Genomic DNA, 72,089 nt, shown 5'->3' on the forward strand with positions numbered 1-72,089 from the left:
CTAGCCCTCCTCTCGGGGGTTGGACAGAGGAGCCGAGTGCGTAAGCCTCCTCTTGCAGCGCCTCCTCGTGGCCACACATGGATACGTGTCCTTGCGGACACTAAACTAAACTGCAGGGGTTGGGGGAGCAGCAGTGGGCCCCAGAGGTGAGTTGCGCAGGCCCATCTTCTTGTGGACGTGCCCTGGAGCCTTGCCAACCACCGTCCCAGCTATGGTTAAATAGCAAGGGGGGGGGGGGGGCAGGTGGTGCTCATAACCATGGCATTTTCGGACTCTAGTGAAAGCTGGACAGGAGACGGCTCTTAGCGTTAGCACTTTGAACACAAGCACGTTCTGGGAGACCTCCTCTTTTAGTGCAACCAGACTCACAAAAAGCTCCAATTTCGTACTCTAGTTGGCACTGGACAGGAGACAGCTCTTTGCGTCAGCACTTTGAACACGTACATGTTCGGGGAAACCGTCTTTTGCTAAGCCAGAGTGGTGTAAAATAACGTGCTGTTGGCTTTCTTGTACGACCAGACTCGCAATACGCCCAATTTTCGGACCCTAATGGGCACTGGACAGGAGACGGCTCTTTGCATCGGTGTTCGGGGAGACCTTTTCATTACCATACTCTCCGCTAAGTGGGAGAGGTAAAAACATAGTTGTGTTGGCTTTCCAGTGCGACGATATTCAAAAAAAGTGCCACTTTCTGACTCTAGTGGGAGCTGGACAGGAGACGGCTCTTAGCGTCAGCACTTTGAACACAAGAATGTGTTCGGGGAGACCTCCTCTTCCAGTGCGACCAGACTCACAAAAGGCACCAATTTTGTACTCTAGTGGGAACTGGACAGGGGACGGCTCTTTGTGTTGGCACTGTGAACACACGCACGTGTTCGGGGAGACGTCTTCTTCCACACAAAGCTCTCCGCTAAGCAGGAGAGGTTTTAAAAAAAGTTCTGTTGGCCTTTCCAGTGAGACCAGACTCACAAAAAGTGCCATTTCCGGACTCTAGTGGGCGCTGGACGGGAGGAGGCTCTGGACGGGAGGAGGCTCTTTGCGTCGACACTTTGAACAAACGCACGTGTTCGGGGAGACGTCCTCTTCCACACCACACTCTCCACTAAGCCAGGGAGGTGTAAAATAAAGTCATGTTGGCTTTCCTGTGCGACCAGACTCACAAAAAGCGCCATAGAAGGGAAGCGGCTCTTTTCGTTTGCAATTTGAACACACGCACGTGTTTGGGGAGACGTCTTCTTCCACACCACACTCTCCCCTAAGCCAGAGATGTGTTGAATAAAGTCCTTTTGGCTTTCCTTTGCAACCGAAACTACTGGTACGGAAAGCAAACTACTGGTAGCGAACACCATGTTCCGTAAAAGAACAGGAAAGAGATGGACCTTCCAAGACCGAGCCTCAGGTATGCAATGTCAGTTGGACTACATACTAGTGAGGCGAAGGTGGAGGAACTCCATCCTGAACGCTGAGCCATACAGCACCTTCAGCTCTGTGGGCTCTGATCACCACATGGTCTCCATGAGGGTGCAACTGAGCCTCAGGGTCCCCAAGCCCCAGGATCTGGTACAACTGGAGGGCACTCTCAACCGACCTTGGCCTGCAAACCAGGTATACGGAGGAGGTTAGGAGTCGCTTTCAGCTGCTGAATGAAGGTGTGGATTTGTTGTTGCCAACGAAGAGGCGACCAGGCTGTGTGTGCCCTGCTAGACAAAACCAGAAGCTCCCTACGATCCAAACACGCGGAGGTCGTAGCGGCACGGGGCAGGGTGGAGGAAGCACGGCTTGGCTTTGCTCGTGAGCCTACTGTGGAGAGACATGGGAGACTGAACAAAGCCAAACAGCTTCTCTTCAGTACCTATGACAAGATCAAAGTGAAGGAACTGATGGAGAGGGTGAGGAGAGTCCAGGCAGTGTATGTATGGAGAAGCCTTGAAGGTCATTAATGAAATGACTAGACGGAAGAGAGGGCCAGGTTTAGGGACACACCCAGAGGAAAGGGTGACAACGTGGCTCAACCACTTCCGAAGGCTGCTTGGCACATCTGGTGGGGAGGAGGAAGAAATGCCACCATTTCTCCAGAACCTCAACATCAATGACGGCCCCTTCACAGTCAGTGAGCTTGCCAGGGCGAAAAAAAACATGCTGAGAGAGGGCAAGAGTGCTGGACCCGACGGCATACCCCCAGAGGTTGTAAAGAGAAATTTTAGGCAGGCGGAGCTAGGCTCACAGCACGTTCGTTTCAATTGAACGGTGCCGTCGGCTTTCAAAGGAGGTGAATTCGAGCGCTTCTGCTGGGCTTCTGGGCTTGTGTAGCTCTTTTCGGCAGCCCTGCCTGCTGATCAACTAGATTCACTGTTTGACTGAAGCACAGTGAACAATGTGGTCTGAAGTGTCCCTCCCCCACACTATGGTGTTCTACTGGGCTATTTGGGGGACAATGTGGTTTGAATTAGAGGTCTTCACGGGTCCACAAAAACGAAACAAATTTTGACCGATTCCGACCTGTTCCGAAATAATAATCAAATTACAAAACCAAACCCCAGTGGCCCCGTAACGGTCTCATCCGATTCCGTCCCGTTCCGACTCACTTTCTTTTTTTACCGACCGAAACCTGTGACATGTTGTCCCGAAATCCTTTTATTTCCAAGGTTCCGAGAGACCCGACCATTTAATCATCTATTATTACATTCCTTTAAGAGCCGCGCCCACATAGCCGCCCACATAGACATAGGCACAGTGCAGTAACGGCACGACATGTCCACCTCAGACCCCTCTGCGCATGTCCCTCAGACCCCTCTATATTGCGCCATACGTGCAGACGTAAAGTCAACACAAGGCTAACAGTTAGCTAAACAAATGATGTACTCACGTTTGCATAGTCAATAGCACTGTCCACATTCCAGTACATTCCATGATTTAGGCACGAGTCCCGATCACATTTACATAATCTTCATGTATGTACATCCCATTACAGCAACGTAACGTTAGTCTTTTTAATTTGCGGAGTTCTTAACCGGAAGTGCGTCCGGCCGTCAAATATGTCCGACTGGAAACGTGCTGCGGCACAATAGTTCCGCCACAATAGTTTCCCCCCCCCAAAAAACATTTTTTTTCAACTTTTTTTTTTTCAAAAAGCTTTTTTTTTTTTCAAAACACTTTTTTCAAAAAACTTTTTTTTTTTCAAAAAACTTTTTTTTTAGCCATATGAGCTTTTCACGTTAACAACGAGGCGAGGGGGCGTAGATGTGAACCTCTAGTTATTAAAATCCCCTTTCATGTACCGAGATCCCTCACTCACGGCAGCTGTGCGGCTTGCGCTGTTAACTGATTGACAGGCAGAAGAAGGCTGCCAAGGAATCTTTAACATGATCGAAACAAATGCCAGGGATAAAGGAATATTTTTAGGCTATTTTCTATCAACAGAGGTAAGTCATTTTTGGTTTGTTTGACATGGTTTAAGTTGTAGGCGAGGGCTTTCTCCTTAGCCTGACAGGCGACAGCAGGAGTAGCTGCTACGCATCACGCACACGCATGCATTACGCTCGCACCAAGCTCTTTTTTTCCCGCTATAAATCTGATCTTAGACCAGCATTATTATCTCACAGTTACACAGCCATTCATGTCGCTGCCTCGCGACTAATAACGGACCTGAATCTGATCCTAGGTCAGCCTAAACACAGCACAGCACACACGTTAAACAGAACTCCAGTTCGTTCCGTATCCTGATCGCCAGCGCGCACACACACATTAATTGATTGCTTGCTTTACAGTTTGCATAAAAAGTACACACACGTCACACACACAGTACGGGTCCTATCGGGTCCTCTCGGGTTATACACATGATGATTACAGTCCTGTGTTCCGAAGTGTTCCGAGGGGAATGCGACCGTTTCCAACCCGGCTCCGAGTGATTATGATAAAACACTGACCGAACCCGCTACGGGTCTCTCGGGTCCTCGGGTAATTTCGGGGTCGCTCTAGCTCTAGTTTGAATACAGTGTTCCGCCTAACCCTCTTTGATGGGCAAGTAGGCTACTCCTGCCTTCAGAGTAGCTGAGGATTGTACACACTGAGATGGATGCAAAACGTGTGATAATTTGTTCCCGGGACTTTATCATGATTTTGTCTTGTTTAATGGTTATTTCATTACCATATTGCTGTTTTTTGTGTGTTACAAAAACATGGATGCACATGGAAACGTGTGACAATTTTCTTTGTTCCTGTGACTTTATCACTTTGTCTTGTTGTAATGTATATTTTATTACCATTAGCGCTGTTTTTTTGTGTGTTACAAAAACATGTTTGCAATGCATATGCACTGCAGTGTTCAATCTGCCTGGTAGAGACAAAAGCACAGCTGCGGGAGGTCGGCAGAGATTGGGGGGTGTCCTTTGTCATCCTCGGAAAAAAAGGGTCTTAAGAGAGAGTGACACGCATCGCTATAAAAGTTGCGAGACGCACTGGAACGCACACGCTCCACGATTGAAATAGCCTCCTAAATAACCACATATAGTACAGGGGCTAATACAAATTTTGTGGTGGAAATATAGTGGCCCTCGCCATCATCAAAGTTGCCCACCCCTGCGCTAGAGTCAGTCTCCCATTGACTTTCTATACAGGAGGAAAATACCCAGGAATGATGCTGAATCCATTGCAAGCATTTATCTAGCACAAAAAACATTAATGGGGCTACAAATGGCCCCAGAAAACGCCCACAACTGATGAAACTCTGGAAAAATATGTCAATATGGGGTCTGGTAAATATATTATTAGTAAACAACAACACCTTCTTATTCCCCTATGAGATACAATAATCCATCACACAGAAATAAGACAGGAGAGTGATTCAATGGTGTGAGAATGGAATGTTTACTGGAGAGAGAGAATTCAAGACAAAGGTACAACAGAATAATCAATGGTTCGTGCTCTTGTAACAGGGTTGTTATTGGGTTTGAAGTCCGTCAAAATTCATTTGTATTTTGGGTTAATATACAGTATGCAAGGCTCACAGGCTTCCCCCTCTGGTGTAACTGTGCCCTCTTGTGGCGGGTGGTGGTAATAGTATTTAAGTTCCCAGTCAGCAGCAGTCCCGCCCCTTTGCACTGCTGCTTTTCCTGTTTATGGTAGGTTAAACACAGCTCCGTGATCTTTCATGTATTAAAGCTAAAAAACGCTAATTTCACTCAAATCAAAGTATATGCTGACTGAATGTTGTGGACATGTTTTGCAATTATCAGTGAGTTGAAAAGTATTGTTTATTTTCTGATCTGTAGGGGCAGGAGCTGTGTTGCCTTTCCACACACCCAACCACATGTGTGTGTGTTGTTATTGTCTTGACAGTAGGGCTGACCTTCGATTACTTTTTTCATAATCGAAGCTTAATCGAAGCTTTCTTTCGAACTTCGAAGCTTCGATGACGGCGACCGGGGGGGGGGGGGTAGTAGGGAGCAAAAGTTTATCGGTTACATAAGTGATAACCGTTAAGGAAATGTGTTTAAAAATGCGCGATTTACACAATTTTAAAAGGGAAAACACACCAGTTTTTTCCTCATAATAATGCTCCTTATTTTCATTAAATAGTACAACAATACAACGAGGAAGAAGAAGATACGAATGTTTTCTACATTAAAGAAAGGTGTTTTTGCAGGACAAGTAGGATTGACATAATCACATCACGTCAGTAATGTAACAAAGCGCGGCTGCAGCCTGCAACAGCAAACACTGCAGCGCGACTCGAGCCCTATATAACAAACAGATTAACTCCCAAGTCCCAAGGTGTTGTACACGCTAATGTAATAGTAGATTTTATAGTAAATAATTGCACTGCACTGTGTCTGAATTAAAGTTCCACACTCATCAACCGAAAGCTGATGGTCAGGCTCAGACAACGTAGCCTACTCTATGCGGGCGCGACTATTGAGCTTGCAGCAGATCCGATATAAACTTCATCAACACCACGACAACGTAACCCTAGCAAGTTGGGTTTTAAGCTCCTTTTTCCTCTTTAAAACGGGATCGACGCTGACGGGGTCCGTTTTGTAAAATCCAATTTTTGCTGTTTGTTTCCTTGCATTGAGTTGTGTGTCTGTCAGCGAGTGGAAGACAGCAAACGCATGCATGGATCATTTTACACCGACAATGGTTTGATAACGAAATGTGTGACTGCATCGCATAGTTGCATTGGGTGATGTTACTCAGACATTGGTGTCACACATTTCGGTGCCAAAACGCATGTCGGTGTATATGTGACAGCGCGCTGTCTTTTCTTTTTTTTTCTTCATCATCGACCATTCTGATGGCTTCATGCATGCTCTTGTTGTTATTAATGTTAACACGTGTGTGAGAAGGGGGTGACGCTATCACGCTAGAGTGGAGCGAGGCGCATGCAAGCTAAGGCACGCGGCCCCCCCAAAGGACAAACGGCCGCGGCCGATTATTCGAATTTATTTTTCAAATTCGAATACCGTGCCTTCGAACGAAGCTTCGAATATTCGAATTTTTTGGGTCAGCCCTACTTGACAGGTACGTTTTGTGAAGGGGAATTAGTTCATTGATTCATTGTATTAATTATAAGAGCCTTTTGCACTGCAATTTGTACTGTATTTTATTTAAATTCATTGTACTATACATTTCTCTAAAATAATTATAAAAAACAGGTTCACTGCAAATTCATGTTGTTAAAAATAATCTGTTTAAAACTATACGATCACACTGTGAATATTGGCCCCTTTGCACTGCTGCTTTTCCTGTTTATGGGGCAGGAGCTGTGTTGCCTTTCCACACCACCAACCACATGTGTGTGTGTGTTGTTATTGTCTTGACAGAAATGACAATAAATACAAATGATGTTTTGACATGAGTTTAAGTATGGTCAATTGGTCAGTCAGTGGATGACGTTTCAACAGTTCATAGGATATGTTTCTTGTCCACACATCACAAGACTAAGAGTCCATATACAGTAGGTTCCTGGGGGAAGAGATGTCCTTGCTGGTGTCTGGATGACACCAGATGTCCCAGGCTGAGCCTTAGAATACCAAAACAATTATCATTGTTTAGGTACAGGCTCCAGGCAGTTGATAAGGCCTCAGTTCTATCAGACAGAGACCTTGTGGGTACTGTACATGACATGGCACAGTCACAGGCTGTCCCTGAGGGTCCGGTGGTCATCTATATGTATTGATAAAAAGATGATATGAACCATAACAAAATACCTATCAGGGTCCTGATATGAGAAGATTTGGGAACCACTGGTTTAAAAAATATTTGAAAGTAAGCCCCAACTAGAAGCAGTGCTCTTCTGAGCACAGGTCTCCACCAGGCCAGGCGTCCTGGTGTTATAATAGGCCAATGTAAAAAGGGTGGCATGTGTTCTTCGCCAATCTTAGACCTTTCATGGCAGTCGGATGCTGCATGGATGATATGAGGCATTGTGTTCCAAAAATGTGTTTCGCTAAAGTCTACCTGCTGGTGGCGCTATAACAAGCCAATGTCAAAAAGATAGCATTTGTTCCTTGACCTAGTGGGAATATGTGTGGCAAATCTCACGCTAATCGCAAGCTGCGTTGATGATTTGAGGCATTTTGTTCAAAAATAGAGCAATCCTGCAAACTTTGGAAGCCAATATTAGCCAATTAGGATGAAATATGCAAAATCGGACAGATCCATGTCGATCACATGACTGTCGAGATACTGCCTACCAATTTGTAGGCTTTTTGGACAAAATCTCTAAGAGTAGTGTACAGAAATGTGTTTTCCAAACATCGGCCTCATGGTGGCGCTAGAACAGGCCCATTTGAGAAATGTGGGTCAGAGGTTCTGAATTGGCATGTGTGCTCATTTTGGCAGCAACCGGGCCAACAGCAACTGAGATTAGGTGGTAACAAACTGCGAGGACGGACGGACGCACGGAGATGAAAACATACTCTCCCCCATGCCTTCGGCTGGTGGAGACAATAAGCAACTACACTATTTTGTTAAAGACATAAATTGCTTATTATAAGCAGACATGGCAACATAGGTTCATTCAGAGCCCAGAGACCTGAAAGCCATCTACTGACATTTAATGCAAGGACAACAGGAAACCAAATGATGTTTGTCAGACTCTTTCAGGATATGAACAGGAAGCCGGGGGCGGGGCCAGGAATAATGTGAATAAGTAGGAAAATGAGCCTAGAAGTGATTTAGGGAGGAGTTGTCCTTTAAAGGAGTTGTTCACCCCCAAAATGACTTTTTTTCTATTAATTACTCATGCCATGGAGACTTGAGTTCAATAATATTTTTGGGGTTTAGTCGTATTCCTAAGACAATAATTTAATTACAATAAATGTACCCCCATTGATTCCGGATGGGGACCCGAATATATTTGGGTCCCCATCCGGAATCAATTCACTATAATAGGTTTTTGTCTTAGGAATGCGAAAAATAAAAATAAAAATATTATTGAACTCAAGTCTCCATGGCATGAGTAATTAACTCTTTTACCGCTTCGGACGTTCCCATTCGCCCCAAATTTTGAACCCAGCTCGTTGCCACAGCTTGGTGAAATCTGTGTGTGTGTGTGTGTGTGTGTGTGTGTGTGTGTGTGTGTGTGTGTGTGTGTGTGTGTGTGTGTGTGTGTGTGTGTGTGTGTGTGTGTGTGTGTGTCTTCCTCAGCCTGCCTGTGTGTGTGAACTTCGTTTGAATCGTTTCAACTGCTGCGCGGATTGGATATTCGTTAGACCCACCCCCACCCCGCACGCTCATTGGAGCAGCCGAAAATAAAAACCGATTCATGTACTAAGCTCCAGACCAGAGAAAGAGTCCACTCTGAGAGTGGGCGGGGTCTCTGGTCTGGAAGCAGGCTAGAAAATGCATTTCTATGCTCTGAATGTATGGCAAGCGGAGCGGCCCAATTCACATTAATCTTTGCATAAGGCTGCCCTCTGCCGCCAGCTTGGCTAAAGTACACATATGAGCGTCCATTGTAGAAAGAATTAGTTTGAAAATCATCAATAGATACTTTTCTATAACATTCGCAAAGGTAAGCGTTTTTTTGCTGGCACCAGCCCCAATAAATAAATAATAAATCTGGCAGTAGAACTGTTAATAGAAAAAAGGTAATTTTGGGGATGAACTACTCCTTTAAGTACACTGTACTTGAGGAGAGAGTGAGAGAGAGAGAGAGAGAGAGGGAGGGGGAGGGAGGGAGAGAGAGAGAGAGGGAGAGGGAGAGAGAGAGAGAGAGAGAGAGAGAGAGAGAGAGAGAGAGGGACTACTACACAATAGTTAAATGAACAGTCACTTCATACTGTATTGACACTGATGTGTAGTGAAGGTGTCACTTATCACCATGAAGGGATTTATTTCTCCAGCAATTATCCTGCTTATTGCACAGCTACTTGATACATTCATAAACTGACCCCTTTGTTCCTTCCTTACAGTAATGAAAGTATTCCATAAGTGTGGATATCACTACACTAAAGTCATTCTGTTTTGTTTTAAGGACAACCTCAGGTGATCGGGTCTTCTCATGATGTGCTGGCCAAAGAGGGAGATGATGTCATCCTTCCATGTCACATTGATCCACCTGTCAACATGGAGGAGGAGACAGTGGAGTGGTCCAGAGATGACCTGGATTCAGAATATGTGCACTTTCGCAGAGATGGACGTGACGTGTTCACAGATATCAATCCGTCGTACCAACAGAGGACATTCCTGTTTCATGAAGAGTTGTCTCATGGTAACATCTCACTGAAGCTGGTCAGGGTGGAGATCTTAGACGAGGGGACCTACACGTGTTCTGTAATAACCCCAGACGTTCCATTCCAGCACAGCAGCAGTTTCATCAAGCTCATTGTTGGTAAGATTTAGTGTTCAAAACATGTAAATTACAGAAAGCTGTCATTTACCCTTCATCCTCCATCCCATATAGAGTTAACACTGTTACTGAACAAACACTCTATAGCAATGATTACTGTCACAATATAGAGCTATTTAACACTGTTACTGAACAAACACTCTATAGCAATGATTACTGTCACAATATAGAGCTATTTAACACTGTTACTGAACAAACACTCTATAGCAATGATTACTGTCACAATATAGAGCTATTTAACACTGTTACTGAACAAACACTCTATAGCAATGATTACTGTCACAATATAGAGCTATTTAACACTGTTACTGAACACACACTCTATAGCAATGATTACTGTCACAATATAGAGCTATTTAACACTGTTACTGAACAAACACTCTATAGCAATGATTACTGTCACAATATAGAGCTATTTAACACTGTTACTGAACACACACTCTATAGCAATGATTACTGTCACAATATAGAGCTATTTAACACTGTTACTGAACACACACTCTATAGCAATGATTACTGTCACAATATAGAGCTATTTAACACTGTTACTGAACAAACACTCTATAGCAATAATAATAAAACTTTATTTGTATAGCACCTTTCATGACATGAAATGCAGCTCAAAGCGCTTTACAGAGCAGAAAATGAAGCACAAGTGCTTAACAGAGAAAAAATAAAATACAAATAAAAAATACAGAATAAAAACAAATAATTACAATGATTACAATTAAGCAGAGAAATAACAATTTCAGAACAGTGCGGACGTCAATTAGCAGCACAGGGATTTAAACATTCAGCTAAAAGCAAGAGTAAAGAAATAGGTCTTGAGCTGTGCTTTAAAGCTATCCACAGAGGCTGCCTGTCTTAGGTGTAGTGGGAGTTTATTCCAAGCTGTCGGTCCGTAGAAGCAGAAAGCTGCTTCACCATATTTTTTATATGTCATTGTTGGCGCCTCAAGTAGGTCTGCACTAGAGGACCTGAGTGGGCGGGTTGGAACGTATCTATGCAGGCAGTCATAGCGGTACGAAGGTGCCAGACCATTTAGAGCTTTATAAACAAGTAAAAGTATTTTAAAATCAAACCTAAAAACAACCGGGAGCCAGTGTAGCGACGCTAAGACTGGAGTAATATGTTCTCTTATCTTAGTTTTAGTTAAAACTCTGGCTGCCGCATTTTGAACAAGTTGTAGTCTGTCAGTTGTTTTCTTTGGCAGACCAGAGAGAAGTGCGTTGCAGTAATCCAGCCGAGAGAAAACGTTTTTGCATCGCTCAGCGACAGATAAGATCTAATTCGTGCAATATTTCTAAGGTGAAAGAAGGCAATCTTTGTGACATGATTAATGTGTGTATTAAAATGTAATTCAGCATCAATGATCACCCTTTACAGAGGTGTTAGTTTCTTTAGCCAGGTTACCAAGTCTACTTATTATTGATTCTCTTTGGGCAGTAGAACCGATTATGAGAACTTCTGTCTTGTCCTCATTTAGCTTGAGAAAGTTATCACTCATCCAGCATTTTATGCTAGACACGCACGTCAGCAATGGGTCTAGGGCACAGGGGTCATCCAGAGCCACCGAAAGGTACAACTGGGTGTCATCAGCATAGAAATGGAAATTAACACCGTGAGCGGAAATAAGTTCTCCCAGCGGCAGTATATAGAGGGAGAATAGTAAAGGACCAAGAATCGAGCCCTGTGGAATACCAGAGCAGATGTTGTGTTTGTTTGACTCAAAGTCAGCTAGATTAACAAAGTAGCTTCTGCCTGTTAGGTAAGAGTAAAACCAGGACAGAGCTGTCCCTGACAGTCCTACCCAGTGTTCGAGACGTTGTATTAGAATTGTATGGTCAATTGTGTCAAAAGCCGCCGTTAGGTCCAGCAGTAGGAGAACGGACACATCTTTGTTGTCAGCAGCCACCCTAAGATCATTAATAACTTTTAAAAGTGCAGTTTCTGTGCTGTGTCCTTTCCTGAAGCCGGATTGGAATTTGTTGTGCACCTTATTGTTCTGCAGAAACACATCCAATAGATGAAAGATATTTTTTTCTAGGACCTTGCCCAGAAAAGGTAAATTAGAGATGGGTCTATAATTACCCAGCACGGACGGGTCAAGGTTGGGTTTCTTGAGTAAGGGTTTAACTACAGCCGTTTTCAGTGAGTCTGGAAAGACACCTGATTGTATAGAGCTATTTACTATTTTTAGGATATCTTCAATAACACAGTCTACAACCTCTTTGAGAAACGGCGTGGGTATTGCATCCAGCGAGCAAGAAGACAATGTCATTTGCGATATGGTTTTACGAAGTTCCTCTTCATCAATTGCACAAAATGATACTAGGTTCCCCCTAGATTGATCGACACTTTTACACATGGCACCATTAACCGCATTTGCATTTGTGACAGTATTATTCAGAATACCAGCTCGAATGTTAACAATTTTGTTGTCAAAGAAGGATGCAAACTCATTACACTTTGCTTTAGAGGCAGGGAGTGACTGCTTGTAGGACTGGGGAGGGTTTAAAAGGTGTTCAATGGTAGAGAATAAGACCCTAGCATTGTTCTTATTGTCATTAATAATTCTGGAAAAATAGGCCTGCCTAGCCAGACGCATGGCTTTATTGTAGGCGGCTGTTGAAGACTTAAAAATCTCTAGGTGGATAGTTAGTTTATTTTTTCTCCAAGCTCGCTCTGCTCTGCGGCATTGTTTTTTGAGTGAACGTATATGATCGTTTATCCAGGGTGTCACTTTGGAGTTAAGTTTCTTTTTAGTTTTCATAGGAGCTACTATATCCAGAGCTGACTCTAATTTAAGATTAAAACGTTGAACCATATCATTTACTGAGGGAATATCAGGAAGCGGGGGTGAACATGCAAAATGGCAAGCAAACTCTTCTGCTGAAGAAGATCCGAAAAATCTCCTTGTTATAGTATATTCTCTATTATTTCTTTCTAAATCAGAGACAGTCATATTAAAACACAGTAAATAGTGGTCTGATAGGTCAGGCTTAGCGATGATTCTGTCCATAGAAATATTTAGCCCTTTAGAGATCACGAGATCAAGAGTGTGGCCTTGATTGTGGGTAGGCCCGGTAACATGCTGAACAAAATCAAGAGAATGCAATAATTGTACAAAACTCATAGCCGTAAGATCTGTAACAATGTCCACATGTAGATTTGTATCGCCAGCAATAAGGGTTCTCTCATAGTCCGTGGAACAGATAGATAGAAGTTCTGATATTTCTGTAAGAAATAAGGCTTTGCTACATTTTGGTGGGCGATATATCGTAATCATTAGAACAGAGGATTGACTCTCAAATAAGTTAGCTTGATATTCAAAGGATGAAAAACTTCCAAAATACAGGGGCTTGAATTTAAAAATATCAGAGAAAATGTATGCCAAGCCTCCGCCTCTTTTTCCTTCGCGCACTGATTGAATAAAATGATAGTTTGGTGGACAGGCGATGCCAAGCGCAGCAGCTCCATCTGTGCCCAGCCATGTCTCCGTTAAAAAAATTATATCTAATTTTTCTTCACAGATTATATCATTTACAGAGGATGGCTTGTTTAAAAGTGACCTGATGTTAAAGAGTGCCAGGTTTATTTTATGACATTTTACTGTACTATAGCCCCTACAGGGAATGCACGTTAAATTAGCTAAATTAGCAGAGCCACTGCTTGTCCTGGACACTCTATTTGAAATTACAGTAGAAATGTTGTGAGCCTGCTTAATAAAAGCGCCTAGAGGAGCCTCGGGTCCAGATACGTTAGTTGCTGGGTATAATATCGGACCCAGCTGACATCAACGGCTGAACGTATTGTCCTGCTGGGAGGCCCGGGTCTTCTTTTGTTGTGCTCGTGGAGGGATGGGTGGGGGCGAAAGCACCCAGGCCACAGATTTCTGGGGCACAGCGGGGTCAATTTCAGGCGTTTTCAAGGATGGTGGTTGTGGAGCCGGGCGTTTGGCCTGTGGTGGTTGTGGCGCTGGGCCTTTGACCGGGCATTTTTATCGCAGTGTTAATGAGTTCATTCATTCCATTCGTGAATTCTAGAAGAGGCATTGGAGATAGGGAGAAAGAGGAGGATTGGGGTGATGGGGCATGTTCATTGGTTGACTCATGGCTCGGGCCAGCCATGGCTGAGTCCATGGCTGTCGACTCTCCATTGTCTGTTACCAGTTCACTCTGTTCGGTTGTGCCAGCCCCCTCCTCTTCCTCTGTCAACTCTCCGTTGTCAGTTGCCAGTTCACTTTGCTCACGGTTCGGGCCAGCCACGGCTGAAGCAGAGAATCCACAAAACTCTTCTTCATTACTTTCCTCTTCAAACATTTCCCTGAGTAACCCCATCTCTGTATTCACTTTGGCAGAGATGGCGTCCATAATCAGTTCCTCGTCAGGGAGGGCAGGGACAACCGTAACTGTTGTTTTTAAATCTCCTCTGTTCGCCAAGGCCGTTCCCCCCTCGGCCGAGGGGGGCAATTCAGTAACCATAACACCATCTCTTGTTATGGATTCTTCGTGGGTAGCAGATAAGAGTTGTTCATCACAATCTGTTGTTTTGGATTGTTGTGTTCCGGCCAAGGTCAGAGCATGGAAAACATTCTGCATAAACAGCTTCACACCTTGCCTATTTAGTTGCCGTGCAGCGAAGAGGTGTCTTCTGTCGAAGAAAAAACTGAAGTTGTCAATAAAATGCACATTTTTGTCGGTGCATGCAGCTAAAGGCCATTTGCTCAGAGATAACAATCTGCTGAAATTCTCGTCTGTGCCTTTCATAGGCGGGAGGGGGCCGCTGATCCATAGCTCTATGTCACTGTTCAGGGAGCTCAATGTGTTGAATAGAGCCCTGAAATTCTCCTTTAAGATTTCTGACTGTGTCACATGTGCCAGTATGTAGGATCAGGGTTTTCACCGTTTGGTGTTTGTTGACAAGATCCAGAATTCTGTCATTCATGTCACAGACTGTGTCTTTGGGAAAACAAATAACTTTTGCCTTCCTCTTTCTTATGCTTTTGACACCTTTTAAAGCAGCATCGCCCACAATCAAAATGTCAGGATCAGTCACTGAGGTGGTTCTTACCCTGCTGGGTGGGACGTTCTCTCTGTCAACGGGGGGACTTCGGGGGGCTTCTAGCAGCTGTTCTGTTAGCCAGCTTGGGGAGATGCTACCCCTGTCATCGGAGGGAGATCTTTGGTCCTCGGCCAGTGGCATGAATCTATTAGCCAGCTCCACACTTGGTGTTTGTGGAGATGGACTGTCTTTTTAGCAGTGTTTTTCCCCTTGGCAGTAGTCCATTTATGAAGGGGGGTCGAAGCAGCGCTGTGTCGGGGTAATGCCGGCCAGTCATCTGTGATAGGAGTGCTTTGGGACGGCGTTCTGCCTGTCGTCCGTTCTTTCATCTTTGGCTTTTCACCAAGGGAATTCCAGGCGAGTGGTTTATCCAGTCTTCGGGTTTGTTTTAATTGGAATATTTCCGTTTCAAGCACTGCAATCCTCTGAAGCAGTTTCTGATAAACCCCTGTTGAAATGGTAGGGCCGGCCATCTTGATAGCTAGTTAGCTAGATGCCACGTATCCAGTCACCAAGTGAAAAAAATAGTATATTGCAGTACAGCAAAAAACAATCCCGGAGGTTTTATAAGTATCCAGGATCCATTTGTAGTTTCTCAAAGAAAAAAATAAAAAGAAAACATCAGTATCAGCAGAAGAATGTAAGCATAAGCGAGCGTAAGCGGGAGCAAGCAGCGACACGTCCACACTGTCTGGCAGGAAGCGTACGATGCAATGATTACTGTCACAATATAGAGCTATTTAACACTGTTACTGAACACACACTCTATAGCAATGATTACTGTCACAATATAGAGCTATTTAACACTGTTACTGAACAAACACTCTATAGCAATGATTACTGTCATAATATAGAGCTATTTAACACTGTTACTGAACAAACACTCTATAGCAATGATTACTGTCACAATATAGAGCTATTTAACACTGTTACTGAACAAACACTCTATAGCAATGATTACTGTCACAATATAGAGCTATTTAACACTGTTACTGAACAAACACTCTATAGCTCTATGGGCGGAGCCAAATACTACTGCAACGCTACATCACTGATCACATGACCATAAAAGATCCATCCTCTGCGGACAGCGGAGGTCATGTTAAACAATGTGTATTGTTTATCGTGTTTATGTGTATTTTCAGGCGCTGTGTCTCATCCATTGATCTTTTCAAATGGACCAACAGACGGTGGCGTATCGTTGAGCTGTGATTCTGGCTGCTGGTATCCTGAACCTGAGATGTCTTGGCTGGACGCTGATGGAAACAACATCCCTGCTGAACCCTCGGTGACCTACAGACCTTCTCAACGCTGTTATGAAGTCCAGAACAAGCTGACAGTGAGGACAGCAGGTCATGTGACATGTAGAGTTCACTTAGCTCACATCAACCACACTGCTGTCTCACCACGCCATGACGTCAAAGGTAATGAATCCATTAGAGATTGATTGAAGAATGTATTAGAAGGTTGGAAGGTAGGAAAAAGTGGTTTCATCACAGTACAAATCACTGGTACAAGGTCAACTAAAAGGAGATCCTAGTAAGCTTTTTGGCTTATTTACACAGGGACCACTTTGTGTCAGATATATCAGATATTTACAGTGGAAAAGGAGGATGAGAATATGGGCTTAGTCTATATACAAGTCTCAAGTAGCAGCCGTCTGTATGTGACTTTTCATACCAATTTTGAAGGTCAGAGATTTACACTCCTTTAAGGCTTGCGGTAGGGCATTCCACATGTTAGTGTTATAGCAGGAGAACAAATGTGCGCCTTTTTTTTAGAATCAAATCTGGGTTGAACATGATTAGTGACACATTTATTAGTTATTAGTGACACATTTATGACATCTCAGTAGGGCTGGCGAGCCGTGGTTATGTAACGTGCACAGCAGGGCAGGAATTTCATGGAGGCGTGCCCCTCAAACCAATGGCATGACCTGAGACCACAGTGGCCTTAATGCCCCTCAAACCAATGGCATGACCTGAGACCACAGTGGCCTTAATGCCCCTCAAACCAATGGCATGACCTGAGACCACAGTGGCCTTAATGCCCCTCAAACCAATGGCATGACCTGAGACCACAGTGGCCTTAATGCCCCTCAAACCAATGACATGACCTGAGACCACAGTGGCCTTAATGCCCCTCAAACCAATGGCATGACCTGAGACCACAGTGGCCTTAATGCCCCTCAAACCAATGGCATGACCTGAGACCACAGTGGCCTTAATGCCCCTCAAACCAATGGCATGACCTGAGACCACAGTGGCCTTAATGCCCCTCAAACCAATGGCATGACCTGAGACCACAGTGGCCTTAATGCCCCTCAAACCAATGACATGACCTGAGACCAATGGCCTCAAACCAATGGCATGACCTGAGGCCACAGTGGCCTTAATGCCCCTCAAACCAATGGCATGGCCTGAGACCACAGTGGCCTTAATGCCCCTCAAACCAATGGCATGACCTGAGACCACAGTGGCCTTAATGCCCCTCAAACCTTTAATGCCCCTCAAACCAATGGCATGACCTGAGGCCACAGTGGCCTTAATGCCCCTCAAACCTTTAATGCCCCTCAAACCAATGGCATGACCTGAGGCCACAATGGCCTTAATGCCCCTCAAACCAATGGCATGACCTGAGACCACAGTGGCCTTAATGCCCCTCAAACCAATGGCATGACCTGAGGCCACAGTGGCCTTAATGCCCCTCAAACCAATGGCATGACCTGAGGCCACAGTGGCCTTAATGCCCCTCAAACCTTTAATGCCCCTCAAACCAATGGCATTACCTGAGGCCACAGTGGCCTTAATGCCCCTCAAACCAATGGCATGACCTGAGGCCACAGTGGCCTTAATGCCCCTCAAACCAATGGCATGACCTGAGGCCACAGTGGCCTTAATGCCCCTCAAACCAATGGCAAGACCTGAGGCCACAGTGGCCTTAATGCCCCTCAAACCAATGGCATGACCAGAGGCCACAGTGGCCTTAATGCCCCTCAAACCAATGGCATGACGTGAGGCCGCAGTGGCCTTAATGCCCCTCAAACCAATGGCATGACCTGAGGCCACAGTGAGCTTAATGCCCCTCAAACCTTTAATGCCCCTCAAACCAATGGCATGACCTGAGGCCACAATGGCCTTAATGCCCCTCAAACCAATGGCATGACCTGAGACCACAGTGGCCTTAATGCCCCTCAAACCAATGGCATGACCTGAGGCCACAGTGGCCTTAATGCCCCTCAAACCAATGGCATGACCTGAGGCCACAGTGGCCTTAATGCCCCTCAAACCTTTAATGCCCCTCAAACCAATGGCATGACCTGAGGCCACAGTGGCCTTAATGCCCCTCAAACCAATGGCATGACCTGAGGCCACAGTGGCCTTAATGCCCCTCAAACCAATGGCAAGACCTGAGGCCACAGTGGCCTTAATGCCCCTCAAACCAATGGCATGACCAGAGGCCACAGTGGCCTTAATGCCCCTCAAACCAATGGCATGACCTGAGACCACAGTTGCCTTAATGCCCCTCAAACCAATGGCATGACCTGAGGCCACAGTGGCCTTAATGCCCCTCAAACCAATGGCATGACCTGAGGCCACAGTGGCCTTAATGCCCCTCAAACCAATGTCATGACCTGAGGCCACAGTGGCCTTAATGCCCCTCAAACCAATGGCAAGACCTGAGGCCACAGTGGCCTTAATGCCCCTCAAACCAATGGCATGACCTGAGGCCACAGTGGCCTTAATGCCCCTCAAACCAATGGCATGACCTGAGGCCACAGTGGCCTTAATGCCCCTCAAACCAATGGCATGGCCTGAGACCACAGTGGCCTTAATGCCCCTCAAACCAATGGCATGACCTGAGGCCACAGTGGCCTTAATGCCCCTCAAACCTTTAATGCCCCTCAAACCAATGGCATGACTTGAGGCCACAATGGCCTTAATGCCCCTCAAACCAATGGCATGACCTGAGACCACAGTGGCCTTAATGCCCCTCAAACCAATGGCATGACCTTAGGCCACAGTGGCCTTAATGCCCCTCAAACCAATGGCATGACCTGAGGCCACAGTGGCCTTAATGCCCCTCAAACCTTTAATGCCCCTCAAACCAATGGCATGACCTGAGGCCACAGTGGCCTTAATGCCCCTCAAACCAATGGCATGACCTGAGGCCACAGTGGCCTTAATGCCCCTCAAACCAATGGCATGACCTGAGGCCACAGAGGCCTTAATGCCCCTCAAACCAATGGCATGACCTGAGGCCACAGTGGCCTTAATGCCCCTCAAACCAATGGCAAGACCTGAGGCCACAGTGGCCTTAATGCCCCTCAAACCAATGGCATGACCTGAGACCACAGTGGCCTTAATGCTCTAGCTGACTGTACCACTGTCTCCTCTGTCTCTTCTGGTCAACATTTAGATGCAGTAGACACCAGTGTCTCTTTCTTGTCATGTAGACACCAGTGTCTCTTTCATGTCATGTAGATACCAGTGTCTCTTTCTTGTCATGTAGACACATGTGTCTCTTTCATGTCATGTAGACACCAGTGTCTCTTTCTTGTCATGTAGACACCAGTATCTCTTTCTTCTCATGTAGACACCAGTGTCTCTTTCTTGTCATGCAGACACCAGTGTCTTTTGTTGAGATTCTGAAATCTTAACTCCCCCGAGTCCCCATCTTTAAACCAATCCAGTGACTTTGATTGGTGCAGGGCTGAGCATGGATCAGATTGTAATACCATCATTTATCCATTTCACTGCAGATTAGGTTATCATCCCTAACACTTAAATTCAACAAATTATTTCAATGGACTAACATCTTGTTTTATTTTATTGCCTTCCTGCCCTGGCATTTGGCCTTTGTGCCCTCAAAAAACGACAACACCAAAGGCCAAGTGGCCTTGCCCCGAAAATGACAAAATTCCAGGCCTGGTGCACAGTGTCAGTTTTTTTGTTAATCCCCCAAAAAATATATTTAATTGCGGATGGAAGTTATAAGAGTCCAATTGTGTGATATGAAATGAAAGTTTACCATAATAAACAATTATCAATGTTTAGTATCTGTGAATATTTGTGACTCGTCATAGGGTCTGTATCAATATGTTTATTCTAGGCTAGTCTGCTGGTCTGGTATTGAGGTCGCGTTGGTGGCGGGGATCATGTGTGCATGATAATTAATTATTTCTTGGCTTAAAGCTGGCAGCACACTACCCGACAATCGGGGCATTTAATTACCCTCCCGACAATCGGGCTGCCTGCGACTGAATCGGGACGACTATCTGGCATAATCTTCGTCTAGTGTGAGGGCTCAAAGATCCAATCTGAGCCCAGTCGAGTTGCTCGGAGGACGATCGTAGCTCTTTTCAAAAATGTTTGATACGGTCCGTCCGTCAGGTTGTATCATGATTGGGAGGGGAATTAAAACTCAACGGTAGCGGATTTGTTAAGACGCTATATCAAACACAAACAGCAGAAATAACCGCTACCAGTCACTGCAGTCAGTCACTGCAGTCAGTCACAGACTGCGAACAGCACACATCTCGCTTTGCCCTTGCAAGTCAATAGTACACTAGAGCCCTACAACGTGGCGCGGAGGGACACAGTTTGGTCTTGGAGATCTGTTTGTTCTGTGCGCTACACAGTCATACAATTATTCATAAATCATGCACCATGAGAAGCAGGCGGCACGCAGCACTTGACTAGTTTAGCAGTGGAGAGAGAGGGGGAAAGTCAGAGTTGATGGACAGTGTTGAGTGAGTGGATAACATTAATGTGTCTCCGAGGCCAACGCTAGAGTGGCGAAGTACAATCGAGACAGCAACAAGTGGTGTGCACTCACTGACAAGGTCACTTATTTCTTGGCTGAAGAAATGTTACCATTTCGCACCGTGAGCAGATCTACATGCTCACCTTTGATGTTTTAGATCTGCAATTTCTGATTATTTCCGGCATCGATTCACGGTATCCACCCCAGACACACTGTCACGGTATCGCAGTAATCGATACCGCCCTAGCTCTACATCTAAGGTTTTGTTTATTAAATGATCCCCATTAGAGTACATCTCAGGTGGATCCTTTAATAAACATTAAAGTAAAAATGCTATGTTACTATGTTACAGTACAGTATGTTAATGGAGACCACAGTGTAACATGTAGAACACATGATGTTAATGAGACCAGGCAGGAATCAAACCTGTGACCACAGGACTGTAACCATTTCACCACCACTGTTGATTTGATTGATTTCATTGTATAATGTTTACAGTTGTGTCATGACTCTCTTGGACTTCAGGGCCTTTTAGCATGTCTTGTGTAATTGTACTTGCTGTACTTGTTAATAAAGCATTAAATAATCAATCAATCAATCAATGTCACTGTGTTTCAGAGAGTGACATTCCCACAAAGGGAGGATCAACAGGAGCAGTGATTGCAGTGATTGTTCCACTGATCATCATCTTAGTGGCAGCAGGACTGGGATATTTATACTGGAGGAAGAAGCACCCTGGTGGTGAGTCTTGAACATATTATTTATTTTATTTAACTGTTGCTGAGTGGTCAGTGAGCCTGCCTGGGGAGCCAGAGCTCCTGGTTGTCACACATACGATTCCTGGCCAGGCCAGCTATGTGTCCATGTGTTCCTAAGCAAGACCTTAACCCCTAAATGCTCCCTGAGCGCCACATATGTCTGCTCACTGCTCCTAGTTGTTATAGGATGGGTAAATGACATCACTGCTTCTATAATGTTATAGGATGGGTAAATGACATCACTGCTCCTAGTAGTTATAGGATGGGTAAATGCAGTGCTTAATTTGTCAATGAAAAGGTGGGGGATCCTGGGTTTCGTACATGTGTGTATATATATATGTATATATATGTATATATATATATATATATATATATATATGTGTGTGTGTGTGTGTGTGTGTGTGTGTGTGTGTGTGTGTGTGTGTGTGTGTGTGTGTGTGTGTGTGTGTGTGTGTGTATGTATGTATGTATGTGTATATATATATATATATATATAGTTAACACAATTCTATGACACCATGTATGTGTGTATATACTATAGCTTGTCTTTGTGTCACTGTCAACAATAAAGCACCACAGAAAGAAACTGAACAAAAACGTGAAACTATAAAGTAAAGAAAAATGCTACAGCCAAAAAGGTCTCTATTTGGAAGGATGAATACATAGATGGCCATATATAAACAGCCAGCACTACTGCACAGTGCAATAGAATAATTATCTTATCTGTTTCAACATCAGCGGTAGTGAATCAGTAAAGTGAAAATGTATTTGTAAGAACATTGCACACACAGCCACAACAGTAATATCACTAATATGTCCAGTCCAACCAAAGCAGATTCAGATTCAGTCTAATTAATTGTCCTGTTTAAGGATGTATTTCCTTTTCTTGTTCATGTGTGTTTTGTCCATTACTAACTGAATCCTCTTCATATGCTTGCAAATTCAGACACATGACATCTTTTTCCAGAGATGCTGCAGTCAGTTCTTCTCATGTACTGTAATAAAGTCACCACAAAGGTCTCCCCTCCTGTCTCTCTCAATGGCTTTCCTGTCCTCCAGTCCTCATTTAATGTAGTTTCCCTTCAATGGAGGGGAAATATAATTAGGACTAGAAGTTTTATTTAAAACTAACTGGACGATACTCCGTATTTTACGAGATGGCTTGTAACCACGGCAAGCCGACAATAATATCAATCAATCAATGTCTAATTTTCTGCTGTGAGGATATACATAACATAACAAACGGTGGGTGGAGGAAGATTTCTTAATTCTTACTTGTGTTGTATGTAGACTTATTTCTTTTATTCAGAGCGCAAGACGAGCACAGCTTGAGGGCTGTACATACGTCTCCCAGTCTCCGTCCTCTCCGACCATAGTTTTCGTTGGAAAGTTTCGACTTTCTGACGTGCGTGCAGCTTTCCGAACTCAAATTAGGAGTAATCCTTTTCAGAAGTTGCAAGAGATGTCATTTTGTAGTTGAACTGGACCTTTCCTACGCAAATTTTGGTGGTCTGTGACAGTATAGACTCCCCTTGAGAGTGTAGCTGCTGCGCGCAGCAGTGAAAGCCACGCACGAAAATAATTAATTAAATAATAAGGTGACAGGCTTACGGGCCGGGCCGGGCTCGTTTCTGAAACTCACCAACGGGCTTGGGGCCGGGCCGGGCCTTAATTCCACGGGCCCGGGCCGAGCCGGGCCCCACATTTCAGGCCCGTGCAGGGCTCTAACACACACATACAAATCTATATATATATATTCATATAAGTCTTCCATCTATGTAGTTCTATAATGATAACCATGCGCGCAGGGGGTAGGGGGGGACGGGGGGATTAACACCTCCACTTTTTTGGGTGGGGGGGATATCCCCTCCAGTGTTCAGGAGCTCTTTAAATTTATAAAATCGCTTCATAATTGCCCGATCTATGAGGAATCAATCTGCAGTTTTGCTTTGCTTCATATAGATGCGTGATCGCTGATCGCGATGCGTCATGCCAATTTAGCCAAATAAGAAAAGAAAAAAAGCTCTCGAAGCACTATAGGCTATACATGGCATGTTGACAGCTTTTAAGTCTAAATATGTTTTTTTCGGACACACACATGTACAGTAGGCCTATGTGCTACAGTTCAAGGACATGCAGCAGCCGTCTGGCTGCCATTACCTAGGCGCTGAATTAAGTAATTAAACAGCCCTATTCTTTTACATCTCTGTCATTTTTGGTCTAATTTTACAAATGTAAATTTCTAAATAATAAATGAAATGTATTTATTATTACTGTACTCAATATCAAACTAAATCAGGTGGGATATGTTTTATTTCGTTTAATTAGGCTACTGGTTCCATCAGATTCCCTTTTTTTTTGGAGCTGTGTGGAACACAAGCTCCCTATACGTGGCCGTGTGTGTAGGTATGTGGGTGGGTATGTGGGTGGGTCTGTGGGTCTGTACTGTATGTAGCCTGTATGTAGTAACCCTGGGTGACCAGAGAGGTGCTGTTGAGTCTAGCCTGCCCTGAGCATCAACTGCAATATACGCACACACACACACACACACACACACACACACACACACACACACACACACACAGCTCCACTTCGAACAGAGGTTCGATTTTTTGGCAGGAGGCCGCCGTTCCGTAGCCTATTAATTAATAGGCCACTATGCGTCCATTGTTCACTCAACAAGGCCAGCCTATGTCACACTGACACGCTGGCATGAGATGAGAGAGACAAATAGATATGTGGACGTGACAAAAAAAAGTATTATATTAATATAGCCTTCTCTCTCTCTCTCTCTCTCTCTCTCTTTCTCGCCTTTTTTTCTCTATACGCAAACAATGTCAGTTCTAATAAAACAGATCTTATTGAGTGTGAGATATTTACAAGCATGATATCACTGTGATATGTGAATAAGCATTAGCCCCCCCATCCTCTGGTTTTATGCCAGTTAAATGGAATGACGGACAAGCTTCTGATTGGTGAATGTACCTACAGCGGTCATGCCATCGGTTTCCTCACACGTTTCCATGAAAACACACCCATGAATAATTTTTCACGTGGTGAGCGCACAATTACGATCATCGCAAATCACATAATCAGCTGCTGAGCGTTATTCATGCGTCAAACGCGATCGTCGGCAGTCGGTATCTCCTTAGCACGGGCGTTAATTACCGCCTTCTTAATTGGGCCCTGAGTAGTTCTCATTTCAAGGCGTATTACTGCCCTCTAGAGGCACAGTCCCACCAGTGCAGTGCAGTCAGCTCAGCTCAGCTGTTCTGAATGAGTTTAATTAATGCAACGCGATAGTGACAAGCAGGCAGGCAGTGGCAGAAGGAGACCGTCATTGCAGGTGCTGGACCTGCTGCTGGTGTGTGTAGGCTAGTCTCACATCATTCTCAGTCAAAAAACCAAAAAACGATAACGTCGTTCTTTAAATCAAGCAACAATGTAAGTACCTTTGAACAGATGCATAATGGAAATGCAATTTCGTTTGTCAACACATTTTAAGTTACGTTTCCTCTTGTTACTGTGGGGAGGATACAGTAACAAGAAAAAAAAATGCCTTGAAATCTGCGTAAAACAACTGTGTAATTCAGCTCAAGTGGAGGGGATATGTCCCCCCCTCCTCGGGGCAAAAGTGGGGGGGACATCACCAAAAGTGGGGGGGATACCCCAAAATTTTTCGCGCGCGCTATGCGCGCGCACATACCTCTCAGATGTGTCCCCTTCACTTTTAAAATGCCTCCTGCGCCCCTGATGATAACACATCTATATTTGATAAATATAACTACGTATATATAATGATAACAATGTGAAGTAAATGATTAATGTCTCCACACTGACCAATTAGCTATCGGTGTCTCACATCTCTCTTTTTTTTTTTAAGATTTGTTTTTGGGCTTTTTGCCTTTATTGATAGGACAGTAGACTGACAGGAAATGGGGGAGAGACAGGGAGTGACATGCGGCAAAGGTCGCTCAGATCGGGAATCGAACCGGCGACGCCGACAGGCATTGATGCCGAAATGGCAATGCCTATATGGTGTGCGCCTGGTCCACTAGGCATCCAGGCGCCCCGGTGTCTCACATCTCTACTTGTACAGGACATGTAGTAAATGTGTATATATGTGACTGAGTGTGACACTGGGGCAGTCATTTCAGAAGCCACTACTTTAGACCACAGCTGAAATTACTTTTCTTTTTTTTCACTAAAATGTGATAAAGCCACAAATGCATTTCATAAATATCAGGCTACATTTCACTTAAACGCCAGAGCTTAAAGGGATAAGGGATTTTGGCCTGTTGCAGGAATATATTGTATGCGTGTGCCTACCAGTATTTTTCAGTTCAAAATCTGGTGATTTGGTCCTGGTGGACACCAACATTTGGCAACTGCTAGGCCAAATAAAAGAATATATGAGATTTTAAATATTTTTCCATTTCTGTTAACATGTCTGTAAGAGACACTTGTCGCCCTACGGAATCTGCTTTAAATAAAAAAGGCAGCTCAACTCCCGGCTCTGCATGTAAATAAGACTTTTTTTAATTTATGTGAGAGATCATGAAGGTCATTGCAGGTTAGAAATTTATTTAGAACTTGAATATCTCAAAAGTAATATTTCAGCATGGCATCATTCTATAAGCCATATCTTCAAAACTGTTGGGTCAATGATGATGTGAATATGATTCCCAGCTTTCAAGTGAAATGAAAAAATCAAAATGAAAAAAATAATAATAATAATTCAATGACTAGCCGTCAGCCGCGCTGGGACACATATATACAGTACAGTATACATGTAGCGCTTGTAAGAGCATTACATAACATGATGTGTATTATATCTTTCTCCTCTGTAGATGTGGAATGGGCTTTGGGTGATGCAGGTAAGATCCATGATGTGTTTAGATGATGTACTGAGTTTACTGCATCTGTCACTTTATTCTGGTTAAATAAAATAAACTATGACACATCATCCCAGCAGAAGGATATAGCTGACCTGTTCTGACATCACCCCATCTGGCCTTACTAATTAGCATAAATGTTAAGGTGGTTGCACACTGCATTGCGTGTTTTCGTTGCGTTTTGGAAATCCGAAAGCCGTAGGCCAGGGAGAGAGAGAAAAGAGAGAGAGAGCAGGGCACGTCCGTGGCGACACTGCGGAAATCAGAAAAAAATCAACCCTGGTCCGAAAATAAATACGAAACGGGCGGCAGTGTGCAAACGTGATTGACATAACGTGAGCCATTATGTTTTCTTGAAATGTAAACAAAAATGGCCGCCATGTTTGAAAGATGGGGTTGCTATGGGGGTTAAACATGCAATTTTGCGATTGCTATCATGCCTACTAAATTTTTTTCTTCTTTTTTTTCTTTTTTTTTCAAAAACGGTAAATTCTCTGGATTATCGGGGCAGGCAGAGAGGGACATTAGCATATCTCGGGACTATCTGGCCTAGCAGTGAATGAGTTGTTAAGCCCATATCTGGGAATGCCCATATATGGATATACTGTGTCAGTCTCGTGGGCTATGACGTCAAACATCTATGATGTCAGACATTAGATATCTCCATATTTGGGAGAATATGGCCACATTTTGGCCACATGTTGTCCAACTTAACCAACCAACCAGGTCTGTTCATTTTTATGGTCAAAGTTGATCCCATGCCAAAGCGCCAGCTCTTGCTCAGCAGTCTGCTGTCACCCAGGCAGATGCATGCGCATGACCTTGCACTTTAGGGCAAAGTCGCTTCTTAGTCTTAGGGCTTCTTACTGGTTAAATATATCCACGAGTTTCCTACGCCCCATAGTGCATCGCGCAAACGTTTGCATCGATCTTCCGGCGCCGATTTACAAGCTCTCAACGGGTTGCATCTGCGACGCGACGTGAGCTTGTATGTCTGCTGTTAAACCCGGAAGTTTGGTCCGGATAGTCTCCAGTAAACTCCCGCGGAAACTTGTGGATACTATTTTCATTTGCTCTATGCCTTAAGCAACAATTTAATTAAATGTATTATTGATGAAGCGTTACCACACATACTGTAAGCTCCAGTCAACAGTTTAGATTAAGTGCAGATCAACACATGGTTTTACTCTGATGTGTTTCAGAGATGAATCAATTGGTGCCAGTGGTGAATCCAGCAGACCAACCTATGACGTATTCAGGTCAGTCTTCTGTTTTATTATGACTGTTGATTCTGAGGTATCTTCTGTTTTATTTATCTAGTATTGAAGTCAAAACATACAAAATTAAAGTGTATTTAATAAAGTCAAAGGCTTCAAACTTCTCAATCCAATGGAGGCAACAAAGGTACAACTTAACTTTGTCTAAAGCTTCTCAAGCGGATGAATACAAATGTCCTCCTAGTAATCAAACTTCAGGTCTTTTCTTCAAAAGGGTGGAGCTGTAAGGGAGGTAGACAGAGGGAAGACACCAAGAATGAAATCAGGCCAGAAGAGCATCAGGCGCTCAACCTAAAGATCTGTTGACCTGGTGAACTAGACTGCACTCTGTCCAGGAGCCAACTTACACCGTGGCCCCATAGGCATTAGTGACCATATATGGAGCCACAGCACCCTGTTGCTATACTAGGCTATTTAAGCAGAGACGTTGTGGACGACGGCTACGGCGACCGGAAATGAATCGGTGCTCGATGTATAAACCTCGCTGCCGTAGCAGTCAGTTCTACTACGGCAGAAGGCACCTCTTCACGTATCGCTCACAACGTCGAGATCAGCTGATTGATTTTAGCCTGATCTCAGACTCAGCTCACGGAGTAGTCTGAAACTGTGCCCTATTGTGGGCGATTTCTGGATGGGAGGGGGTGGGAGGTTACCTGACTTTCGCCAGATGGTGGCAGCATTGCGTTGCATTGCTTTACCATCTGGGCTCGGTCCGCCAGCGTTGATAACACTCGTAAAGTCCCGGGCCGGACCAATCAGCGGCAGCTATGGGCGGGCTCTGAGCGGCTCTGAGCCAATAGAGTGACGTTGCCTGAGTGCATGACGTTGCCTGTCTGCAACGTCATGCAGACAGGCCAATATGAGTGGTTGGAGTTGGCACTCCCAGACTGTGATAGAAACGGCCACATCCAATCACCTGCTACAGAAATTCAAAAAATGGCCCGCCCCTTACATAGAGTCTGGCCGAGAGATCCCAGATGTAAGGCAGAGCGTTACGCACTGCTGCAACTATCTGGCGAAAGTCAGGTTAGGTGGGAGGTGCTTTGATTTGATTTTTTATGTTCGACACGTGCGGCATAGACACGCGTCACCATGGGAACCACAGCTGTCAGGGGAAGGGGTGGGACCTAGCCTAGCGGGCCAGCCTCTATCACACACTTCGTTTTACCACCACCAGGCGGTGGTGTTGTGCGGTATGGTTCCGTCGCCGCCGGCTGTTTGCTTAACGGATTGGACTGCAACGGCGATTACGTCATAGCAGCCGTAGTCCCGCTTCACGTTGCCGTAGTTACATTTCTTAAATTTCCTACTATCTGTTATACCTGACAGTTGCTATTACATAACACGCTTCATCAAATTATAATTGTTCTTTCTCTTTCTACATTCATCAGATCTCATAAGAAATGATGAAGAAATTAAAATTGTGCTGGTGGGGAAGACTGGAGCTGGAAAGAGTTCCAGTGGAAACGCCATTCTGGGACGCACAGCATTTACATTCAAGTTTTCACCCGAATCAGTGACAAAGACCTGTAATATGGCCAGTGGTGAAGTGGATGGCAGAAGGGTTTCTGTTATTGACACTCCAGGCCTGTTTGACACTGGGATCAGTAATGATAAAACCTTTCAAGAGGTCAAAAACTGTATTTCTCTTGCTGCTCCTGGTCCTCATGTGTTCCTGGCTGTGATCGGACTGGGGAGATTCACAGACGAGGAGAGGAACGTTGTGGCAAAGATCCAGAAAGAATTTGGACGAAGTTCAGATAAATACACCATGATTCTCTTCACTCGTGGTGACCAGCTTGAAGGTCGAACAATTGAAGAGTTTTTTGATGAATCTCCAAAACTAAAAAAATTAATCAGCAAATATAGTGATGTTTATCATGTATTTAACAACACAAGTAAGGATCGCTCTCAGGTCACTGAGCTGCTGGAGAAAATCAAGCAGATGGTGGAGAAGAACGGTGGAAGCCACTACACCAACCAGATGTTCCAAGAAGAAGCAAGGAGACAAGGTGAGAGAAACCAGTTATTCCTCTTTAAGGGCTCGTACACACTGCATGACATTTTGCTACGATTATGCTGTCACTGACCATTTTGGTGTTCGCAGACAAAACCTCCGATCTGCCGCAAGATCAGGCTTTGCTCGCCGAGGTTTTGCTCGTTGTGTGTGAAAGGCACTGCGAAATGATGCCTTCCCGAGCGTTTCTAGATATCTAGCAGCTTTGATATTTGGCTCTGTCACAGCGCCACCCAGAGAAGATCCATGTTACAGCCAGTGAGATCACTGGACAGAAAGTATGTCTGTCTGTATCTGTAAATGGATAGTATCGATGTATTTATGATATCCAATGGATATCATGAATATACAGTAGACCTTTATTCCGAGGGTAAATTCAGGTGTCTTATTGGTAGAACTATTGCTGTTTCATAATATAAATGCTGTTTCATAGTAATATAAAACATCTCACATCAAAATTTCATAAAACCTTGCAGCAGCAATGCAGGTGTTATTATGAAAACATTGAACACGTGCGCTCTCTCGATGTGTGTGCGTGCGTGCGTGCGTGCACTTGCAGAGAGAGACGGAAAATTATTAGCACCCTGATCGCAGGGCTTCTGCTCTGCACCAGAGCAGGGAGAGGAGAGGCTAGAAAGGGAGGGGAGGGAGGGGTCGGTTTGACAAGTAAGGGTGCCTGTGAGGTCAAAACAGCGGTGTGGTTGGTCTCAGGACGTTGTGTAAACACAATCCAATAAAAAAATACTAACTTTGAAGCTGAAGAAATAACCGCACTAGTATAAAGTCTATCTACTCTGTTAGTTATGAGAGGGCCCGCAAAATCTAGCAACAGGGGCAGCCGAAATCTAGCAACAGGGGCAGCTATGAAAAAAATGGAATAAAGCAGGTATAAAGGGGTATGATAAAAGGCAGATTTAACCCTATATGTGTTTTGGTCTGGATGACTCCTTTAGGGAAGGTGATATTTAGCTGATGACAAGCTCACAATGTGACATGTGAGCTTGTAGACCAGCTATTTTTGTTATTTGTCGTACAGAGTGGTTAAAGCAATGGTAATAAATACATTATATCGTATAATATCAAATTGTCTGTTTCAGAGCTGGAAAGATGATTTTACTCTAATATGAATTCATGTTTCAGAGCTGAAGACATTGATGGATTCATTGAACCCGACTGCAGCATCTTCAGGTGAGTCCTTTGTTTAATGAATTAACTGATATTGAGACAGACTTACAATAAACTTGACTGGCCCACACCCAACCCACGTTGATATTGTGATGGTATTGTGTAGTTTTGTTGCTGTTGTGTTGATGTGATGGGATTGTGTATTTGTGTTGGTCTGTTGATGTGTGTAGTTGTGGAGCGTCGTCCAGGGCGTTTTAGGGAAGGGAGAAGAGTCTGGGACGCGTGGAGCGTCGTCCAGGGTGTTTTAGGGAAGGGAGAAGAGTCTGGGACGCGTGGAGCGTCGTCCAGGGTGTTTTAGAGAAGGGAGAAGAGTCTGGGACGCGTGGAGCGTCGTCCAGGGCGTTTTTTGGGGGAAGCTAGAAGAATCTAGGATGTGTCAGACATTTAATAATTCTTACATGTTTTCGTTTTGTTATATATTTCATATCATCACATGATGACCCAACAACATCTTTCCTGAAACAGATGAAGAAAAAGGTGAGTTTTTCTGTCCTGACAGTTCAATACTAGAGGTAACGTTGAATGCATTAAAGTACATAAATGAATCCCTAGAGGTAACCAGTGAGTAGGTTGTTGGCTGCTGCTACCTTTGGTTTACCAGGATGTACATCCTCTATATATTGTTCCAAACTCATAAATGTACCAGTTGTTACACTAGTATTAATATGTGGATGTAGAGATGCAGGAGCTTTATTTTCTGTGATGTATTTATCTCAACCACTCTTCTTTTTCTCTTCCTAACAGAACACTTTGTGATGCAGCACAAGGACCAGTTGGTTCAACTGGTTCCACCTTCCTCAGTCATGTCTCTAGTAGACAGTCTAGGAGACAGAGTCTCTACTGAGCTCAAAGCTGAGATCCAAGCTGCAGTGACGAGTGAGGACCAAATGAAGACCCTGTACACATCACTGCTAGAACCAGGAGGAACATCTGTTAGAGCAGCCTTTTACCGTGCTCTGAAACACCTCCTCTCTGAGACACCTGGTAAGATCCACATCTATACTATAATTTTGCGAATGTCTGAGTGTCTGTCACAGCGTTTCTCCTCAGTGGCTGGAGCAATTGATCTGAAATCGCATCACCATTAGCATATGAACACACCTGACATAACTGTGAAGCCTGTTTGTCACTTTCACAAATCATATGCTGTATTAGCATTTTTATGGTTTATCTACTATCTATTCTGCATCTAGCATGAGGCACATCTATTCTGCATCTAGCATGAGGCAACATGTTTAACCAGCTGTGTGTGTGTGTGTGTGTGTGTGTGTGTGTGTGTGTGTGTGTGTGTGTGTGTGTGTGTGTGTGTGTGTGTGTGTGTGTGTGTGTGTGTGTGTGTGTGTGTGTGTGTGTGTGTGTGCAGGCAGGCAGGCAGGCGGGTGTGTGTGCAGGCGGGGGGGCGGGCGGGCTGGGGGGGGGGGGGGGGGGGGGGACAGTATCTCTGTAGCCATTAAACGAAACAGGTTTCTTACATTGATGCTCCTACATCATGCAAGCACCAGTTAAAGTTACTTTCCATCCCTCATATACTGTGTGCACAGTGCACAGTGCACATCCCATAACCCACACACTGCACCTCATTTTGGAGCTCATATCTTTGAACGGGTAAGGGCTAGTTATTACTAAAGGACTTATTAAAACATTTTATTTACTGGTATTTATTTTTCCAAAAATCATCACTTTGATTTAAAAGAAAAAACACAACTAGAAAGGTGCAATTCTAACCATAGCATTGAACCTAAACCCATAGCACTTTTACTGTAGCTCTCGCCTACCCTCAATGACCATACATGAAAGCTACTGATTAGGTGCGTGGTCTACCTACCATATTGTTTTCTAGATTGATATTCCTATCCATTTGTTATATTGTTGTTCATGTATTGACATATTATCTTGCTTATTGTATTATTATTGCTTATTGACCGAATTCACGTTACGCAACTTCCTGGTGCAAACGTCACGGTTGAAGGGGAAAACCGTGTTAACTCCCATAGAGTTAACACAGAAATCGCTAATTTAATGCAATTTCCGAATAGTAAAGTATAAAATACGGCTAGCATGAACAAGAACACAAGATAGTAGAAGGCACAAAGCGTTATAATTTACTTTACCGTTCAAAATAATGATTTGTTGGCTTTAAGTCCAGCCATTTCTGTGTTAGTTTACCCTTCAAAGCTGACGTCAGCACCAGGAAGTTGCTGAGAAATTTGCTGAGTGGGCGGGCCGTGAATAGGGTCTATTACGTGCTTATTGTAAATCGCTCTGGATTAAGAGCGTCTGCCTAAACTGTAATCCTGGGGAAATAGCAAGTGTGGTTGTCCTGACGCGAGTCACAAGGAATCCACTGGGAAATGTATTCCGTCTTATCATCTTTCATGCCCATATACGGATATCTCTGTATCTGTCAGTCCTTGTCCCTATTTCAGCGGTGCTTGACCCTTTTATGACCATATTTGGAGATCCCTGATATAATGAATATCGAGTCCATATCTTGGAATGCCCTTATATGGACATACTGTGTCAGTCTATGACGTGATGTCAGTCATCTCCATATTTGGGAAAAGTGAAATGTTTGCAAATTCCCATTCAAGTCAATGGAGAAAATTACTTAATGAATAAATTAATACTAGTAAGACACCTCAGGGTGACATGCAACACGCCAATTCTTGGCCATCTGGCCAGTGATGTACGGTATATGGGACCAGTTACTCACTATATGGAGACCCCTGCATGATAGTCAACAATGGTATGTCAAAACATGCCCATATATGGACATTACCAAATATGGGCATTCACAGATATGTCCTTAATATATTGATAACATAATATCTTTAATAATGTCCTTAATGTTTTCGGCCTGGGATTGATGACATCAGAAATCTCCATATATGGGCATAAAAGGGATTTTGTTTCTGGGAATGACCACATATTTTATTTTATTTTATCCTTTATTAATAGTAATATGTATCCATATACATACAATATATTTTATGCCCATACATGGAGATCCCTATCTGAACAATCCACACAGATATGGGCCATGCCCTTGCCATCTGGCCAGTGATCACCTGTGATGTCACAGTGACAGTATGAATATCCAGGGTTTGATCTTTGATGAGGAGATGTCATGTGACATCACTTCCTGTACGGAAGGAAGGACAAGCTACGACATTTCTCATGGCATACTGTGACCTTCGGTCGCAATAAATGAAACTATATAATTATTCTAATAATGTATTTTCCTTTTGTTATTTTTCATATAACCACATAACAGAACATCAGCTGACCCAGGTAAGAGTTGCTTGTCACAGTGTAACACTCAGTCTAGTGGACAGTGTGTTTATGGTTTCATGTTGAAAATCACTACTTAAGCTAATACCATATAAGACATAAGTTTGTTCAATAGCACTAAAGTATAAAATGACTGTGTTCAACAGGATGATGATGACTTGACATCAGAAGAAAAAGGTGAGCTTTTCTGTCCTGACAGTTCAATACTAGAGGTAACATTGAATGCATTAAAGTACATAAATGAATCCCTAGAGGTAACCAGTGAGTAGGTTGTTGGCTGCTGCTACCTTTGGTTTACCAGGATGTACATCCTCTATATCTTGTTCCAAACTCATAAATGTACCAGTTGTTACACTAGTATTAATGTGTGGATGTAGAGATGCAGCAGCTTTATTTTCTGTGATGTATTTATCTCAACCACTCTTCTTTTTCTCTTCCTAACAGAACACTTTGTGACGCAGCACAAGGACCAGTTGGTTCAACTGGTTCCACCTTCCACAGTCATGTCTCTAGTAGACAGTCTAGGAGACCAAGTTTATCCTGAACTCTATGCTGAGATCCAAGCTGCAGAGAGGAGCGAGGACCAAATGAAGATCCTGTACACATCACTGCTAGAACCAGGAGGATCTGTTAGAGCAGCCTTTTACAATGCTCTGAAACAACACCAGCCCCACCTGTTGGAGACACTTGGTAAGATCCACATGTATTACTACATGTATTTTTTATTGATATTCATTCATTTTTTTCTTCCCTTTTTAATATGTATCCCTTTAATTTAAAAGAAAAAACACAATAACCTATAATTTGTAGTAGCATTCATAAACATTTGTGAGACTTCAAAGGATAAAATAGCTTTTAAATAATGGAATTCTGGAATACTTTGTGTGTGTGTGTGTGTGTGTGTGTGTGTGTGTGTGTGTGTGTGTGTGTGTGTGTGTGTGTGTGTGTGTGTGTGTGTGTGTGTGTGGGGGGGGGGGGGACTCCAATTATAATTTAAGCAAGTTATGCTGAAAAAGAAAAAAAGAATCCTTACAGGTACTTTAGTGTAGGGCTGCAACTAACGATTAATTTCATAATCGATTAATCTGACAATTATTTAAACTATTAATTGATTAATCGGATAATGGCACTTTTTTCCAATTACCTTTACAATGTAGCTTGAAGTTATTAGGCATTTTCTATCCAACAATAAATACAATTAAAAATAATTATTCCTTCTGAAATAATATTATTTACAGCTTTCTTGACTGTACATAACTGTACCTTTACATTTGATTAAAAAAAGGAAAGACATTTGTCAAGCTAAATTGTAACATAGCCTATTTCTAACTAAAATATTGTATTTGTTATTATTCATTCACATATTTTATTTTAAAATCACATTCTAGGCCAGTGTCTTGCTCAAAGTGGATTCTACTGGTGTAGATGTATTGTACTGGCTTTAATGTGCAGAAATGCAAAGTCTGATTTTTATTTACTGTTGTAGTGTTTCCGCCCCAGAACGGATCAGCAAAGAGAATTGGTCCCATCCTAGCGTTCGTGTTTTTAACTTTCTATTGCGTAAATAGAGCACATAAGACTATTAATAAGACTGGACCTAACCAGTACTGGACACTGTGGACAGAAAAAGTAATCCAGGTTTTCCGCAGTGGAACGTTTGGTAAAGAGAAGTGAATTAAAATCGAAAGCCAAGACAACTCAGTCTGGAACCTCACAAGCTAAGTAGCTAACTAACATGCTAATCAACACTCCGATGTGCTTTCTCTTATGTTCGTTCATTGATTGTACTCCTGCTCCCGTACAAAGTCTGCCTTGCAATGTTTGCAAGTAACAATTTGTTTTGCTAACAGTGAAATGCTCCCAGCTTTTAGACATTTTAGAACGTCAACGTTCGTTCGCGAGCCAGTACTGGTCTGGACACTGCCATTGTTCGATGCTGTTGTGATGTCGTGTGCATGCGCAGTTCACCCACTAGCCTGCGGGAAGAGAGCTGGCTTATCTCCTCCTCTTCTCCCCCTTATAGTTTAGCAGCCGTAAGCTACATTTAATGTCCCAAAACACCCGCGATTTGTTGCTAAGACAAGCTCAAAACCAACATTAAAAAAACATTTGCGTGTTTACCTGAAGGGGCAGTTCAAAGTGAGGATAAGACAGATTTTGAAGAGTGTTACACAAATCTCAACATCGTACAGGTGGATGACACAAAGATTTGCAGCGAACTTGAGGTCACACAGAAGAAAGCAGGGCAGGAGATGCAACTCGGTGAAATCTTTAATCACCCTTCTGATCAAAACAAAACCATAAGAACAGTGATGTCCATTGGCAATGCAGGGATTAGCAAAACCTTTCTCGTAAACAAATTTGTTCATGACTGGCCAAGGGAAAAGGATCAACTTCCCCCATCTCACATTTGTGTTCCAATTCTGCCAACTCATCTTGCTGTAGGGGAAAGAGTTTAGTTTGGCTTAGCCAATTCTCAAATGCAACGACTCTTAATTACATTGTGTTGTGAGCTTGTAAATCTGATATTTTCTGTTTTCAAAACATCTTAGGGAATAAAAGTATTTGTTTAATTATAACTACATTTTAAATTGGGGGTATTGAAAAGTTTTGAGTACAACTGGTCTAGAACAGCTCTGACAGCTAGCTACAGTCTTTATATAGATTGTTTCATAAGGCGCGCAATCAACAACACCTACTGTACAACAGTGCAGGGTTTCCTGCAGCACTTTACAGGCCAGGCGCCCCGCCTGGCCAGAAAACCCCCCCGCCCCCCCAAGGGTATATAAAAAAAAAATGTTTTTTTTTCTTTTTTTTTTTCTTTTTTTTTCAAAAAACTGTTTTTTTTTCAAAAAAACTTTTTGGACCTCCAACAATGTACTAGGCATGATCGCGATCGCGAAATTGCATGTTTAACCCCCATACCAACCCTATCTTTCAAACATGGCAGCCATGTTTGTTTACATTTGAAGAAAACATAAGGGCTGGTATCTCCTGAATGCCTGAACGGATTTCCAAGCGGATTTTTTTTTGAAAGCTGTGAAAAGCGTGTACATGCATAGTGCATCATCTGTGCACGAATTCGCACACCAGCGTGCACACTATTTTTTTAACCCTTTGGTGGCGAACCGGCAATATAAGTTATTCAATGTTGAATAAATGTGGATGATAGCATGTAGTTGTGTTTTCCGTCATCATGGGCACATTCATGTGTTTTTTATAGGGCAAAAATAAGAATTAAGATTAAGTGAATTAATTACTCGAATTAATTAATTAATTATCAAAAATTTAAGACTTTTCCTGCAGGAAACCCTGAACAGCAATACTTGGAAAGAGATAATGCACATTTTAGAGGGAAATAGTATTGACTATTGCCCTCAATGACTTGACTGTATCATCCACTACAGCATATTATTGTTAGGCCTACAGTGTGTAGGGCAAACCTTCAACCTTATATTCCCATTGAGCAATATTTACTTAGAAATAGAATGTAAACTTTAAAACTCTCATCTAGCGTGTCATAGCTTTTATGTATTAATGTTGTTTCTAATCATCCAGCAACTCAGGTGTTCCATACACAAGCCATAATGTTAGATTAGGCTTTATAAAACATCTGTACTCTCATTTTGTACATTCATTGGAGCCATCTCCACCATTCCTATTTCCTTGAAAATATACTTATTTTCACCTAGAAGTACTTCATGTCCACATCTAAAAGTGTTGTGCGTATTAGGCAGGCTATTCAAAAACACAGGACTGAATCCTGCAACCACAAACGATGGCAAAACTTGAGTAAAACTGTCAGGCCAGTGCTTGGCTTCGGTATTATTTAGTACATCACCCAGATGAAAACAATCTGTAATGTGCAGGAACTTTATAAATAAAAGATCCATAAGTAAGTAAGTAATCATTCTTACATTTGTTTTCTTTTTGTTATATTTCATATCACCACATGATGACTGTAAAGTAGGGGTTGGTTTCTAAGGTGTAGGGCTAGTACGGAGTTTCTAACACTGCCATGGAGCTTCGGTAAGAAAGCCATTGTAGAGAAGGTATTTCCATTTGTCATGGTTTTTATTCTATAAAGACAGAAAATATAATACATTAGATAAGATATACAATTATATAATACATTAGATTATACAATTATATAATACAATTCAATATAATAATATAATATACAAACATTACTAGTTCAATGATTACTGCATTGACACAATTCATCGATATAAATCTAGCAATTACAATAACCAATGAATACAACATCATGAATACAACGGTCATTATAGCAAATAGCAATAAACAAGGCAACATGATTAAAACAACTACAAGGCAAAACAAGGCAAAACATCAATAGCAACAAACTCACATCATTGACGCATGACTAGGCTTGGCCAGACAGACAGGGCTCTGAGGGTGTTTTCTCTTGGGCTGCTGACAACCGAGTGAGTGCACAAGGCAGTTTATATAGTCAGTCACTGATTGCGTTTGAGGGGGAGCAGGTGTGGCAGGTGGAGCAGTCCATGATGGGCCAGGGCCAGGGGGGTGGGGTTGCTGTGCAATGTGACTTTTCTACAGCCGCCCCAAATACGTAGTATTTTCACCTGAAAAAAGTCACTGGCTATAGGGCCGCCCCATGAAGAAGGAATGGGTGCTGGGGGAGGCTCAGGTGGTGGCAGACGAGGGGGCCCAGGTGCTGGGGGAGGCTCAGGTGGTGGCTGTGGGGGCTGCTGCTGGAGGGCTGTTGCTGGGGGGCCGGCAGGTAGAACTGTTGCTGGGGGGCCGGCAGGTAGGACTGAAGGTGAAGCCAGGGGCGCCAGAGGAGGCGGGGTCAGAGGCGATGCCCGGGCTGAAGGTGGAGACCAGGACTGCAGGGGAGGTGGAGCTCTGGGCACCGGAGATGGAGAAACAGGAGGTGGAGCCCGGGGTGCCGGAGGCGAGGCGACAGGAAGTGGAGCCCGGGGCACCCGAGACGAGGCGACAGGAGGAGGAGGCGGAGTCTTGGGCGCAGGAACCTTTGTAGGAGGCGGAGTCCTGGGCACAGGAGCCTGAGGAGGAGGGAGAGTCTTGGGCACAGGAGCCTGACGAGGAGGCGGAGTCTTGGGCACAGGAGCCTGACAAGGAGGCGGAGTCTTGGGCACAGGAGCCTGACGAGGAGGCGGAGTCTTGGGCACAGGAGCCTGACGAGGAGGCGGAGTCTTGGGCACAGGAGCCTTTGTAGGAGGCGGAATCTTGGGCGCAGGAGCCTTTGTAGGAGGCGGAGTCTTGGGCACAGGAGCCTGAGGAGGAGGGAGAGTCTTGGGCACAGGAGCCTGAGGAGGAGGCGGAGTCTTGGGCACAGGAGCCTGAGGAGGAGGGAGAGTCTTGGGCACAGGAGCCTGAGGAGGAGGCGGAGTCTTGGGCACAGGAGCCTGAGGAGGAGGGAGAGTCTTGGGCACAGGAGCCTGACGAGGAGGCGGAGTCTTGGGCACAGGAGCCTGAGGAGGAGGCGGAGTCTTGGGCACAGGAGCAGGAGCCTTGGGAGCAGGGGCCTTGGGAGCAGGGGCAGGAGCCTTGGGAGCAGGAGGCCTAGCTGCTGTAGGAGGAGGAGCAGGAGTCTTGCGAAGCGAGGCCGAAGGTGGCGCCCGGGGAACTGGAGGCGAGGCAAGAGTAGGCCTGGATGGTGGAGTAGAGGTCTTGGTGGGCCAGGATGGTGGAGACGAGGTCTTGGTGGGCCTGGTCTTGGATTCGTTTAACATGAGTTCATAAATCTGTTGCTCTCCTCGAACCACTCGGTCCACTCCTGGTCCGTTTTCGGGTTAGCCGGGTTGTTTAGCCGATAGGTGACAAGCTCATACAGGCTAGGCTCAGCCATGGCAATGCTCTATTCTCGGCGTCGAAGGACCATGTAAAGTAGGGGTTGGTTTCTAAGGTGTAGGGCTAGTACGGAGTTTCTAACACTGCCATGGAGCTTCGGTAAGAAAGCCATTGTAGAGAAGGTATTTCCATTTGTCATGGTTTTTATTCTATAAAGACAGAAAATATAATACATTAGATAAGATATACAATTATATAATACATTAGATTATACAATTATATAATACAATTCAATATAATAATATAATATAATATAATATAATATACAAACATTACTAGTTCAATGATTACTGCATTGACACAATTCATCGATATAAATCTAGCAATTACAATAACCAATGAATACAACATCATGAATACAACGGTCATTATAGCAAATAGCAATAAACAAGGCAACATGATTAAAACAACTACAAGGCAAAACAAGGCAAAACATCAATAGCAACAAACTCACATCATTGACGCATGACTAGGCTTGGCCAGACAGACAGGGCTCTGAGGGTGTTTTCTCTTGGGCTGCTGACAACCGAGTGAGTGCACAAGGCAGTTTATATAGTCAGTCACTGATTGCGTTTGAGGGGGAGCAGGTGTGGCAGGTGGAGCAGTCCATGATGGGCCAGGGCCAGGGGGGTGGGGTTGCTGTGCAATGTGACTTTTCTACAGACTGAACAACATCTTGGCTGAAACGGATGAAAACAACGGTGAGCTTTTCTACCCAGACAGTTCAATACTAGAGCTACCCAGTAGCCTGGGATCACGACCATTTTCAGGTTTTTGATCCTGTCGGGATCCGTAAAGAGTTTTGACCTGAAATAATTATTCGCGCTCAAGGGCATAATTTTAGGGCTTACTTATAAAACCCTTTATTCTGTGTAGTTTTGCTTATTTTGTTATAGCTTGTTTGGAATTTCCATCTTTTAGTCCAAGTTGTGAGTTGCGAGTCTCTTTTTGTTTCTTCATCTTTTAGTCCAATCCGTATCGACTGTGAATTTAAACAGGGATTGTGGAAACAAACAGGGGGGACCAAAACAAAGTAATGCCGCTTCTTATTCCTTTTCCCAATCTTGTTTACGGTTTAGGCCACCCTTAGACCGAATCACACAGCCATTTAAAACGAATACCAGGCTTTCCTCTGAGCCCGAGGTGACCATTATGCTGTCGCTGACCATTTTTGGCGCTCGCCAAGAAAAAACGCAGATCGGGAGGAACATCTGTTAGAGCAGGGGTCTTCAACATTTTCTGGCCAAGGACCCCTTAGTTGAGATAGAGATGTAGCAGGGACCCCTTAGTTGAGAGAGAGATGTAGCAGGGACCCCTTAGTTGAGAGAGAGATGAAGCAGGGACCCCTTAGTTGAGAGAGAGATGTAGCAGGGACCCCTTAGCTGAGAGAGAGATGAAGCAGGGACCCCTTAGTTGAGAGAGAGATGTAGCAGGGACCCCCACAACCCATAGATACCGTATCGTTCCATCGTTTGACAGCACTATCATCAGTGTATTTTGGATTCATGTCAATTTGTGTTTTCAGATATTTAACCTCTTGAACCGTCAATACTTCACTCTGTACTTCTGCTAGTCTGCTCTTGTTCTCTTCTACACCAAACCTCTTTGCCAACAAATAGCAGATCTACAAGCTCAGAACGCTGTTGTGACTTGTAGATCTGCTATTTTTGGCTAAAGTTCTCAGAATATGGACGATAGTGTTCAAGTGGTTAATATAAAAAAGGAGAAAAAAAAACATTTCTATCACACAAAGATTTGGAGGACCCCCTGTAGTAACTCTGAGGACCCCCTAGGACCCCCTGTAGTAACTCTGAGGACCCCCTAGGACCCCCTGTAGTAACTCTGAGGACCCCCTAGGACCCCCTGTTGAAGACCCCTGTGTTAGAGCATAGCCTGGTTCCAGACCCTGAATCGCTAGCCACGCTTCTTTTAAAATTTTCAGCGATTCAGGGGTCTAGAAGTGCGTGCTCTCATTGAAGAGGTTTTCCTCGTTTGGAAAGGCGTACGGTGAATCAGCGTCGCTTCAACTCATTGACGCCGGGGCTTGTAATCAGCGTGGGTGGGGTTTTCCCAAAACTCATGTGCCATTCCAAGTAACCCAGCGCTGCCGCCGGACCGTACCTCACATTCCCAAACATAAACATCGCATCGCCCGTCGTGGTAAAATGCGATTGTATCAATCTCGCTATGAAACATCAGTAGCATACATGTTTTGTTTTCACTAGCCAGCCACATCTGCTTTGCTACTGTTGTGATTTCGTGAACAAATCGCAGAAGACTGCCTCTTTGGCAACGCCCATCCCAGAAATTGCCTTGGATGAAAGCACGCTCAGACTGAATAATGGAGTGAAATGAAATGTCAATTCAGGCTGAGTGTCAGGCTAGTTAGAGCAGCCTTTTACCATGCTCTTACACACCTCCTCTCTCATGCTCTTACACACCTCCTCTCTCATGCTCTTACACACCTCCTCTCTCATGCTCTTACACACCTCCTCTCTCATGCTCTTACACACCTCCTCTCTCATGCTCTTACACACCTCTCTCATGCTCTTACACACCACCTCTCTCATGCTCTTACACACCTCCTCTCTCATGCTCTTACACACCTCCTCTCTCATGCTCTTACACACCTCTCTCATGCTCTTACACACCTCCTCTCTCATGCTCTTACACACCACCTCTCTCATGCTCTTACACACCTCCTCTCTCATGCTCTTACACACCTCCTCTCTCATGCTCTTACACACCTCTCTCATGCTCTTACACACCTCCTCTCTCATGCTCTTACACACCACCTCTCTCATGCTCTTACACACCACCTCTCTCATGCTCTTACACACCTCCTCTCTCATGCTCTTACACACCTCCTCTCTCATGCTCTTACACACCTCCTCTCTCATGCTCTTACACACCTCCTCTCTCATGCTCTTACACACCTCCTCTCTCATGCTCTTACACACCTCTCTCATGCTCTTACACACCTCCTCTCTCATGCTCTTACACACCACCTCTCTCATGCTCTTACACACCTCCTCTCTCATGCTCTTACACACCTCCTCTCTCATGCTCTTACACACCTCTCTCATGCTCTTACACACCTCCTCTCTCATGCTCTTACACACCACCTCTCTCATGCTCTTACACACCACCTCTCTGAGACGCATTATACGCCTGGTAAGTTCAACATTATTACTAAATGTTTTTTTCCCATATCACTTTAATTTAAAAGAAAACTAAACAATAACATTAATGTAATTTGGAGTAGCCTTTGTAAACATTTGTGAGACTTCATTAAAGGATAAAATAGCTTTTAAATAATGGAATTCTGAAATGTTGTACGTGCATAGGTGTTTAACATGGAGCTGAGTTCACAACAAGGAAATATCCTCCATGTAAATGAACTACAAAAACAACCTGGTTTAAATGGTTCTTACAAGTTACAACCCATCAATGCATTTTGTCAGACCGTCAGAACAATAGACATCTGTAGGTTACTGTGACTGCCTTTAAAATTTTAATACGATGTTCAGCAAAAGGGATCTTTAAGTTCTTGATACGGGACCAAATCCTGCAGCCACAGCAGACAGTCAGACTCGAGTCAAACTGTCAGGCCAGTGCTTGGATTCAGTATTCTTTAGTACATTTCACCAAGATGAAAACAATCTGTAATGTGCACTGGGAGAGCTGCTGAAGGAACTATACTGTAGATAAAATAGCCTTTTGTCACATTTCTTTATCAACTCATTCATCTCATAATGTACAGTATGAGGTTAGACATAATGTGCATCAGTATATTGTTCATGATATTTAGACATTAAGATGCAAAATAATATCAGCACATTTAATAATTTTTACATTTGTTTTCTTTTTGTTAATTCATATCACCACGTGATGACTGAACTACATCTTGCCAGACTCAGAAAAAGGTGAGTTAAAAATGTTAAAAATGTCAAAGTCTTTCACAAACAGGCCATCTGAGAGCCGTATCCATGGTTTAACTCTCTTCACCTGTATTCTGTTGACTGTTTACTGCACAACGTCCTGCTGTCTAATCCGCAGGGACAACCGGAGGGATGGACACTAGCACTGTCGGCTATTTTCTGTGTGTCATTAGTGGCGTTTCCATAGAGCCACTTAATACGCATTAACGGCTTATTCGCAAAATCTTTTTATGGAAACACTTCAAAATGCGAATAAACTTTCATTATCCGCAAAAATAATTATCCGCTTGGAGGAGATGGATTTTGAGGCTTTATCGAATAAACTAAATGCGCATTTGTGAATGGAAACGGGTCAGACAATGAATGCAAATAGATTATGACGTTCTGGGTCCATATTGTCCTCCAATTTAACACTTTCCCCTGCCGCTTAACGTCCGTTAGCCCACAAAACAAACTTCCTCATCACACGACGTTCTGGGTCCATATTGTCCTCCAATTTAACACTTTCCCCTGCCGCTTAACATCCGTTAGCCCACAAAACAAACGTCCTCATCACACGCCAAAAGTGGCCGATCTACAATGCAGCTCACAGCAGCTCGCATCCGCGTCTCCGCGCCGCGTTGTGAGCTTGCAGATCGGCCACCTTCCAGAGCATGCTAAAACTTGCAGGATAAGCACTGTGCAGCGACGCAACCGCGGTTTTCCCGGTGAACCTGAGCGCAACAGTGGGGGCGCGGGAGTGTGGGGAACACACCACTGACTATTGGCGATGATGCTTACAAACAGCGCAGCGCCTCTCACAGCAATGGGATGCAGCACTTAACTCAGAGGAGAGCAGAGCGGAGCTCATTGACAGGCAGAATCGCTGTCATTTCTCAATTAAATCATCCCGTCATTCATATTTATCCCCCAGCCTTCAAATACGGGACAAAGAGCGTCCCGTTTCAGTTCAATACGGGACACGTCTTTTAGTTTCCAAAAGCGGGACGATCCCGTATTTTACGGGACGGTTGGTAACCCTAACAGATGATGAACCTGGCTATACGTAGCTTGCAGAACACTGACTAGCAGGCTATGCTAGCACAAGCCTACAGGGCTGAGATTGTAATGTGTGTGTTTAACGCGAGAAACAAATCGGAACTGACACAGGAGTATAGACAGAGGGCGGGACCTCTGCTGGTCAGGTGAGCGTTCAACTCCATCCAGTCCAAGATTATCTAGAAGTGTACAGACAGGGTGTCCGCGGATCTTGAAAAGCATTGAAAAGAATTGAATTTAGTTTTGCTAATTCAAGGCCTTAAAATGTCTTAAAAAGTATGGAATAGTGTGAGTGGGGGTATTGAATTTTATCTGGGGCAGAATGAATAAACGTGTCGCCAACAGACTATTAGTTGCGTTTCACTCTGTAGTTTTTTATTCCTGGTTGCCGTCCGACGTAATCCATCTCTCGCTGCCGCTGGTTGAGACGCGCTGTCTGCACACACAGCACAGAGCGTGTGGCGACACACACACTGTGTGTGTGTGTGTGTGTGTGTGTGTGTGTGTGTGTGTGTGTGTGTGTGTGTGTGTGTGTGTGTGTGTGTGCGCACGCTCGGCGCACGCAGCAGTCTCACACAGAGAGAATCCCTCGTCTCTACTCAGTGCTCGTTGTTGCGTTATTGTCGTCGTTATTTATGTAAGCTAAAGACTCGCCAGGATGGCATGTGTGGAACCGTCGCAACCCGTTTCGATTGTAAACAAAACGTAGTGCTGTTTGGACGTACTATGGAGAGTCCAATGAACACAGACAGGACAGCCACCAAACTGTTAGCTGTGCCAACAAAAGGAGCTAACGGAGCTAACACGACCAACTTATTATGAAAACACCTCCAAAAACATGCACAGGTTGTTGGACAGAAAATTGCGCTAGATAATGCATTTAATAGTGACAGCAACATGTGTGCACTGTGCAGCCCATGGTGGTGCAGCCAGCTAGCGTTCATGCTAACTTCCAAACAAAACAATGATGTATCTACCCTGCGTTGCCATGTTCTCTTTCTGAGAGAGAAACAAGCAACCATGTCTATGAAAATAATAAGTCCAAATCAGGCAACTGAGGCAGTTCAGTCAAACTTAATTGTCGAATATTGTCAAGAGTAGTGGTTCTCAAGCATTTTCTTGTAAAGGACCTCCAATATCTTAAAGCAACTTCAGATTTAAAAAGAACAAGCCCAAAGTAGCTTGTAATAAGCAGACATGGCAACACTCTATAGGCTTTTAAAGGGACAGTACACACATTGCCTTCTGTCAGCTTGACAAACATTTGGAAATTCTAATGCCTAAGTTTATTAATTAGTTTATTAATAGCCTAAAATGTACATTTTAACACAAATCTTTGCCAAATTAGCCAACAACTACCAACAATAGAAAAGGATTTATAGTGGGACTTGTTAAACATGGGTACAACATTTCCCCTAAATCTATCTGAGATATTGTGCCTTTTTGTTAATGATAAATTGGTCTTAAATCTGTCTTGCCTCGACCTGCAGATATCCTGTTACATGTATTTTTCAGAAGGACAACATTATTATTTTTTTAAATCCAATGACATCAGTTATATCGGCTAATAATAATCTAATAAACACTTAATGAAGAAAAAAAAACGCTGGGCAAAGGACAAGAGAGGAGATCTTAGCCATAGATGGTGAAATTGATAAGGCAGTTGAGCTACGACACATGTCATGAAGGAAATCGTGTCCATGTAATAATTGTGACAGGCCTCTCCCCCCTCTCTCCATCCTCGCTGATCTCTGGTAGAAATGAAATACAGCGTATAGATTGTTAATTGTTAAGATTGCTGTTACTAAAATTAATTGAGAGAGATGTTTTTCTTTTGGATTTAAAAGGTCAAAGTTACAGTGAAGGTCAATATTTGCCCACATAATTGTTGAAGAGACCAGAATAAGAATATTGGTTGGCCAGGTTTGCATGTGCATTTGATTATTCCTACTGTATATGTGGTAGCTTTTTACTGACACACTGCTTTGTCTCTGATTTATGAATGTGGCCTTACATTTGTCAATTCCTTTGCCGCGGTAATGGTATTGAATTTGTCATTTTAGAGGTATTAAAAAGCCTTAAAAAGTATTGAATTTGTACTTGGGAAATGTGCAGATACCCTGTGTACAGGTAATTCTATGTTCTTGCCAGAGGGCACTCTCCCATAGCGAGTCACAGAGTGAGATATAAAACCTCTGTTACTTTTTTTTATCTAAAACCACATGCCACACTCACAATCCAGGAATACCAGACTTCGCCTAAATGTCAGAGCTTAAATTGGCATGCAAATAAGAAATAAATGCATAAACATATTATTTATCTCTACAGCCTTTAGGACTAGCTGTAGTTCGTGTTAGCATTTTGCTATAGTTACATTCTGTTTCCCTGCTAGTGTAACACATTAGTTCAAGCAGGGGGCAGAGCCCAGTGGTTGAGCTTAAACTAAAACAAGTACTTCTGGGGACTCAGATTAAACTTAAACAGATAACACAAGTAAACAACCAAGAACCATAATTGCGACCGAAGGTTGCAGTATACCATGAGAAATGTTGCAGCTTGTCTCCGTCTGTGTCAGTCCTTCAGTCAGTACAGGAAGTGATGTCCCTTGATATCCATACTGTGTCAGTCAGTCAGTACACATTTGTACAGTCTATGGGTTGTTCCCTTGTCACTGTGACATCACAGGTGATATCACAGGTAGGGGTGTGAAAGAATATTCTTTATTCTTTATTCGTTTGAATGTTAACCCATTTAAAGCCTCTGACTTTAACGGATTATAAAGTCCACGATGCCACCTTCAGGCTCCCATTCAATCCCGTTATCTTATTTTGAAGGCCAGAAGTCCACAGCGCGAACACTTCCGGTCTGACGTCATCGCATCCTGCGCCGGAACCGATCGTTGTTTACGTGGTGCCATGCTGGATTGCATCGGAGCATTTATACATGTGTTATATAAGCGAGCATCTGCCTCCATCTTCGCTTCTAAAGTGTAGTTTTGAGATAATGGACATTAAAGATGAGATCCCCCGTCCACCTACAGTTTACAGTTTACAGTTTAGGCATTTAGCAGACGCTTTTAATCCAAAGCGACTTACAATAAGCAGATACAACATCACAATAATAAACAAGATAATAGGTCAGTACATTAACAGCAATATAACAATGTAAATGGATATCTATCTAGAGAAAAACACAATATAATCAAGTTCTAAAGAAACCTAAAAAAACAAATGTTAACTAGCTTCACCTCAATGTTATGGGATGACAATTTTGTGCTCGTGGAGCCGTGATGATGACAAATCAGCGACGGATTTCGTCTCCGGAGCTTCCGCCATTCTACTTGGTATTGTACTCGCCGTTACAGTAATATATTACTTTTCACGAGTATACTCGGGATCGGCACTCCGGATACTCGAGTACTTTTCACGAGTATTCTCGGGAATGGCACTAAATCGGTTAACAATAAAAGAATATTCGAAAGTAAAATTTAGCTTCGAATTAATTTATATTTAATTAAAACAAATCTACCGCACTTCTCGCGAGATTCTGGGCGCATGGAACGTTAAAAGGTGGCTGGTCTCGCAAGGCAGAAGTCTCCATTCGCTGCTGCAAAAGTGGGCTGATCTACAAGTCCACAATGCGTCGCTGATCCAATACGTTGTGGGCTTGTATATTAAGGGTGCCTATTTAGCAACACCGTCATACGGCGAAGAATAAACCTCCAGCTGCTTAACTCCCTTCACACTGTCACTGGCCGTCGTCCGCTTCGCAGGGGAGGGGAGGCTCTCTCCTTTCCGACGGAGTGGAGAGATGCACTCGCCTCGCAGTTCACTGCACACTCAGTGCTTTTAAACTTAATACGTTGATTCAGAATGATTAACGAGTCAAGCTGAAACGGGCGACTCATTCTAGTGACGGGAAGCCGGACAACGAGACTTCTCCACCGAAAAACACAAAGCATGGATTTCTTCTCACGAGTCATTCTCCCCGCACGCAGCCACGGTAACGGTAAAAGTCCCTCCGTCACACTCTTGTAGACTACCTAATTTGGTTCAAACCAAAACATACTCCATTGGTGTGATTATTATAATTGCTCGTTTCATGTCGTGGCTGTTCCAACTCCATCACAGGCTGCTGTGACGCTTCGCAACGACGATGCGATGCAGGCAGCTGCTCTTGCTTTTACTAACGCCACTTACGCCAGGCACGTGCACACAGACATCAAACGGGGCTTGAGCCCCTGCCCTTTTAAGAGAGAATTGTCCACCAAAATGCCCTTTTAGAAATGTCAGCCCCTGCCTCTCTTAGCATTCTTTGCACGTCCCTGACCAACGCGGACCTGGCTGCACGACCGCGACTGTCTACAGTTTACAGTTTAGGCATTTAGCAGATGCTTTTAATCCAAAGCGACATACAATAAGCAGATAACACATCACAATAATAAACAAGTTAATATGTCAGTACACCAACAGCAATATAACAATGCAAATAAAATAAATAATTAACTCTCCCCACGCTTTGAACGTTAACGTTCGCCCCATTTTTTACAGAACCTCGATGCCAATACGGCGCTCGTTCGGTTCGTTCGTCTGATGACTGTAAGCTGATGAGGGGTCGCGCGGCCGTCTACTGTAAACACATTTTCCGCGGTGATGGTGTAAAAAATCCATTATGCGTTAGATCAACGGAGAACAATTCACTTCCTTGTTGATTTCCTCTGGCTGTAAGGCTCTGTGGCCAGTGACTGGTCTTCTTCTTCTTCAACACATAACAGGCAAATTCACATTCATTCTCGCATGACGCCGCCCTCTGCTGCCTGGCAGACCAAAGTGCACTATTGCACAATAAAAAATAAAAAAATAAAAAAATGTCTGTCTATCTACTATAACGTCGCAAAGGTAAGCCGCTTTTTGATGGCACCAGACCCAATAAATAAATAAATAATCTGGCAGTAGGAGAGTTAAAGAAAAAGGTTTCTTAAAAAAAAAAAAAAAAAGAAAAGATTAGAATAAACAGCTTCGAATTGCGAATGCTTCGAATTATTTGATATTTTCGAATATTCGAATTTATTCGAATCAACGGTGGATTTTCGGGCGAATATTCGAATGCTATTTTTGGCAAATTTTCACAGCCCTAATCACAGGTGACATCACCTATGTAAAAGTCCATATATGGGTATCCCTTTTATGCCCATATATGAAGATCCCTGATATCATTGATATACCGTATTAGCCCGAATTTAGTACGACTCTGATTATAAGACGACCCCTATTTTTCAATTATCATTTTGGGGAAAAAAAATGTTGAAGACAAAATATATTATATTATATGATATGATATGATATTAGATTAGATTAGATTAGATTAGATTAGATTATTTATAAAGAAAAATGTTATTATTGTAAAAGGATTATAGAAAAGCTCATACAGAGATAACATTATGCTGTATTGTATTGCATTAACCATCAAAGTCAACTTCTATTCAAAAACAACATTCACAATTCAGACTGTGAAAACGAAAAGCACAATAAAAACACTACATTTCCCATCAAGCTTTGCGGCCCGTTTCATCATTCAGATGCGACGGTTCATTGTAAACAGGAACCATTGGCTGCAGCCAGCGTTAGCTTGCATAGCTTCAGTTGCTGTTGGGATTAAACTTCCACGCTAAAGATCACATATGCGCCCGTCATCCACGCCGATGTTCGCGAGAACAACGCACACGCACGCGGCCCGGTAAGTCCAATGCTAAAGCCATCCGACTTTGCCAAACGGGAGGTGAAATGAGCCGAGGTCCAACGTTCGCTGCACATCAATCATGTAGTGTACGGTAATCACTGCAGCTCGCGGGGGCTGTGAGGAGAGCAGGGAAAGGTCCTGAAAGATACATAACGTATCTCCCCGGTGAAAAGTCTAAGCCCCCATTATAGGACGACTCTCTATTTTGAGGATATGTTTATTAGAATAAAATATCGTCCTATATTCGGGCCAATACGGTACTGTATATCACTGGCCAGATGGCAAAGAGGTGGCCCATATCTGTGTGGCTGGCTCAGATAGGGATCTCCATGAATGGGCATAAAATATATTGTATGTATATGGATACATATTATTATTAATAAAGGATAACATAAAAAAGTCCACATAGCCTGGGGGAGTAGCTTTATTAAGTGCCATGAAGTCTTGTGGTTTCTGCCAAGTTTCAACCAAACAAACAGATGTCAATGTGTCTTTCTTGAATCTCGTCCAAAATGAGCCCGGGTTTATTGTTAAGTGACTGAACATTCAAGAAAAAATGGGAAAAAGAGCTGAGTGTGGACATCCCTGAAGAAGGGTGGAACGACATGTGGCAAATATGTCAGGCAACAACCCAATCAATAGGTTGGAGGGAATTTGCATGGAAAAATCTAATTTGACATTTCATCACACCCCAAATTAAAAGTAAACAAACTAAAACACAACAAATGTGCTGGAGAAAATGTGGTCATTATGAACCCAATCATACACATATATTCTGGGATTGTTAGAAGGTCCGGCCTTTCTGGGATGTCATACACTCGGTTATTTGTGAAGTATTGGGATATGAAATTCCTAATTCATGCCTAGTATTATACATGGGTCTCATAGAGGAGTCTGTACAAGCGGGGGACAAATATCTAATTAAGATTTTACTGATCGCTGCTAAAAAAGCAATTACTAAGAACTGGCTCAAGGACATCACTCTATATACTATAAACTATGGAGGACAATTATGGACAATATGGTTACACCCCGTTACTCCGAAAGACCGCTTTTCCGAACGTTGACTTCCATTATTCGGAGTAGCAGTGGTTCCAGTTTTTATATAAGACCCTGCTATTCCGAAAAGCCTATTATTTAGGCTATTATTTAATATTTAGTCCATGAGTACCTATAGTCCGTTCACACCGTTCGAACAGTGTTTAAGCGCGGTCCGTTCTGCTTCCGAAGTGTCTCTCTCTCTCTCTCTGTATCAATCTTGTGATTACAATGTAATAAAATAATATATGTTGAAGCCCTCCAATAAGCCACTCACACATTCAGAAGAAGGCCTTTCTCTCTCCTAATGATTCTAATTTCACTGTCATGTCAGCAGCAGAAGTAGGCTATAATATGATCATGAATTCCTTGTATATAGACCTATATCAGACTTCGCGCTAGGATTTTAAACTGCTCGCTCACCGTGACCGGCATGATTAAAATTTTACAGACATCTGAAAAAAATACCGGACATAATTGTAATGCATACATTACAAGCAGGTGCACAAACAGCCAATAGCAACAGTTAAAGAATTAGGCCTGCATGGGACTGAAAACGAATTGAATGAAAAGTAGGCTAAAAAAATCAGCTTCAATCTTCCATAAGGGAATTAATTTGACTACAATCGCGCAGGCTGTGTCTGCATGTGGCACACTTCTTTCACAATAAGGTGTTATAGGCTATTGCATCATGTTTCATGGCAACAATACAATAGCCTACGTCTTGACAATTGCGCGGGTCTGCGCAATTGTTTCATAAGGTTGATAGATTCATCTGGCCAGCAATGAATTAAAAAGGCTACTCAGTACTCACTGTCGAGTGGTGACACAGTGCATGAATCCATGCGCACGTTGTGCAACTTTGGGAGAGTTTAAAAGACCTTGGTGGTGTTCTTCCTACTGTCTCCACTCCATCTCCTCATAAAGAACTTAAATCAATTGTATCATCATGTTTGTTTATGGGTTGATTGTTGACCGTGTGTGCATTCCTTAATTCCCATGGCTTTACATGCATTGCGTGCATCGCAAACTGAGACTGAAATGAGAGAAAGAGAGACTGAGAGAGAGAGAGCGGGGGAGTGGGCGAGCAAGTGAGAGAGAGGGGGGGGGGGGGGGTGAGCGCAAGGGGAGAGAGCCCTATACAAATCATTGAGAGGGAATGGGTGATGGTTGTTTTAAGTAATGAGCGTGAGGGGGGGGGGGATGAGCGAAGGGAGAGAATCCTATATTTGTAATAGAGGTGTTTCTATTTTATTTTTTTTCGGAATAGGGGTCTGTCGGAATAGCGGCGTTTCGGAAAAGGGGACCGTCCCCGGACAATATACAGGACATGGAACAGTTAACGTTCAAACTGAAGATGAAATAACTTTTTAATAAACAATGGGAAAAAGTGTTGATGTATAGATTCAGAAGAGGTGAACTGCTGATGTGAAGGTGACGAAAGTGTAAACCCCAATGTTATTTTTTTTTCCTGTCTTTGTGTGTGTTTTGTATGTGTCTTTTTAGTTTTATTGTTGTCTTAGTGACTCTTAAAAGTTTCTCAGCCACGTGGAGCCTCTTAACTCTTATACTGCTTTGGACGTTCCCGTTCGCCCCAATTCTCGAGGTCGCGCCACGCCAATACGGCCGTTCGTTCGTTTACCTTGTTGATGTCCTTAAGCTGATGAGGGGTCGCGCCGCCGTGTACTGTAATCACATCGCGAGCATTGATGGTCTTAAAAATCCATTATGCGTTAACATCAACGGAGACCAATTCTCTTCCGTGTTGATTTTCTCTGGCCCTGAGGGTCTGTGGCCAGTGACTGCTCTCAATGTAAGGGAAGCGAGACCGGCCAAATTCACATTAATTCTTGCATGACGCCGCCCTCTGCTGCCTGGTCTGCGAAAGTGCAGACCAGGCACTTCAAAAAAATAAATAAAATAAAAATGTCTATCTACTATAACGTCGCAAAGGTAAGCCGCTTTTTGATGGCACCAGACCCAATAAATAAATAATCTGGCAGGGAAAAAGTTAATATTAAAACCGGAATATACCGTCAATCATCTGTACTCGAATTAGCCGACCGGAATTTACCGGACTAGGTCATTAAAAATGTAATAAGTGATAATGATTGAAAAAAGAACGATCGCTACCCCTTCTCTGTCTCACCACCCGTCTAACCAATTTGCATCTTTCTTCTCTGCACATGAACCGGAAGTGCTTCTGGTGACTATCCCTTCTCTATACCAAATTTTCCGTTCACTTTCATTGGAGGAGGAAGCGTTAGCACAGCGCATCTCGGGGATGTTTTCGACCAGATCAAAGTTGTCACGGGGTATTTATATTGACGGGATTACATTCGTTTACCGTGCACAGATCACGCACGCGAAGTGCCACAGGGGGAAGACGACTCGGCCAAAATCCCCACTCTATGCCAATGGAAATCAAGATATTTATGGTGAGTATTGCTTTTTCGGCCGCGAGCACCTCCTCCTCGCCGATAAGCATCCGTAGAGCCGTCTCCCGTCATTTTTAGACCATAATTGAGGGAGTAGCAGGCAAGATTCCTTCACCAATGTAAACACAGTTGCTGAGGGAAGCTACTTCCTTTAGAGACAGCAAGACTCGCTGTGATTGGCCGGTGGTGTATGATCCGCGCTGTGATTGGCCGGTAGTGTATCATGTGGGAGATGACATCATTTTGCCGGGAAATACAGCCCCTGTCACAGCTATGTAGAAAACATATAAAGAAAAGGCTTTTGGGGCTGAAATTAACGGAGTGGGGGTTCTAAAACGTTAGCGATAGTTTTAATAGTTTTAATAGTTTAGGGATAACAGGTAAGGCATGGACGAAAATAGAGCCCTATATGTATACGCCTGTGGCCTCCTGAAAGGTGAATTATCAGGGCAGTTTCGAAGTGGAGGTGTTTAGTCAAATATGCAGGTATTTAGGGCAATCCCATTTGAAAACCAATCCCACATATGCAGGTATTTAGGGCAATCCCATTTGAAAGCCAATTCCACATATGCAGGTATTTAGGGCAATCCCATTTGAAAGCCAATCCCACATATGCAGGTATTTAGGGCAATCCCATTTGAAAGCCAATCCCACATGATTAGCGAAAAGTAATGCATAAATGAAATATTGCACAGCCCTGGTCAATAATGAATCTGACCTCAAATAGAAATTGGTTGCTTACAGTTCAGCAGCTTCAGCAGAAGACATATGATACCGTTTTCAATAGCCTGGCCAGAATGGCTTGTCTGTGGCTTAGCCGGAAATTTCTATTATTGTATTATGATCTGAGACAGCATTCATTTTACAAGACTATATCAGCGCAATCAAAAGGTAATATCATTCCCTTTACCGCATCATCTGCCGATGTTTCTCACCGCTGAAAGGTCTCGATCTACATTGGCTTATAGTGGAGATTTTGGCGAAGCATCTCCTCTCCCCCGTGCGTTTTGCGTGCGCGATCCGTGCACATCGATGTGGGCGCATGTGATCATCTTCATATGTACAATCCATATAACCATTTTCATTTGCGTAGCTCCTCGGACAACAGCTAGGCTAATGCTAGCGTATACACAGAGTCTATGGGGAAATGGCTATCTGCCCCGGAAAGGGATCACAACTTCCGGTTCATGTGCAGAGTACAATGATGCTATGGTTAGACCAGTGGTGAGACATCATTTATTTCGTCATCATTTATTTCGTTTTTAATCACCTATTGTGTAAAATTACGTACCGGCTGAGAATGATTACACAACAATTGCGTAATAGTGTGTTCAGGCTGAGAAAGAGTAGAAAGACCAAGACCTCTTATTTGAGGACTGCATTTAGTCATTTACCATGACTTTAATTTTGTCCTCTGTTCTTTGGTCATTTAGTAACTCTTGCAACTCAACAACTCAAGATGAGTCTGAAGACAAAGTCACAGCGTTTGTTTGGGTGGAACCTAAACGAAGAAGAACAAGGAAGCACAACACCTCTGAAAGAGAGCTTCACAGAGCTTCACATCACAACGGGAGGGACTGGAGAGGTCAATAATGAACATGAGATCAGACAGATTGAAGCAGTGTCCAGGAATTCATCCACAAAAGAAACACCAATCAAATGTGAAGACATCTTTAAAAAACCTTTACCTTCAGAAGTAGATCCAATCAGAACAGTGATGACAAAGGGAGTGGCTGGCATTGGGAAATCAGTCCTCCTTCAGAAGAATACTTTGGACTGGGCAGAAGAAAAAGCCAACCAGAGTACTAAATTCATGTTTCCATTCAAGTTCCGTGAGCTGAATTCTGTGACAAAGAAGTGCAGCTTGGAGGAACTTATGCATGACTTCTTTGTTGAAACTCAGGGTGTACCGATGTGCAACTTCAACAACACCAATACCATGTTCACCCTTGATGGGTTAGATGAATTTAGGACTTCTCTGAACTTTAAGAAAAGTGAGATCATAACTGATGTCACAACACAAACCACTGTGGCTTTGCTGGTCATAAACCTCATCAAGGGAAATCTGCTTCCCTCTGCACGTGTCTGGATAACCTCACGACCCGCAACAGCCCGTCAGATCCCTTCTAAGTATGTTCACAGGGTGACAGAGGTTCGAGGATTCACTGACCCCCAGAAGGAGGAGTACTTCAACAACAGATTCCGTGATGATAAGAAGCAGGCCAAAACAATCATCTCACACATCCTGTCATCACGAAGCCTCCACATCATGTGTCACATCCCGGTCTTCTGTTGGATCGTTGCTGGAGTTCTGGAGAACATGCTGAGAGAAAAGATAGCGCTGCCCAAGACCCTGGTTGAGATGTTCATCAACTTCTTACTGGTTCATACCACACAGAAGAAGGTTAAATTTAACACAGCTCAGGCACCTTCAGACTTGAATCCAGGTCAGGCCATTCTGTCACTGGGAAAACTGGCCTTTGAACAGCTGGAGAAGGGCAACTTGAACTTCAGTGAAAAAGACCTGAAAGAGTGTAGCATTGATACAGATGCAGCAGTGTACTCAGGAGTGTTCACACTGTTCTTTAGGATGGATAGGTTGCGCACAGAACAGGTGTTCTGTTTTGTCCATCTGAGTGTTCAGGAGTTCCTCGCTGCTCTTTATGTATTTTACTCATTCATGGACACTGGTGTCAACCTGCTGTCCCAGTCCTTCCGATGGTCTAAGCATGTTACAAGCAAGGACATATACTTCTACCAGAGTGCTGTAGACAAGGCCATAGAGAGTCCAAATGGACACCTGGACTTGTTCCTCCGTTTTCTGCTGGGCCTCTCATTGGAGACCAACCAGAGACTGTTAGGGGAACTGCTTCCTATGAAGACACAGGACATGTCTCAGACCAACCAGAAGACAATTGAATACATCAAGAAGATGATCAGGAAGAATCCATCTCAAGAGAAAAGCATCAACCTGTTCCACTGTCTGAATGAGATGAATGATCATTCTCTGGAAGAGGAGATCCAACAGTCCCTGAGCTCAGGAAGTTTCTCATCTGCCAACCTCTCTCCTTCTCAGTGATCAACTCTGGTCTTCATCTTGCTGTCATCAGGAAAGGAACTGGATGTGTTTGACCTGAAGAAATACTCTGCTTCAGAGAAGGCTCTCCTGAGCATGCTGCCAGTGGTCAAAGCCTCAAACAGAGCTCTGTAAGTGAACTGATAAAAGCATTCAAGTCATATATTATGTCAGCTTGTTTTATAGGCAAGGAAATACAAACATTTCTTACAATCACTATTTTTCTTCAGGCTGAGTGGCTGCGAACCAAATATTTACTTTACTTTATTTGTTTATTTGGTCTGGACAATGCTTATTAATGAATGCTAAAACATGATTTTTGTATTGCATACACAAGATTAAGTGTAACATATGTTTAGTGTAAGCTAATTTCCATCTGTAGTCCCAAAACACCACATAACAATAGAAATACTCTGTAGGTGTAGGTGAACTGATAACAGGACACATGTCATTTGATTTATTATGTCATCTTATTTCATAAGTAAAGAAACACAAACCTTTCTTATAACCACTATTGTTAAACTCACCAATAATTGCGCTTTGCCAATGCCTGTTTTTGATACTTTAGTATCTACTGTATATTCTATAATCGTGATCATGTCAGTTTACAAATATTAAAGCTTGTCTAGGCTAAAATAATGTCTCCATTACCTCGACACTTTAAATAAATCATTGAGATGTATTTACTGTGATGTTTGTTCATAACTGCTGGATTCCTATGAGGAAAAAAGACATTCAAATATGATCCACCATCACTAAGCAGAGATACCTTTAACGGCCAGCAGGGGGAAACCTCACACTTCTAAATGCTACTAATGAATGCAAGGAGGTTCACTGAAACCAAATGGTCAACAGACATTAACAATATACTTCATGTTAATATACTTTGTTAGGTTTTATTACAGTTATGGGTTCAGAGTCTTGCTCAAGGACTCTTCAACACTAACTCTGGGGGAGCCCAGGATCGAACTCTGAACCTTCCGGTTGCCAAAGGGCCACTCTACCCCTGAGCCACTGCTGCCAAGTATAAGTTATTTTCTATCTGACAAAAAACAATGTATCAAGTATAAATACATGAAACCGTTGCATTGTATGTAGGGTTTGTAGCCATGGCTAATTTGCAACCCCAGTCCCTGGTTAGGCCTTTCTATACAAATATATACCTACAAATTCTATTACAAAAAGTGCATGCATGAAGCTCTAATCTAAAAGTACAAAATCATTCAAAAATTCTAAATTTTCAGTCAGAAAGCAGTGTACATTAATATTCTAAAGTGTGCCTACACATGTTCACAGTTTTGGTTTGATTTTAACCAACATTTAACCTTTTCATTAAATATTTTGAGGTCAGTTTTTATTTTTTTATTTCAGTTGGTAGGGCATTCCACAAGTGTGTCCCTTTCACTGAATATGAAGTCTGACCAAACGTGGTGCTGCGCAAACCTTGTGGTCGCCATTTGCTGATCCCCTTGTGACTCTGCTTGTACCTGTCCCTTTCATCTGAGGACAGAGTACTGCTGGGGCAAGATCATTAACACATTTAAAGATTAGTTTGATAAAATGTTGTATTTTCGAAGAATTATGCAATGGTGCCATCTCATTTGTTTTGTATCCATTATTTTCAATGCTTGTTTATAAAGCGATGTAATTGGTTTTATTGTTGTCTGTGAGGCCTGGCTCCAGACAGTAAAGCCCTTTGCACACAGAACAGTTGCGTGCTTTTTTTTTCTTTTCGTTTGCTGCATGAATAAAACACATTGTATTTGGTGTGCAATGCTGTGCGGAATCGGCGCTGCGGATCCCAAAAGGGGTCATAAAAGGAGTGATGAGTTTTTTACCGCATGCGACAAGACGCACGAATCGAACTGGGTTCGATCGAGAGAAAAAAACGCACGGACGCAGCCACTCGTCGCACGGCCAATTCGGATCCGGTGTGCATGAGGTCGTAGAGAATCATTGTTTTCTTTTTAAAAAAGTGAAATTGTCCGTTTTATCCGTACGGATAAACGCGCCTGTGTGCAAAGGGCTTAACACAGTACGACATATGGGAAAATTATAAATACTATGGCAACAGTTGGGCAGCGTACAGTGGTATATATTGTCTGGACATTCTAAAACAGTTCAGTTTGGTTCTGTATAGACAGAGTCAAATTGGACATCTGTGTGATTGTTAAATGGGATGTAAATTCATTACAGTAATTACTAACATGTACTGTATTTCATCAACATCCTCAGCTTTCAGCCTCACATTCTCTGTCAGCAGATCATTGTGGGTTGTGTTTCACACCATTATTCTATGTAGAGCCTAGTCTCGCGTGGCCAGACGGTTGCCTCCGCGATTTGGTCAAATGCTCCCAGCATACAGTCTGGCAAAGCAGAAAGATAAAAATGAGTGCGAGATGAAAGCGGAAGTGAAGCCCCCACGTCACTTCCGTTTCAGTCTCACATCACACATATTTATCATTATATAAATAAAAATCATATAAGCATGTTTAGCTTGCTGCTTAGCAGAAATGACATTTTAAAATATATTTTCTTGAACGGTAATGCCCGTTTCCGATACTCGCCGTTAGGGAGCTGCTGTTCCAGACTCTATATAGCATTCAGAGATTGTGGAATAGTTGTCTGGCTACGCGAGACTGTGTAGAGCCCAACCGATATATCGACCAAACCCATATTTATCGTAGGGCATTCACCAACTATTCGAATATTCGAATATCAAAGTCACTATTCGACGTTGTTCACCAAAGTCGAATATTCGCTTATTTGTATTGTTTTCTTTTAAAAAAATATATAGTTTATAAAGCTTGGCTAGATAGGAAGTCATAAGAATGAGTTGTCAATGCCCCTGGTGGATGAATTTGTTAATGCTCTATACCAGGGGTTCTCAAACCTTTTTAGGCCGTGACCCCCAAATAAACATATTTGAACTGGGGACCCCCACCCTGACAAGCACTTGTAGGTATTGGGAATTGTAGGTATTAATGTGACTCGGTTCCGCAGATAAATATTGTGAAAATAGCAGATCTACATGCTCACAACGACTCGCGTTGCGAGGCGTTGTGAGCATGTAGATCTGCTATTTTCACAATGTTCGCCTCTTGCTTACTTAATATTTGACAGTTTGGCCAGTCCTGTCGAATATTCCACTACTCGAATAATTTGAATACTAAAAATCAACGTTTTTGGACCCCGATTTCGGTATCAGACATCGGTCATTATCTCTCCGATGTATCGGTCGTTTTTATAAATAATATTAGACCACCATTTGATGACATTTAGCCACTCAAAACCCGAAACTGAGAATATATTGTTGTTGCCCGTAAGGATCCACTGGGTTTCATTTTACACTCATTCGAGGTTTTGAAGTTAAGATGTGTTTTTTTTAAATTTAGGCTATTATTATTCTATATTATATTTAAAAAAAAAACATTGGTTAAACATTCGGTGGTCTAGGGCAGGGGTTTTCAAAGTGGGTGACGGGGCACCCTGGGGTGCCGTGACGGCAGTCCAGGGGTGCCACGAGATCATTTGATAATATTTGGAATTTATTTGGAAACAAAGTACAAAGTTATTTTCAGTCAGTTCTAACCAAAATGGCTGTTATCTCAACGTTTTCCTCGCAACATAATCACTAAAATATCATCACTGTCAGGCAGAAACCTCGTATCTCCAAGTTTCAAATGTGTACGTCTTTTGGTAAAGCAAAGCCCTGCTTCATCATACAAGACTGTCGCACAAAACTAGTGAAAACAGCTGATCTACAAGCACACAACGCCTCGCGATGATAAATATGAAACGGTTTTGGACATACAAGGTTTCCACCCGACAACGGCGATATGCTATAAATATAAGGTGCTGGGAGTGAAAATTATAATGTAGGGGTGCCTCGGATTAAAAACAATATTTATGGGGTGACCTGAGACAAAGAAGATTGGGAACCCCTGGGCTACAGAACTGAGTCTACACTGTGGTCTGTATGTCTGTCTGTCTGTCTGTCTGTCTGTCTATGAAGGCTTACTCAACACTAGCAAAGCATTAGTGGTCATTTAACTCTGAGAGCACAAATGTAACCAAATGGACCCTGAATGTACACATTTTAACCCTGAGTATTTGACTGTCCTCAAGACCGTCGCACAAAACTAGTGAAAACAGCCGATCTAAGATCGGCTGTTTTCACTAGTTTAGTACATTTTATAGATGATAAATACAAACGGTTTTGGACATACAAGGTTTCCACCCGACAACGACGATATGCTATAAATATAAGGTGCTGGGAGTGAAAATTATAATGTAGGGGTGCCTCGGATTAAAAACAATATTTATGAGGTGACCTGAGACAAAAAGGTTTGGGAACCCCTGTTCTAGCACTCAGAATCAGCAAACGTCGGCAGCGGTCATGGCATCGGATGGTCAGGCTCTAGTTCTGTGTCAGCAGATCATTGTGCTTTGTGTTTCACACCATTATTTATCACACTTCTAACACTTCTAATAATCTCACACTGGAGGAAAACCCACAGCACGACACAGCATAATGTCAACATCACAGTTATCATCTGCAGAAATAACAGCATGTCAACATCACAGTTATCATCTGCAGAAATAACAGCATGTCAACTGTATCTCTCTGTGTCTCATATGCTACGGCAGGGGTTCTCAAACTTTTTTAGACCACGACCGTGACCCCCAAAATAAACATATTTGAACTGGGGACCCCCACCCTGACAAGCACTTGGAATTGTAGGTATTACATTTAATGTGGCTCGGTTCCACAGATAAATATATTGTGAAAATAGCAGATCTACATGCTCACAACGCCTCGCACTGCGAGGCGTTGTGAGCATGTAGATCTGCTATGTTCATAATATTCGCCTCTTGCTTACTTAATATTTGACAGTTTGGCCAGTTTGGTATTAAAACGGTATTGAAAGTCCTTAAATTGACACTTTATAAATGTGCAGATATCTAGTTTTACCGTTGAGGGAAACATTTTTTTTCCTATAGGGGGTCCTCAGAGTTACTACAGGGGGGCCACCAAATCTCTGTGTGATAGGATCATTCTTTTAAATTAACAACTTGAACCCTCGCATCCCTAACAGCATGCTTAAAGGGATCCCTGGCTAATACAACAAATATGCCTTAATACATTATAATTGTCCTCTATAACTACAATGTAAAATTAAAAACACCTCAATTATTTTATTTCTTCTAGAAATAGCTAATCTTTCACTCAGTAGGGGAAATGCCCGTCGCAAGTTGATGATGTCATAAATGTAATTTGTGATCTATGGAATGTATGGCATGCATGTGCAAATAAAATCAAACTTAATACTTCCTATGGTTAATATGAGCATCAAATCAATATTTCAAATGAGTTTGAGGTTTATTTTTTCACATGCATGCCATAAAAATGACACATGACATTTATGACATCATCAACTTGCAACAGGCATTTCCCCTATTGAGTGAAAGATTAGCTATTTCTAGAAGAAATAAAATATTTAAGGTGTTACATTGTAGTTATAGAGGACAATTATAATGTAATTTAGACCTGCTGCTACCTATACGTTGTATTACCCTTAAGGCCGGCTGCTACGTCTGTGTCACATCAGTATTTGCTATACATATAGCAACATAATTTATTTTACATTTTTGGAATAAGAAATTGAAGGTTTTCAGAAACCTTGGGTTAGGTTTTAGAAGGCGTTTTCAGAATCGGCCTCAGGTCTAAATGGGTTAAGGCATATTTGTCGTATTAGCCAGGGATCACTTTAAGAGTAATGAGACGTTGTACTAACGTGTGACCGTCCTTTAGAAAGGATTCTCTTAGACTAAGTGACCAACTGTGTCCTGAAGTCTGACTGTTTGCCCTTAAGTTCTTTGAGTTTGTATTTGTTTAGTGTAATGTATTAGATTAGGTTTGTTCAGCTCCCTTTGTATATTGTCTTAAATGACTTTTTTCCTATTGATTAGTCACGCCATGGAGACTAGAGTTCAATAATATTTGTGGGTTTTTGTCGCATTCCTAAGACAAAAATGTGATAACAATAAATTTACCCCCATTGATTCCGGATGGGGACCCGTTTCGAAACGGTATTGTTATCACATTTTTGTCTTAGGAATGTGACAAAAATCCAAAAATATTATTGAACTCTACTCTCCATGGCGTGACTAATCAATAGAAAAAAAGTCATTTTGGGGGTGAACTACTCCTTTTAACATGTTTTGTAATGCTTTTCTGTGTTTGCTACTAAATCCATGTTCAGTCTCTCATGTTATTCTGTTGTTTCCTTAAAGGCAGCCATGAGGTCAAGGAGGAAGAGTATGGAGGGGACGGAGAGGTCAAAAAGGTCAATGTCAAATAGTCTAATGCAGACCCCTAGAGAGAGAGAGTTATGACACCTCCGTCGACTCCCGTTGTAAGCGTGGAAAGCTAGCTTAGCCTAGCTTACTGGAGCCTGTTCTCATTCTTAGCCCCGTCCGCCCCCATTATAACCCAGTTATGGGTTATAACCCATTATAACCCAGGCATTTTCACTCACTAAAGTAGACTAAATCACCGAGTGCTGCGCTGCAAGCTTGTAGATCTGCTATTTTTTTTAAATCGTGAAAATTAGAATTTTGACCCGATCCTATAAGTGTCTTTTGAATCCTAAGATTTTGGGGAAAAAACTATGTTTCTATGTCAGCAATCTGGCCAGCCATCGTCAAAGAAAAGGTACTTTTCACTTAAATGCAGCTCAGTTAGTCTGTTCTTGAGAGACTACTATGTCAGTGGTTCTCAAACCTTTTCATGTGAAGGACCCCCAAAATTATATTTATTTGGCCACGGACCCCCATCTCAAAATATCTAGTTCCAGGGACCACCCAGAAGCAAAATTTGAGTTACAAACGTTCGCTTTGAAAATACATATATTCAAAGATTTGCACACATTTTCACGACTTTTTCAAAAATAGCAGATCTACAAGCTCGCAGCGCGGCACTCGGTGCCGCGCTGTGAGCTTGTATATCTGCTATTTTTCACTGGTTAAAGCATTCAATAATTCTAGGCCTAAATGGGTTAATAATGTTGTCTACCTTGGAGAGGCCTGTGAATGTGTTAAAAGGGGGGAAAAGGACGTGATTTAGTCCACTTACCAGTGAGTGAAAATGCCTGGGTTATAATGGGTTATAATGGGTTATAATGGGTTATAATGGGTTATAATGGGTTATAATGGGGGTGGACGGGGCTGAAGAGCAGCAGAGGCTCACTAAGAATGAGAACAGGCTCCATGCGACGCCACTTCCGGTCTGCGGCGAGATCAAAGCGTGTCGCCACTCTGCTTAAACCACGCTGGTCTCATGTAATCAGGGGTCAAGGATCAACAACATGTCCCTACCCGGACAAACACCATAATGTTGTTATTCTCATTACAACATCCAATTACTGAACAAGTCCCAGGTTTTCTTCACAATATGTTTGAGACTGTGGCGACAGGTGAAAACTCACCTTTCAGGAGGCCAGAGAAGGAGGTAGTCAGGGACGTGCTGGCCATTGGGAAAAGCGGGACAACTCCCGAACGGCCGGTTCATTATCGCCCGGTCCAGGCCGGGCCATTAGGAAAAGATTAAACTGTTTGCACAAAAGTAAAATGTAACTGTTTGCACAAAAGTAGTGAAAACAGCAGATCTACAAGCACACAACGCCTCGCACCGCGAGGCGTTGTGTGCTTGTAGATCGGCTGTTTTCACTAGTTTAAATCTTTTTTTTTTTTGGGACATACAAGTTTTCCACCCAACAACAACGAAATATAGGCCTAATTCATGTAATTGGCCCACTGGCTTGTCACTTGTCATGATCTGAAATGGCAAATCTTTGAGTAGCAGCAGCGCTCTAAAGAGAGATCTCTCTCCATAGCGCGCAATGAGGGCCTCTCCAACTCTTTTTCCCGGGCTGAATCAGGGGCCCAGCACGTCCCTGGAGGTAGTTATCACTTCTCCCATAGACAGGTGAAAACTCACCTTTCAGGAGACCAGAGAAGGAGCTAGTTATCACTTCTACCATAGACAGGTGAAAACTCACCTTTCAGGAGACCAGAGAAGGAGGTAGTTATCACTTCTCCCATAGACAGGTGAAAACTCACCTTTCAGGAGGCCAGAGAAGGAGCTAGTTATCACTTCTACCATAGACAGGTGAAAACTCACCTTTCAGGAGACCAGAGAAGGAGCTAGTTATCACTTCTACCATAGACAGGTGAAAACTCACCTTTCAGGAGACCAGAGAAGGAGCTAGTTATCACTTCTACCATAGACAGGTGAAAACTCACCTTTCAGGAGACCAGAGAAGGAGCTAGTTATCACTTCTACCATAGACAGGTGAAAACTCACCTTTCAGGAGACCAGAGAAGGAGCTAGTTATCACTTCTACCATAGACAGGTGAAAACTCACCTTTCAGGAGACCAGAGAAGGAGCTAGTTATCACTTCTACCATAGACAGGTGAAAACTCACCTTTCAGGAGACCAGAGAAGGAGCTAGTTATCACTTCTACCATAGACAGGTGAAAACTCACCTTTCAGGAGACCAGAGAAGGAGGTAGTTATCACTTCTACCATAGACAGGTGAAAACTCACCTTTCAGGAGACCAGAGAAGGAGCTAGTTATCACTTCTACCATAGACAGGTGAAAACTCACCTTTCAGGAGACCAGAGAAGGAGCTAGTTATCACTTCTACCATAGACAGGTGAAAACTCACCTTTCAGGAGGCCAGAGAAGGAGGTAGTTATCACTTCTACCATAGACAGGTGAAAACTCACCTTTCAGGAGACCAGAGAAGGAGCTAGTTATCACTTCTACCATAGACAGGTGAAAACTCACCTTTCAGGAGACCAGAGAAGGAGCTAGTTATCACTTCTACCATAGACAGGTGAAAACTCACCTTTCAGGAGACCAGAGAAGGAGCTAGTTATCACTTCTACCATAGACAGGTGAAAACTCACCTTTCAGGAGACCAGAGAAGGAGCTAGTTATCACTTCTACCATAGACAGGTGAAAACTCACCTTTCAGGAGACCAGAGAAGGAGCTAGTTATCACTTCTACCATAGACAGGTGAAAACTCACCTTTCAGGAGACCAGAGAAGGAGCTAGTTATCACTTCTACCATAGACAGGTAAAAACTCACCTTTCAGGAGACCAGAGAAGGAGCTAGTTATCACTTCTACCATAGACAGGTGAAAACTCACCTTTCAGGAGACCAGAGAAGGAGGTAGTTATCACTTCTACCATAGACAGGTGAAAACTCACCTTTCAGGAGGCCAGAGAAGGAGGTAGTTATCACTTCTACCATAGACAGGTGAAAACTCACCTTTCAGGAGACCAGAGAAGGAGCTAGTTATCACTTCTACCATAGACAGGTGAAAACTCACCTTTCAGGAGACCAGAGAAGGAGCTAGTTATCACTTCTACCATAGACAGGTGAAAACTCACCTTTCAGGAGGCCAGAGAAGGAGCTAGTTATCACTTCTACCATAGACAGGTGAAAACTCACCTTTCAGGAGACCAGAGAAGGAGCTAGTTATCACTTCTACCATAGACAGGTGAAAACTCACCTTTCAGGAGACCAGAGAAGGAGGTAGTTATCACTTCTACCATAGACAGGTGAAAACTCACCTTTCAGGAGACCAGAGAAGGAGCTAGTTATCACTTCTACCATAGACAGGTGAAAACTCACCTTTCAGGAGACCAGAGAAGGAGCTAGTTATCACTTCTACCATAGACAGGTGAAAACTCACCTTTCAGGAGACCAGAGAAGGAGCTAGTTATCACTTCTACCATAGACAGGTGAAAACTCACCTTTCAGGAGACCAGAGAAGGAGCTAGTTATCACTTCTACCATAGACAGGTGAAAACTCACCTTTCAGGAGACCAGAGAAGGAGCTAGTTATCACTTCTACCATAGACAGGTGAAAACTCACCTTTCAGGAGACCAGAGAAGGAGCTAGTTATCACTTCTACCATAGACAGGTGAAAACTCACCTTTCAGGAGGCCAGAGAAGGAGCTAGTTATCACTTCTACCATAGACAGGTGAAAACTCACCTTTCAGGAGACCAGAGAAGGAGGTAGTTATCACTTCTACCATAGACAGGTGAAAACTCACCTTTCAGGAGGCCAGAGAAGGAGGTAGTTATCACTTCTCCCATAGACAGGTGAAAACTCACCTTTCAGGAGACCAGAGAAGGAGGTAGTTATCACTTCTCCCATAGACAGGTGAAAACTCACCTTTCAGGAGACCAGAGAAGGAGCTAGTTATCACTTCTACCATAGACAGGTGAAAACTCACCTTTCAGGAGGCCAGAGAAGGAGGTAGTTATCACTTCTACCATAGACAGGTGAAAACTCACCTTTCAGGAGACCAGAGAAGGAGGTAGTTATCACTTCTACCATAGACAGGTGAAAACTCACCTTTCAGGAGGCCAGAGAAGGAGGTAGTTATCACTTCTCCCATAGACAGGTGAAAACTCACCTTTCAGGAGACCAGAGAAGGAGGTAGTTATCACTTCTCCCATAGACAGGTGAAAACTCACCTTTCAGGAGACCAGAGAAGGAGGTAGTTATCACTTCTACCATAGACAGGTGAAAACTCACCTTTCAGGAGGCCAGAGAAGGAGGTAGTTATCACTTCTACCATAGACAGGTGAAAACTCACCTTTCAGGAGGCCAGAGAAGGAGGTAGTTATCACTTCTACCATAGACAGGTGAAAACTCACCTTTCAGGAGACCAGAGAAGGAGCTAGTTATCACTTCTACCATAGACAGGTGAAAACTCACCTTTCAGGAGACCAGAGAAGGAGCTAGTTATCACTTCTACCATAGACAGGTGAAAACTCACCTTTCAGGAGGCCAGAGAAGGAGCTAGTTATCACTTCTACCATAGACAGGTGAAAACTCACCTTTCAGGAGGCCAGAGAAGGAGGTAGTTATCACTTCTACCATAGACAGGTGAAAACTCACCTTTCAGGAGACCAGAGAAGGAGCTAGTTATCACTTCTACCATAGACAGGTGAAAACTCACCTTTCAGGAGGCCAGAGAAGGAGGTAGTTATCACTTCTACCATAGACAGGTGAAAACTCACCTTTCAGGAGGCCAGAGAAGGAGCTAGTTATCACTTCTCCCATAGACAGGTGAAAACTCACCTTTCAGGAGACCAGAGAAGGAGCTAGTTATCACTTCTACCATAGACAGGTGAAAACTCACCTTTCAGGAGACCAGAGAAGGAGCTAGTTATCACTTCTACCATAGACAGGTGAAAACTCACCTTTCAGGAGGCCAGAGAAGGAGCTAGTTATCACTTCTACCATAGACAGGTGAAAACTCACCTTTCAGGAGGCCAGAGAAGGAGGTAGTTATCACTTCTACCATAGACAGGTGAAAACTCACCTTTCAGGAGACCAGAGAAGGAGCTAGTTATCACTTCTACCATAGACAGGTGAAAACTCACCTTTCAGGAGGCCAGAGAAGGAGGTAGTTATCACTTCTACCATAGACAGGTGAAAACTCACCTTTCAGGAGGCCAGAGAAGGAGCTAGTTATCACTTCTCCCATAGACAGGTGAAAACTCACCTTTCAGGAGACCAGAGAAGGAGCTAGTTATCACTTCTACCATAGACAGGTGAAAACTCACCTTTCAGGAGACCAGAGAAGGAGCTAGTTATCACTTCTACCATAGACAGGTGAAAACTCACCTTTCAGGAGACCAGAGAAGGAGCTAGTTATCACTTCTACCATAGACAGGCCAGAAGTGTGGGTGTGACGCTAATATGGACTGTGTGACACTGGTTCTACCTTGGGGCTGGCTAGTGTAAATAGACAGAGTTTGGAGTTGCAGGTCACTGGCTGTGACTGTGGGTACCAGAGACCATGTTTGGATTATAAGACCTGTTGTTTCTGTCTTGTCACAGTCTTGAACCAATCAAAGGGGTACACGGCCATATCTTGTCTGACTAAAACGATATGATGTTAACTAGTGAATATCAAACATATCCTATCAGTGTCTCATTCTGTCATGTGACTTCCTCTGAAACCACAGCATGTATTTTTTCTTCTCTTCTTCCACTTCCTCTTTGCTCTGAACAGAGCAACAACAAACACTGTTTTATCATTGGTCAAACACCACACTGTTTTATCATTGGTCAAACACCACACTGTTTTATCATTGGTCACAACACCACACTGTTTTATTATTGGTCAGAACCTGGTGTTGGGACGTGCCGATTGGCTGAGAGAGGAGCTGATGATTGGCTGATAGGCATAAAGGGGTGTGTCCAGGTTTCTCTGTACAGCAGGCTGTGTTTGGATCCGTCAGTCCAGCAGACACTTCTGAGAGACACGTGTCTGTCTACGACCGACTATAACTGACCTACAACCTACGACCTACCACCTCTGAACTACGACCTACGACCTCCACCTGCCTCTCCATCTCACCTTCGACCTCTCCTCTCCTCTCCTCTCCTCTCCTCTCCTCTCCTCTCCTCTCCCCTCTCTCCTCTCCTCTCCTCTCCTCTCATGGAGAAGGTGTTGGTCCTACTGGTGATGACAGTAGGTCTGTCTAATGGTGAGAAGATGATTTATTCTCTATTTAACTCATTATTCATATTCTCTATTATATCTACTAATCATATTTATATTCTCTATTGCATACATGGGCAACTGGCGGCCACATGCGGCCCTCACCTTCACTTAATGCGGCCTGCAGGTTAATATCGGAATACTGATATATTATTGATTTCAGCTGTTATAATTCCAAAAATGACCAGCTTTAATTCCGTCAGTCTATATTAGTAGTTTAATGACTAGTATAGTAGTATTTTTTTATTTTATTTTTTTTGTATTATATAACTAAAATAACAAAAAAATATTCAGGATTCTAATTCAAAATAAGCAAAAAATAGCCGATCTACAAGCTCAAAACGCATCGCAGCGCAATGCGTTTTGAGCTTGTAGATCTGCTATTTTTGCTTCCTTTGTATGAGATACTAGAATGACAAAGTAGGACGTAGCAATATGCAATGTGGCCCTCTGGAGTGAAGGTGGAAATATAGTGGCCCTCTGGAGTGAAGGTGGAAATATAGTGGCCCTCACCATCATCAAAGTTGCCCACCCCTGATCTATTATATCTAGAGATAACAAGTTGTTTATTGTATGTTCTACTGATCCGCTGTAGTGATCAATACATGATATGTATTGATCTGTATTGATCTGACTGTTCAGGGGTATTAGTAGTAAGGGTGGGTGATATTAGGAAAACCTTCGATATCCGATAACATTGTTGAATAATACCTCCATATCGATATTACTCACGATATTAGTAAAAACAATTGCATTATAATGTATAGGCTAGTTTTTAATGTTTTTACTGCTTTAGGTCCACTGCCTGCCTAACCCAGATAATGAATAGCATATCCATGCATGCACACTGAACAGTACACATAGAATAAAGACATTAAATGCCTTGTTTCCATTTCCCAACGAGTGTTTTATTGAAATAACCACACCTGGTTACAGATGGACTGCTGTTGTGCATGTGCTACGTGCATGCATAGTGTGTGTGTTAATTAATTTGACACATACACCAATACCTCATTTCAAGCTGTCTTCGTCGATATGCACACCTCACATGTTGATACCTCCATGAAGTTACATTTTCAATATATTGCCCAGCCTTAAATAGTATAGCCTACACTACAGTGTACTGAGTGAACACAGTGAACTGTCAATTATGGTCAATCATTTTTGAGCAGTGCAAACCGCTCCTACATATCACTTTGTGTTAGCCCGATCAAATGCTGTTCTGTACGTGATGTCACTTACTTTGTGTGTATGAGCATGGTTCTCCATTATACTTTAAGGAGATATCTGAATGAATTAGCCAAAAACATTGCACAGATCTCCAAGTCATCCTGGACCTGACCTGAATATTAAACCAGCGCCAAACTCAAGTCTCCATGGTGTGAGTAATCAATAGGAAAAAGGTCATTTTGGGAGTGAACTACTCCTTTAAAAACATCCCCATCTAACTAACTGGTACCTAATGAACTAACAGCAAACACAACCTTATGTAGTTTGACCAGGCCTCTTGTCTATGAGGAGCCCTATATTGCCATGTGTGCCTAACACTTGCAGTTACTGAAATAGTTGATCTACAAGCTCACAACGTGTCAGGGCCCAACGTTGAGATTAATACTAACAGCTCTCATGTATGGAGATCTAAAGGTATTAATTAGACAAACATATTAGACAAAGGAAATTAACTCCATGTATGGAGATCTGTGCTCACACACACACACATAAAGTACATAACTGACCCCCACTGCCCATATAAGGAGATATGCATCGCTCACTTTGAAAATAATGTACAAATACATTTAATTCACACAGAATAATTATGACTAGAACTGATTCAGTGTCTTTTTGATTTGTGTTTTTATCACCAGTGAATAATATTGTGAAACAGTAGCCAGTTCAGAAGCTATTATTAATGATAATAATGAAACTTATCTTTGTGGGGATATTTATTTTTCATCTCATATTTCAAACTGTTCAGCTGTAATGATATTTATTATTATTATTCAGCTATAGAGAAATACTGTGACTTTACAATGTATAAATGTTAGAGTGTAAGCCCTTTGCACACCGGACAGTTGCGTTGTTTTCGTTTGCGGCATGAATAAAACGCATTGGATTTGGTGTGCAAGGCTGTGCGGAATCGGCGCTGCGGATCCAAAAAGCAGTCATAAAAGGAGTGATGAGTTTTTTACCGCATGCGACAAGACGCACGAATCGAACTGGGTTCGATCGAGAAAAAAACGCACGGCGGCAG

General features: G+C 43.1%; 1 protein-coding gene across 1 annotated transcript; it reads left to right on the forward strand.

The window, feature by feature from the left end:
- Positions 1-21,401: 21,401 nt before the first annotated feature.
- Positions 21,402-39,129, forward strand: LOC308280781 (GTPase IMAP family member 9-like; the record flags this gene model as incomplete). The annotated part of the gene is made up of 7 exons (XM_080755098.1): positions 21,402-21,424; positions 26,292-26,318; positions 27,539-27,595; positions 29,005-29,625; positions 31,560-31,799; positions 34,551-34,735; positions 38,896-39,129. Exons 3-7 carry the CDS (start codon positions 27,541-27,543, stop codon positions 39,127-39,129), a joined length of 1,335 nt encoding a protein of 444 aa, XP_080611224.1. The 5' UTR covers positions 21,402-21,424; positions 26,292-26,318; positions 27,539-27,540.
- Positions 39,130-72,089: the final 32,960 nt, after the last annotated feature.

Source organism: Nannobrachium achirus (assembly GCF_963921795.1).
Source record: "Nannobrachium achirus genome assembly, contig: SCAFFOLD_238, whole genome shotgun sequence".
Classification (NCBI taxonomy): Eukaryota; Metazoa; Chordata; class Actinopteri; order Myctophiformes; family Myctophidae; genus Nannobrachium; species Nannobrachium achirus.